This window comes from Camponotus floridanus, unplaced genomic scaffold (assembly GCF_003227725.1).
Source record: "Camponotus floridanus strain SB8 unplaced genomic scaffold, Cflo_v7.5 scaffold47, whole genome shotgun sequence".
Taxonomy (NCBI): Eukaryota; Metazoa; Arthropoda; class Insecta; order Hymenoptera; family Formicidae; genus Camponotus; species Camponotus floridanus.
In genome coordinates, this window is record NW_020229625.1 from 1,017,325 (window position 1) to 1,086,879 (window position 69,555).

The following is a 69,555-nucleotide window of genomic DNA, read 5'->3' on the forward strand; positions in this document are numbered from 1 at the left end:
GAATTTAAAATTTCCAAATGTTTACTCACAATAAGTTTTAAAAAATGCTAAATTAAGGCTGAAATATGAAAAATAAAAATTTGGAATTATATTGATTGTATTAAAATACAATTTTGTCTCTTCGGGAATACATTGCACGTAACTGCGTAATATATTCTTCACGATCGCTAAAATGTTATTATATCGAAATATAATAACAACCGTATAAATAGAAATAGAAATTATAGAGTTCTCTCTAAACGCGTTTTGCAACATAATTTATTAAAGAAAAAAAAATAATACAAAATTAATTCACAATTTATATATAGCATAATACATGTCTAATCTGGCTGCATGAACTTTGCATTTTGCATCTCGTATGTATGTACTTTTTTTCACCAAAATATATTTTTTTACATTAGTCACGAAATGAAACTCTAAAGAGAACGTCATCAGTTGACGCAATATCTCGTTTCTAATTTATTAAAGAAAAAAAATAATACAAAATTAATTCACAATTTATATATAGCATAATACATGTTTAATCTGGCTGCATAAACTTTGCATTTTGCATCTCGTATGTACTTTTTCTCACCAAAATATATTTTTCTACATTAGTTAATCACGAAATGAAACTCTAAAGAGAACGTCATCAGGTTCACGCAATATCCCGTCTTCTTACATCGCAATAATTGGAATACCAAAAATAAAAATTTATTATATGTGATAAATGTGCATACTTGACACATTCATAATTAAACGGTAGTTATTTTAGAAGAAAAGTGTGGGCACTTTTTTTAAAATAAATAAATAAATAAATAAATATGTGTATATATATATATATATATATATATATATATATATATATACAGTATCCCAAAAGTCCCGGACCGGACGAATATTTCATAAACTATGCACTTTAGAAAGAAATGTTTCAGACAAAAGTTGTATGGTTTGAAGAGGGCCATCAGATAGTGGCAATGATTTGACATGGGAGAGTCATTTGAAAGTCATGTGAAGATCACCGTCAATTTCTTAAATGGAATTCTCTATTTTTTATTACATATACGTGTAGCTTATCTCGAGAGCTTTCCAAAACATTATAATAAAGTATTTCTTTATTGAGTACTTTTCGAGTTATGAGGCTTGAAATCATTTCTTAATTTTATATACACCGTAAAATATCTTGTGAAATATTCATTTTTCGATTATCTTACCTTAATAATTTTATGGACAAAATAATGAAAGGAATCAATTGGTGGAAAGAAAAAACATAGTTGTTTTTAAGAAAAAAATATGTAATTTGCAATTAACAATTACATATATTTTTTTCTGATTTATCTGATGGCCCCCTTCAAGCCATACAACTTTTGTCCGAAACATTTCTTTCTAAAGTGTATATTTTATGAAATATTCGACCGGTCCGGGACTTTTGGGACACCCTGTATATATATTGACTAGATTAAAAGCATAGATAGATTTTCACATAGTGATAAATAATACGTCATTCAGTATTCAAGAATACGACAGTTCTTATCTCATGTTTATATTAATTTATGTATTACTATTTTTACATATTATGTGAATAAATATTGGAAAAGCAGATCAATTTGAAATTTAAAGGAAGAACCAATCTCTTTCTAAATCACACGTCCGTTCTCATGATGCAATATCGCGTTCTATTTCCTTTCTACTCGAAAAACTGGAAAAACAAGTATTTACAAAAAAACAAATAAGATGGCTAATTACAACGCGATATCTTTTAGTCAGAATTAATTTGAACAAACTGGAGGAGAGAGAGATCGGCAATTGAGCAGGCGTTTTCCCTTTCGCATTTCTTGTTTGATTCTTTTTAATCGTGATCGGTCGGCAATTTCTCAATCACCAGGAACTAATTATGGAAATTTTAATGTATGGCTTGAGAAAAAACTGTTTTGCCGTCAATTTCGTCTGCTATAACAGATATGATGAAATCTATCGTGTTATTTCTCACTCGTCACATTAAAATCATAGCATTTATCGGCATGTTTTTTTCTGCGTTGATTATATGAGCGAACTACAAGATTATTATATATCAGAATAAAATCAAAGAGAAAGTGCAAATAGTTTTAATATCTCAATGATAAATTTCAACATATGTTCCATCGCAAACAAAACCATGAGTTATATGTCAGATAATATATTTTAATGAAACATGATAATTAGTATAAAATGGAAAAAATTTAAAAAGTTTACAATATCGACATGTAAACATTCTTGAGTTCTTAAATTAATTATTTGATAACATTCAAATTTTTCAGATATTATTCGGATATTCTGCGGGTCTCTCGCAATAATGCTGATTACTGCAAGAGAGCAGCAATTTATAAATATGACAGTTTTATCTTATGTACTAAATCATTTTTTTATTTCAATTTATATACACAATTATAAGATTATTTTATTTATAGTTACATTAAGTAATTAATATAATTTCTCTTAAAATCTACTAAAAATTAAATAATAATTAATATAATTTCTCTTAAAGTAATTAATATAATTAATTAATGTAATTTCTCTTAAAATCTACTAAAAATTAAATAATCTTTTTTATTTGATAATATTTAAAGTTATGAAATTCATGTTTTAAATTTCTGCGTATTGTGCTGCAAGTTCTGAAATTGTATTTATAAATATAATACGTACATATTTTCTTATTGCATTAATTCATGATCTCAAAATTTACCGTTCAAACTTACACTTTTATTAATGAATGTTTAATCATATATAGACTTTCATAGATGCCCCGCTGCTGATTATAAGCTTCGCCACGATTTCATCAGAAGAAAGGAGATACGCCGTAACTTGCGTAGAAAAAATTTCCATATGTAATCTTAGTTAGTGTGGGGAGATTGAATAAATGCAAGAATATAACTTGGACTTGCTTTCATCTTGACAGTCTTAATTCAACCTTTAGCCGAATCAGTTCAGGAAATCGTATTTATCTTTCCGTATTTATCTCTCCGTATTTATCTCCCGTATTATATTGAGTGCCATACATTTGATTTTGATCGAGAACATTAATAGAATATCTGAACTATATCTTAATAATTTTTGTATATTTTTATATTGACGACTGAAAATCAGAGGACGTGGAAATAATATCGGATATTAAATAGTTATTAATTAAATAGTTATTTATTAATTGCTGACAAAATTACCGCGATAAATTTGTCATTTCAATATTTATATCTTGAGTGTTATTTTTTTATCACATTACTAAATATTTGTTGGAAGGAAAACATATAAAGCGTACGTAATATTGTCATCTGTCATTATTCTTACAAAAGTACATTTTTATTTTATTTTATTTATTTTATTTTATTTTTATTTTATTTTATTTATTTTTACATATGTGTATTTTGATTTATTTATTCAATTATATATTTACTCAATTATACCTTGTTTCTTGAGTATTAATCGATCGAGAAAATTTGCAATATAAATAATATAATTTCCTTAGGCTGAAAGGCATAATGCCAAGTAGTAAGACGAGAATCGCTATTGTCGGTGGTGGAGTGGCTGGTTTGGTGACGGCCCGTCATATAATGTCCAGATTAGATACTTACAGTCTAATGTTGTTCGAGCAAACCGATCGTATCGGTGGTACATGGGTTTACACTGATGAAACGCATCTCGATAAACATGGACTATTGATTCACAGCAGCATGTATAAGAATCTCAGGTTCGTATAGATACATATATTAATCGAATAAATAGATGAAAGTCTTAAATATCCTGAGCATCAAACATCAATCTTTTAATTATGAAAAATTAATTAAAGCTTTTTTAAGAAAATTGAATTTAAAATTTTAAATAAACATTTTTAACATTAGATATAATTTTTTTAACGTGTTTAATTAGAATTTAAATTTAATATAGTCATATATAGATAATATAAATTTATATTTTTGATATATAATATAGACTTTTCATTTTAAACAAATTAGCAGATTATACTTAAAGTTATACTCTTTAATATTCGAGCGATTCAGTTAGAATATTAAAAATTAATATAATATATAATTGAAAGAGCATGTGTCAATTATACATAATTATTATGAAAAAATTAGTAGAATCATATCAGTGGCACGCGTAAGGAAATGGAACTTTCGTGAAATTTCATGTCTTGTTTAGTGCTAGAATTGCATCATTAAATCATTTTAGCTTGCATAGACTACTTTTAACAAATAGAATAATGTTCATATATTTTCATATATTTGAATTTTCATATATGTAGATAATTGTAGCGATATATAATCGATTTTCATCAAGTTTCTTTCAGGCTCAACATTATTTATATTTATATCGTATGCTTATGTTAGTATATATTTCGATAGATAAAAATAAGAGAGAGAGAGAGAGAGAGAAAGGAAGGAGGAGGGGGGGAGAGAGAGAGATTACATGACATCGGATTCTATTTAATTTCCCTTTCTTTGATATTTGATTAAGACAATAAAAAGTTTCCAAAATAAACATATAAACAACGTATATAAGATTCCCACATATACGTCACCTAATATATAAATGCGATAAACTCTGTCGACGCGCGACTTTGCGACACATTAATCAGATAATCGTTTTTTGACGGCCAGTTCCGGAAAGAGGCGCACGCGCCAATAATGATAAATTGAGTATTGAAATGATACTATAATAATATCTTGTCTGTGATGCAGATCAGAAGCCAGATCGAAAGATAATACAGAAAACTTGAGAATTTACACAGAGATATAAGAATGTTTACATGAAATCTATTAATAAAAATAAACAATACATTTTTTGATTAATAATTCTTTGCATGTCTAATGTTTTACATAATATTTTCTTATATATTTTATCTTCTTTGCTGATACAGTCGAAAATTGAACATATTACATTGCCAATCTATGCTATAAATCTTGAGCTTCTTTAATTGACTTTATTCAGCACTAAGAAATTTAGTTTATTAGATTTAAAAAAATCTAAATGGCAAAATAAAAAGAAATTTATTTTATTAGATTAAAAAAAGCCTTCTAGATGGCAAAATAAAAGCAAGAAAAATATTTTTTAAAAATAAGTATATATTTAACATTTCTGTTTTATCTTTTTATCTTTTTTATAAATGAAGTATAATTATTGTAATTGAACAAAACACGCGCAAAGAAATATAATCTTATTTATTTTTTATTCCATCTCTCTCAAAGTATAAAAGTAAAGTTTAAAATAGCTTAAAATTTATTTCGAGTTAAATATATACACATATACAACTTGCAACTTTATTTATCGCGTCTCGGGTCGTCGTATCTTTTGAACCTCATATTAATAAAAATTGCGCGCGTGATCACCTCAATATGAGAGTTATCATCAAGACAGAAAAATGTTCTGATTCTCTTACAGAACAAATATACCGAAGGAGGTAATGCAGATACCTGATTTCCCCTATCAAAATCAAGAAGGACCGTCTTTTGTTCATCATAGCGTAATAAGGGAATATCTTTTGGACTATGCAAAACACTTCAATCTCTATCCTTATATTAAAGTGAGTTCTTATTATTATAATTATACAGCGAGTTCTTATTATTATACAGATTACACTGGTCAACAACAAAAATAATTTCAACTTTTTCCTCTTATAATTTTGCAGTTTTGGACTTATTTAAGTGTGCTGATTTCGAGTACGACAGTAGTTTTTTTTAACAGCTCTTGTTTTTTAATATTTTTAGACTACCCCCCCTTTAGACATCACGTGCAGTTTTTTTTAGTTTTACTCGACTCAAAATTATTATTTTTTTAACTTTCGATATGTCCTCGACTCGGAGACGTTGTTTACATAATCCAGATAGTTTTTGTTATATTTGTGGCGAATACATCTTTCAAAAATATCGAAAACCTATTTCAGAATTTGTTAATTGTAAAACCTTATAAATAAAAAAAGTAGAGCTGATACAACTAAACTAATATTTTTTTCATAATCAATACCTTAGATATAACCTGTGTTTGCTGATATCTAGATAAAATTATCTAGATAATCACCTAGATAAAGAAATGGATCATCTTTATTTTTAACTAGATGAAGAAATACAAAGTATCTTTATCTTAGATGAAAAATATATGTCATCTTATCTAAAAATTGTCTAAGATGACGTTTTCATTATGCAAAAAAGTTTTCCAGGCAAGCTTCTAAAAATCTATCTAAAATATCTAAAATATATTTTTTATGTTATCATTATTAATATATTATAAATATATTATTATTATATAATTAATATATTATAAATATATTATAAACATAAATTAATAAATAAATATTTATCATATCATTTATATACCTTTTTACTATTATTTAAATATTCTTTAGGAAAGAAGAAAGAATATGTGTTTATGATTTATAATATCCCATTTATAATCTGCGTCACATTTTTTACAAATATTTATAGTCTTCTAAAATAAACAAAAATATCTAGATAATTATCTAGATTATCGCAATAATTATCTCATCTTTTATCTAGATTAAGTAAAAGCAAAATCATCTTTATCTCATCTAAGATAAATTTACGGATTTTTATCTTTATCTAGATAATTTTGAAATTATCTACAGCAAACACTGCCTATAATACATGTTAAATGTGAGAAAAAAATTTGCGTGTTGATCAGTGTTATGTATATGTGTGTATGTAAACACACAAATGAATAAATTCTCTACTACTTCCCAGACAGCACAAAAAGGCCAAAAGATGTCTTAAAGATGTCTAAAGGACTTTAAGACATCTTTAAGTCGTCTTTTAGATGTCTTTTGGACATGTGTGCTGTCTTGTTTGTTCTATTTAAATATATGATATGAAATATATGATATGAAAGCAAAAAGAAGTCTAAGAAAAATATTTCGCACTACGATTTGTTGTTCTTGATTTTAAATTCTGCTCATTTTTTTCTTTCTAGTTCAATACTCTGGTAAAGCACGTGGAGCCGGAGATTCTGAAAAACGGCCAGACCTTGTGGATCGTAACGTACGAGGATTTAGAATCCAAAGTAGAGACCACGAAAATTTTTGACGCCGTGGTATTGTGCAACGGTCATTACACTGTCGGTCATATTCCACATATTCCAGGTATCGAAAGCTTCCACGGTAGATGCATTCACAGTCATCAATACAGGATACCGGAGGTATACGCTGGCAAAAGGATTTGCATACTCGGCGCATCCTGGTCCGGTATTGATATCGCAATAGAAATCTCGCAATACGCTGACAAAGTACGTATGTTACCTATCATTAATTATCTTCGCCAGATGTAAAATATTGTTTATTCTTAATATTTGGACTTAAAATTGGATAATCAAAATTTACATATAAAGTTATGAAAACTTGTAAAGTCTTATTGTGTAGACAGCAATGGCATACGTATATAGAATAATACGATGATCTAACGTAATCTTTCTTTTGTTAATCTAGGTGTATTTAAGTCATAATTTGACGGAGCGTATCGATTCGAAGATGTCGAGCAACGTTGAGCAAAGACCCAGCATCGAGTCCATCCAAGGAAACGTCTTCATCTTCCGTGATGGTTCCTCAGCGGAAGTGGACAGTTTCATATATTGCACTGGTATTGATTTCACACATATATTTGGAATATTTAATAAAATTTGACTTTCATTATACAGGGTGTCCCAAAAGTCTCGGACTGGTCGAATATTTCATAAACTATGCACTTTAGAAAGAAATGTTTCAGACAAAAGTTGTATGGCTTGAAGGGAGCCATCAGATAGTGGCAATGATTTGACATGGGAGAGTTATTTGAAAGTGACGTGAAGATCACCGTCATAGTTATTTTTAAGAAAAAAATATGTAATTTGCAATTAACAATTACATATTTTTTTTTAAAAACAACTATGTGTTTTCTTTACACCAATTGATTCCTCTCATTATTTCGTACATAAAATTATTAAGGTAAGATAATCGAAAAATGAATATTTTACTAGATATTTTATGGTTTATGCAAAATTAAGAAATGATTTCAAGCCTCATAATTCGGAAAGTACTTAATAAAAACTAACTTAATTATAGTGTTTTGGAAAGCTCTCGACGTGAGCTACCAGAATATTTAATAAAAAATAGGGAGTTCCATTTAAGAAATTGATGGTGATCTTAACGTGACTTTCAAATGACTCTCCCATGTCAAATCATTACCATTATCTGATGGCCCCCTTCAAGCCATACAACTTTTGTCTGAAACATTTCTTTCTAAAGTGCATAGTTTATGAAATATTCGACCGATCCAGGACTTTTGGGACACCCTGTATATTCATGATAATAAATTTACACCCTGTATATTCATGATAATAAATTTTATTAGGTTACAAATTCACGTATCCCTTTATGTCAACTAAAGTTGAGATACGTACAGATAATAATCATGTTGAACCCATTTACAAGCATCTGATGCATATGGATTACACGAATCTGTTCTTCATGGGTTTACCGGCGATCGTGATACCATTCCCGATGTTTCACATTCAAGCACAATATATTCTTGGAATTCTCGAAGGCCGCATCCAACTATTATCACCACAAAGAATGCGTGAAGAATACGAGATCGAGAAGAAGTCTCTATTGGATCAAGGCATTCAGGTAAGACTAATTTCTCAAGTGTCTGAATGATAGAAAGAAATTTGCAATTTAAAAGATTACGGTAGAGAATAACAATAGAAGATGTTCTTTCTTAAATAAGAGAAACAATATAATATATACATGTAATATATCAGTGTATAAATTTATCTTGGGAAAAAAAACATTACAATAATTGCTTTTTTCAGTTGAGACATATCAATAAACTCAAAGATAGACAATGGGCCTACTATGACGAGATTGCGGCCGCTGCCAATGTACCGAGTTTACCACCGGTGATGAAAAAGATCTTCGATCATGTTAGCGACATGCGTGACATAAACTTCACTACTTACAAAAATTATCAATATCGCATCATCGACAATGAGAATTTCAGCGTGTCTTATTGTAAACCTTGTTAGGGTTCACGTAAAAGAAGGAAAACTTAAAAGTGAATGTAATCTTATCGCACGGTCGCACGGGGCTCCAAGTCGGGTCAACAAATTGTTTGTGTCTCTTTCACCAGTTGCAGCACCATTTCGCCACTTGGTGGTTCGAAAACAAATATCGTTCCAATCGGAACAATATGCGAATCGGAAAAAAATATCGGACCCATTTATTGCTTAATAATAATGATGTTTATCACTGATGATATGCTTCAACGCAAGACCGATTTGCAATGTAACTTATTATATGCTAAACAATTGCTACTAAGAAGATAATTAAAACAGAGAAATACACATCACTATTCTTACAATACATGATGAAAATGTGACATATGTATTTTATACAATAATTATTTGTCAAAAATCTTTCCATATTTGCAATAAAAGAGCAAGAATTCTATTTTTTATATCTTACCTATATATTACCTTTATATTACCTATATATTACCTTTATATTGCTACTAGCTAAATTATGTGATAAAATCGATCGTTTTTCTTATCTTTATTTTTAATCAATTCAATTAACTTTTTTTTACACTATGTACAAAAAATTGAAACATTTTGCGATTAATTTAAATATAATATTTAATAATAATATTTAATAAATCAAAGAATTAGGCTCTATATGTATTAAACAACACGAAGAAATTAGCAAATAATGTCGGTGTGGAGCTGAATAGCTGAATGGTAAGAGCAGTCGCCCGACAAGCGAAAGACTCGGATTCGATTCCTGATTCAGCGACTTCGTTTCGATATTTTTCTCGTCTATGTCTCTTCAGGGGGGTAAAGAGGGGTTTATAAAATTCTCAAAAATGAGAATCTATATTTTGGTAAATGCATCAAGTAAAATATATGTATGTGCCTTATGCACGTTTAAATTTTCGCGAATAATTTAAGAAAAAATTTTACGCACTACCATCTGCGATGCCATCTTATTTGCTAGTTTCTTATCGTGTTATTTAATAATATTTAAATTAATCAAAAAATGTTTCAATTTTGTACATAGTGCAATATACACACACACACACACACACACACACACACACACACACGCATACACACACAGGGTGTACAAAAATATGGAACCTCCTGTAGTAACTCGAGTACTTATAACGAAAAATATTTAATGAAAAACTTAATTATAATATTTTGGAAAGCTCTCGAGCTAAACTACAAGAATATGTAATAAGGGTTTCCATTTAAAAAATTCAAGGTGACCTTTATGTAACCTTTGTAACGCCTGTGATCATACTGATAAAATTAGTAAATAGATATTTTAGAGTTCTACAACTTTTATCTGAAATTTTTCTAAAATGAAATCTCTCCAAGTTATTCCATACGTTTTGGACATCCTGTATATGATATATATATATATATATATATATATATATATATATATATACATATACAGGGTGTATATATACAGGGTGCCTCACCTAGAAGTGGCCACCCCCTTTTATCTTTTAAACTAAAAGAGATAGACCATAATAAATATATATGAAATTAAATGGCTTTAACTGAACTTTATTGTGAGTATACTGGTTGATTACAAAATTTATCTGTATTAAAGAACGGAGAGATATGTATAATTTTTTTATAATAATGTAGATATTTTGATATAATAAAATTGTAGCTGTTTGAAACAAATATAACGATGTATGATTTAATGTAAATATTTTACATATTATATGAGATTTTCCGGCTTGAAATATCGCGGGCGACGTCCACCATTTCATTTTCGGCTACGATATAGTCAACTTCTGACTGAGTATCATGATTAAATAACATGACATATGTCCACCTCTAATGCACGAGTCAGAAGTTGGCTATATCGCAGGGCCGAAAATGAAATGGTGGACGTCGCCCGCGATATTTCAAGCCGGAAAATCTCGTATAATATGTAAAATATTTACATTAAATCATACATCGTTATATTCGTTTCAAACAGCGCTACAATTTTTATTATATCAAAATATCTACATTATTATAAAAAAATTATACATATCTCTCCGTTCTTTAATACAGATAAATTTTGTAATCAACCACTATACTCACAATAAAGTTCAGTTAAAGCCATTTAATTTCATATATATTTATTATGGTCTATCTCTTTTAGTTTAAAAGATAAAAGAGGGTGGCCACTTGTAGGTGGGGCACCCTGTATATATAAACCCTGTATATGTATATATATATATATATATATATATATATATATATATTTTTTTTTTTTTTTTTTTTTTCTAGTATTACATAGTAAAAGAAATCTAGTATTATATATAATAGAAGAAATTAAATGGTGTACTCACAGCGCATACTTTGTTATAATTTTAAAAACTGAAAAAAGTTCTTGTTTTTATCTCTTACTTAGACATAAATAAATTTGATATGCGTGCAGATTTTTAATTTAACTTTTTAGAAATCAGATTAAATATGAGAGAAAAATTTGGTAAAATTGGTAAAATGGAAGAATGCTAAATAAATACACTCATAAATATATTTTGGAAGTACATTGTTCTTTGAGATTATAATTATATTTTAATTGTACTCTTTTTTTTTTCTCTTGTCTACAGAATATAAAAATGAAAAAAAATTCTTATTCTCTTGTTCTTGTTTGATAATGAATGATAGATATGATGTTACGCATATATACGTATCATTAGTCTAATTATTTGATGGGAAATACTATGATGTGACTTACATTGCAGAAGTTTAATAATAGGATTATAATTCGTCGTGCGGTTTTTGAAGATGATTTATCACGAAATCATACAGATCGTCAAGATTACGCGAACCATTATACTCAAAGACTTTACGTCCATCTCTATACAAGTACAATGCTGGAAAGCCTTCCACTTCTTGTTCATTGCACAACTGTTTGCTTGCATCGAGTGTGCAATCGACTTTAGCGATATTCACATTGTTATTAGCAAAAAATTTCTTACCCAATTCCTCCCATGTGGGCGCCAAGCGTTTGCAATGTCCGCACCAAGGTGCAAAGAACTTTACAAAGGAAAAACCTTTTTCAATACCATGCTGGAAACTGTCGGCTGTCAAACTTAGTATAGCATGCGGGACATTATTGTTTTCGCTCTTTTGATTCGATTCATCAGCACTCTTACTTAGCATCATCGACACATAGGCCTTTAGCTCTTCGTGAGTGCGTTCACCAGTGTATTTATCTATCTGGAAATTTATATATTCTAATTTCTAATTTATAATTCTTTTTCTCTAATAAAGATATGGATAGCATTAGATTTTTATCTCACAAACCACTTTCTTACAATTTTTTGAAATTTTGACTTAATTCTTTTTCTCTAATAATTTTAGTTTCTAATTTATAATTCTTTTTCTCTAATAAAGAAATGGATAAATTAGGCAAGAAACCACAAACTTTTCTTGCCTAATTTATCCATTTCTTTATTAGATTTTTATCTCATAAACCACTTTTTTACAATTTTTTGAAATTTTAACTTAATTCTTTTTCTTTTTCAGAAAAAAAGGATAATTTAATTAACAATACCTTTTTCCCGTCTTCAATCCACAACAATGTGGGATATCCTTTAATGTCAAATTGGCCACAAACACTACGATGTTGGGTGCAGTCTATTTTAGAGATACTAACTGCATCATCGTTACGGAGACTGTCAGCTAATTTATCCCATGTTGGTGCTAATTTTTGACAATGTCCACACCAAGGTGCATAAAATTTGACAAAATGATATCCGGAAGAAACATGTTTTTCAAATGTATTTTTTGTTAATTCTAGCAATCCATTCACTGCTTCTGGAGGAGATGGTGCAACATCTTCATTCTAAAAAAGAATTGCTATGATATTAGCCCTTAAAGGGTACTCTGGGTGTCGAACACCCAGCGTCCACTTTACACTCTAATAAACCGTACTAAATTCGAAAAAATCGAACATACGGCGTAAAATAAAAAACTAAAAAAGTTATGAATTTTTGAGTGAAAAAAGTCATTTATTCTATTTTTTTCCAAACAGGATTTTTTTTTTAACTAATTCAAATTCCATGAATAGCTATGAAACCTTTTTGACATTAAAGTAGAGACATTAAAGAGACATTAAACTTTATTCAGTAATTTTTTTGTAAAAAAAATATCCAATACCGCCTGTACAGCAAACATGTGAACATCCGTGGCTGTCAGACACCCAGTGTGCAATTTATGTAATTTTATGGAAGTGTGCTCTTTAAGGGTTAGTAAATTGATATAAAAAGTAACATAAGATTCAAAATAAGTCATGTATAAAAGCACATACCATAGAGGAACTGCCTAATTGTTCATCAATAAAGGCAGTCAAAGAAGGTAAATTTCGAGTTCCTCTAAATTTGATGCTTCCGGTTTCCCCAGTTTTATAAAACTTTAGCCTGCATTTAAAAATTCTCAATGTAGTATAATATAATAATTGTAATATAATTTCAAAATTATTTAATAATTTATTATATATAGTATATAGTATATAATATATAGGAATATTACCCATTGAAATGTTAAAATTATAATAGTACAATATATATAAAAAGTTAAAATTCATTTATTTAAATAGAACCTTTTTTAATGGAAATTTCATTAATACGATTGTTAAAATAAATTGTTAAAATAAGATAAATTACGTGGGATAGCCAGTAACATCCTGTTCACTACACAGAGTGATCTCAGTTGTACAATCAACTTTGGCTATTCTTATATTACTATTCTCTTTATTTAACATTTCCGCTAATTGCTCCCATGTAGAACTAAGTTTTTGGCAATGTCCACACCTTTTAAAGGAAAGAATTTCTTATTCATCATAATTAATATAGTAATGGTAGAAATCATTTCTTCTTTTATCTTTTAATTTATATTATATATATAAATATATAAATAAATAAATAAATAAATATAATAAATATATAAATAAATAAATATATAAATAAATAAATAAATATATAAATATATATTATATGAATAAATGATATATGTATATGTAATGTATATTCATATATTTACCATGGTGCGTAAAACATAACAAAGTGATTCTTCGTTTTAATCTTCGTAGAGAAATTCTCGCTAGTATACTGTAAAGTAAACACGTCCTCATCGTGACCGTTGCTAACTTGGCTCAACATAAATAGAAAGAACAAGAGCTGTCGTTTCGACGCGATAAAATCTGTAGAGTTAATCGCCATCACGAGCCTCAATTTTATTTACACAATATTCGATCCTTTCACAAGCAAAATCTCCCCACGAGAAATGCAAAGGATCATTGAATCTTTCACCGACACATTCGGAACAAGTTTTAATCCCGAGGTTTTGCTTTTAATCCCGGCTTCTTATCGTGCTGAATGAAATACTGTAAAAAGGATGCCTATACAATATAATGTTATATCGGAAACAAATGATATTTCAGTGTGTTGTATATTTTTAAAAATTATAGAATTTTTCCGCGCAACCGCCGGCTTATTGTTCGCCGAAGCTCGCGCGAACCGATCGAATCGCCGATTCCGCCCAATAATTCCGCCCATCATATAATATAATCCAATGAGAGCAACTATGAAACTGGAATTACCCTAATTCAGAATTGATCTCACGTAATGTCACTAATAGATCCTAAAATCACTAGATATACAAAGGTCGGAATTAGGCTGATGGCAGAGAACTAGATGTCTGTCGTAGTCGTGGACGTAAAGTAAGACAGAGTAAAACGTATGTCGTACAAGGCCATTGGGTGCTTTCCAGCAAGCAACACAGGCGACACTGTGTCGCTACAGTGTCGATACAGGTGCTTTCCAACTACGATACAAGTCGACACAATCGTACACAGCAAAAATGCTGTGTTCGCCTGTGTCGTCGTTTTGTAGCACCCCAGTGAGTGCCAACATAACATTTCATATTTGGTATCATTAATTTTTTAAAGAATGGTATTGCGTGATATTGCGTGATAGAAGATAACCAAACTTTTATATTCGCTAAAAAGACGACTTAAAGACATCTAGACGTCTTTAAGATGACATAATGTTGTGTGGGAACGTTCTGAAAATTTAGACCTAGTGACAACTATTAAAAGTGACTGCCCTGCACTCTAGTGACAAAATAAGAAAGCTAAAAAGCGTTCCAGCTACAAGTCGACACTGTGTAACACTGTGTCACACAGTGTATCACTGTGTTACCATAGCTGGAAAGCACCCATTGTCACAATGGCCTTGTACGACATACGTTTTTCTCTGTCTTACTTTACGTCCACGACTACGACAGACATCTAGTTCTCTGCCATCAGCCTTACTTTATGTCCACGACTACGACAGATATCTAGTTCTCTGCCATCAGCCTTATAGGGTGTTTACGACAAATATAGTGCGTTCGAAAATATGTTTGGTTCCAGTGCGTTCGAAAATATGTTTGGTCGGTGATAGAAAAAAAAATAAAGTTGGCAGTATTGAAAACTCCCAGTGCTGCGTTTTGTTTCTCCCACTGGGATCATTAGGATTGTATTGTACCGTATGTATGTACACTCCGCGACAACGATTCGTTCCGCGGTCCCTCTCGCGGGGCAAGGGGAGCGTAGCCTCTAACCAATCAGCCACTGCCACGCTGCCGGCTGATTGGTCACTTCTACGCTCCCCTTGCCCCGCGAGAGAATGGCCCCGGAACGAATCGTTGTCGCGCAGTGTACATATATGAAAGTGTTGCAATTACATTAATTATTATTATGGAACAATATATTTTACTCGAAAACATCATTTTTGAATCTTCGAGTAGTTCTTCTTCAGATAGTGATGATGATAATGAAGAATTAAGGCACTAAATATATGAGTATTCTATACTCCGCCATTTTTAATCCATCTCCCCACCCCATATAATCTCACTAACCTATCTACTATAATCTCAGCTTAGCGACGAGGCGAGTGACACGAGAAACAAGGAGGGGGAATGGATTAAAAATGGCGGAGTATAGAATACCTGTATATTTAGTGCTCTAGAAGAATTACAAAATATTTTATTCGAAAATAGAGATAATAACAATAGAGGTGAAAGGAAAATAGTACCAAAAATAACAGATTATTTGGAAAATGTTATTACCAGATATACAAATATTGAATTTAAATCACATTTTAGGTAAATCATGTCACTTTATTATAATTATAGCATTATTAATATAAAACACACGTTCGTATTAATAATAATACATGTGATGTTATTAACATAAATTTTACATGTGATGTTATAACATAAATGTTATTAACATAAATTTTTAGCTTGTATCCAGTTTTGCGTATTTATTATTTATATTACTAATCCATTGATTTCGACGTTGTACATCTCTGGTAATCTGGTAATATTTTTATACTATGGCCGGTATTCATAGGCCGGTATTCATAGTCCGATTTTATATTTAAGATTGTCTTAAGTCTGGTCCGAGGTTGATTTAAGACCTCATTCAACCAATCAAATGACTGCGTAGCATTTCAAGCTCGAACTTAAGACGATCTCAAATATAAGATCGGACTATGGCCGGTATTCATAGTCCAATCTTATATTTGAGATCGTCTTAAGTTCGAGCTTGAAATGCTACGCAGCTATTTGATTGGTTGAATGAGGTCTTAAGTCAACCTCCAAGCAGACTTAAGACGATCTTAAATATAAGATCGGACTATGAATACCGGCCTATGAATACCGGCCATAGTATAAAAATATTACCAGATTACCAGAGATGTACAACGTTGAAATCAATGGATTAGTAATATAAATAATAAATACGCAAAACTGGATACAAGCTAAAAATTTATGTTTAACAATGTGCAATAAATAATATGCAACAATATAATTTTTTATATACATCTATTTATTTCCTATTTTAATTTTTTTATTTAAACACTTTATTTACTCAATACAAAATTTAGATAAGTTTGAAAACGTGGCGGCAACGGATGAAAAATGGCAGACCAATCAGAAGTGGCACCCAGTTGTCGCCACTCTGATGAGTACTATATATATGCTCAAAATACGATATCCGTGCTTTTATACTCGTCTATTTTCTTTGTTGTGGACTCAATGGCTGGGCAATATTACTAGATTTTATAACATAAACAATAAATGATAAACAATGAAATTACATTGTAAAATCGAGATTTACGATAGGACATTATCATTGCATAGAAAATCACAACGTTCTATATTAGCATATGTTAAAGATTCTGTTAACGATGATTTATGCTTTTATTTATGGACACGACAGAACAAGCAAGGAACCAAGTATAAAGTAACGTATGACGTTTCTTTTTGTTTCATTATAAATGGTTTATTAAATTTTTCTTAAAACTGTGTTAGATTAATTAATTACAATATTTTGTAATTATTTTCATAATTCAGAATTCTGCAGTTCTCTTTATTCTTAAAGAAATATATAACAAAATATTTCTTATATTTTCAGATTACTAACAACATAAGAAAAATATTCAAGAAATTTATTACCAATGGCAAAGCTACAATAAGCTTGATAGAACCTTGTCATGATCTAATCATTCAGAGTGATGCTATTCAGTTGAAAAGTTTTCTTAATATAATGAAACATATAATAGATGGACTTTGTAAAAGTTTAGATAAATATATTTCTAAATCTAATATAACTTTTAAATCAAGTGAATTCTATTCATTGCAAAAAGTTGTAGTAAAGAAAAAATCTGAATATCCAATTTTACAAGGATTCCCACGAACAACAGAACAACTTGTGTTGAGTGGATTGGATAGAAAATCCTTTGATCGACAAATTTTGACATTACGGAATTTAAAATTTTTAGATTTATCAAACAATAAAATTTCTTTCTTACCAAAAGAGTTGGGCACTTTGCCTTATCTTCAAACTCTTGATCTGTCACATAATAATCTTGGAAAATCAATTCGATCTAAATGGACATGGTTAGAACAAACTGCACTTAGGAGAAATTTATATTTCCTAGATATTAGTAATAATTTAGTAAGTTATTTTATTAGATATTTTAGTGTTATAGTATGAAGATTAATTGATAAAACCAATTTTATTTATGAAAATGATTTTAATTTCGTAATATTAATAATTTATTATTTTATATTATAGTTAACTGACTTACCAGTACAAATTGGAAGATTAAAAGGTTTAAAAGAATTGAAAATTCGTCATAACATGTTAACACAATTACCACAAAATATTGGAACTATGAATAACTTAAAATTATTGGATGTGGCAAAAAACAATTTATTGTTCTTGCCAGGAACAATTCAACATTTGCGATTGTATTTTTTAGATATTTCAGAAAATTTATTTTCAAAAATTAATTATAATATTGCATTTAATGAAAGAAATTTAGACAAAGGACTGCCAAGTCTCGTTGAATTTTCAGCTAGAACTCTTCTAAAATCCAGGTTTCTATTGTTTCTACTTTTTTTAAATTGTATATGTATATAATTTGACACTCAAAATATATAATACATAATAACAAGTTTTATATTTTTTCAGGATAACATATGATGCAAGTTTAATACCATATACATTAGTCCAATATTTAGATGAAGCAAAATATTGCTTCTCGTGCAAAAGTGCCTGTTTTGATCATTATTCAAGGATTTTAACGCATTTTTTTCCACTTACATTTAGTGTTAATATGAAAAATACATTAAATCAACATTTCAATTATGAATATTACTTTTGTTCTACAACATGTCATAATTTAATGTCATTTTCTAATCGTAATATTAATACATAATAAAATAATTTCTAATATATAATATAAAATAATTTCTAATATATTTCTAATATATAATTTTACAATTTTATAAAGTTGTATTTATTGTCGATTTCTAATTTCATATTTGTTTATGTGTATAATCAAATTTATATTCAAATACAATATGTTTGATACTTACATAAAATTGATATTTACATAAAAGGGTATGATTAATATTAATAGAAATATTTATATAGTTCATCTATAAACTTATCTATTTTATTACATATCTTCTGTATAAACTAACTTTATTTTATACATTAATATTAGCATAATACAAATTTTATATTTTTTGGTCAAAATATAAAATTAGTCTAATATATATCAAATAATTATCTTTTATTATATTAATATTTTATTAATTATCTTTTGAGAGAAGATCATTAAAAATATGAAACAAATATTTAAAGAACTTATTAGTAATAACAAAGTTATTATGCGATTCATAGAACTTTGTCAATCTAATGTCAATATCAATAAATGTGTTCATTTATCACATTCTTTTCTTTCAGTAATAATTTATAATTTATATAATCGTCAAAAAAAATTAAGATCTCAAAAAATAATTTTATATTTGCAATAAAATTATATAATACGTATAATGTTTCATATAAAAATTTTTTTGGTTGTAAAATATTCATTTTGTATATTCATAGTTTTTAATAATTACTATATTTTAATTAATTTGATCATCAATGTATTATCTCAAAATCATAAGACTATTTATGGAACATCAAAATTTATTTTTAAGAAAATCTCATTCATATAATTATAAATAAACTTTCATTGGAGCGTATTGCACATAGTGTCAAAATTTTTCATCGGAATATCTTTTTAAGATATTTAAAGATAAACCTTTTTAAAAAATAAATCCTTTTAAAAATTAAAAGTAAAATTTAAATGAAATTTTATTTCATTTATACACATTAATTAAAATAACATAAAATTAAAAAATACAATATTTTATCTCATATTTAATTTAATTCGATTCATTATATTTGCTATTAAATATGCCGAAATTTATAAAATCTAGAAATTAAAGTTATTTTTATTGCTCAAATTATATGTATATGTATATGTATATATATATATATATATATATATATATATATATATATATATATATATATGTACATATACACATGCACACATAAACACATACACACAAGTATTAACATTTACATAAAAGTTAAATATAAAATAGTAACAGCATCTTTTTTTATATTATTGATCTATTTTATTATGCAATTATTTGCAATTAACACTATTTTTTATGTGATTTATTTTCAAAAAATGCAGCAATCATGTTAAGTATATATAGTAACATTTCACCATGTACAGCAATAATTCACGAGAGTTACAAGATTATGGCATACCTTCTTTTGGAAATAAGATATAAACTTTTTTTCAGACATAATATTAAGACTAACATTTATTGTTACAAAAAATGAAGTTATAATGACATTAGGTTCTTTTATTAAGTCTCATGTTTACAATCTTTAAAAGGCATCAATTATACCATTATATTAAGTCATTAAAGTAATGAAACATATGTAACATGTGTATAATACAATTTGCAGCTTATAAAACAATTTATTGTGTGGAATATCCTGCTGCTTTAAATCCAATATGACGTATTCTTTAAAAGGATTTTGATAATATAATAATATTATACAATATTTATTATTATTATTTCTATTATTATATTATTATTACTATTATTATATTATCAAAATAATATTATATTCTCAAACTACTTTTATTTTTATTGACCTATATTATTTAAATGTGATAAATATATTAAAACTATTCATGACACAGTTTCACAATCTCGCATGCTAGTAATATGAGATTATAAATGTACATATCCTAGTTTATTATCAGTCCAAATCACACATTAAATCATTGGATGAAAGGAAGATGACTATTGTCATTATTTTATATATGTTTAAGTTTTATAATAAACACAATATATTATGTATTCTTTTCCTTTTTAACAAAATTAAAATCATCATCAGTAGTTGCCTCAAGAAAATGTTCTTGCGGTGTTATTTTTTTCTTCTTACCAATTCGGGATATGTTAAAATCTACATCTTTGTGCTTTTTTTCATCTATTCCCATTTGTAAAGGGTGAACAAAAACATCAGGATCCTCATAAAGAGGAACCAATTTCACTTGACCATCATTATTATATTCATTATTGCCCATTATATTTCCATTAACCATTTCATGCTGAAAAATAACATTTTTTTTCATTTATGTTATAATATAATATTATATATTAAAGAAAGGTTTATTTATATATTTACTAAAACTTCCAATTTATCTTCTTTCCCTATAGAAATTTTATTGCATGGATTAATTATATCTTCTAAAGAAATTTGCTTTTTCTTTAGAAGACTCATTATTGCAGCATTTTTAGATAATTTATGTTTTTGTTTAATATATATATCATCTAAGTCTTCAGATTGATTTCCAGAACATACTGTTATATTGTTATGATCAGAAGTCTCCTCAGATATGTTTTTCTCAGAATTAATTATATTCTCTATCTGTCTCATATAATATTTTTCCCAATATTTATTTGAAAGATCACGACCACCATTTACCTGTCCAATATTAACTGTTTATATTATATAACTTTTACATATATGCTTAAAAGATATATATTCGCTTGAAATATATAAAATGCATAATTTCTTTTCAATTATATAATCTTTGGCAACCTAAAAGTTAACTTTTTTATCTTAAAATTTTGATTGGATACTATTATTTTTATTCAAAATATTAAATATCTCTTAGTTAATAATTGTTTTTAAAAGAATATGTTAATTTACCTCTTTAATAGCAGCAGAAATGGCATGTTTATCAAAAGTAGGTTTAACTTTATTGTTTATAAAATTATCATCAACATAGTTTTTATCATCATCAGAGTCCTCCAATAACTAGAATTAATACAAAGAGATATTGCTTTGTATAAAAATATATCAATGTATAGTAAAATTAAATTCTTTTATATCTTATTATATATTAATATATGTACAAACATGTATATTTTTTGGTGTTTTCACTTTTCTATCATTCATCATTCGATCTTTTGCAGCTTGACTTAAACCTGACAGTCGAAAGAATTCAGCATTATCATCTATGTAATCAAGTGATGTTACCTTTTTAATATTCTCACGTATATCCATTTTAATCTAAAATATATAGATTTTAATGTATATATATTACATATATTCTATACATAAACTGTTATTGCTTGCAATGTATTAAAATCTTAATTCGTGCACGAAATTATTTTTTTTCAACACTATTATAATTAAAAAAAGAAGTTGATTTTCATATTTTATGTTTATTTCTGTTGAAAATATTCTTGTAAATATTTATAATTTTGTTAATATTATATAGAAAAGGATTAAATTGTATTTACCTTCTTGGTTTCTTTATATTAAAAATAACTCGACCCGAATTACATTATATCGCTTTCGATTTCCGAATTTTTTTCACTTTATACTTTCAATATTTTTGGATATTTTAATTAAAGAGTCACAATCAAATATAAATTGATACCGCACTCTTATGTCAAAATATTTCTCAAATATGCAGAATCAGCATGTATAAAATACGCTGATGAAATCAGCAAAATCACACACAATCGGAAGTTAATGCTATAAAAGTAACTGTTATTTCTGTTGTCCACGTAGAGCTCTCTTCTCATGTTTATATTTTTTTATCTTTCTATAAAGATACGAATTTTTTTGCACTTACAATGTCATGATACATGCAAACTGTAGACTTCCTATACATCAATTTAGATACATAAATTTAGAAATAAATTATTATTATTTTATATATTTTGTACAAATATATGAAAAAAATAAATATAAATTTATCGCTCATTAAGAAAACAATTTATTAAATAGATGCATAATTTCTCTACTCTAATTAAAAATAGCAATGTTTGTTTTTACAGAATTAGCAAATTTGTCCCAGGGTACAGCATATATATAGTACTCCTATATTGGCAGTTCAGTAGGAGGAATGAGCGAAAACATTACGGTGCAGACGATACATTCTCTCTCGCACAGTTATTAAGGTGCAATTTCATTGACGCTACTTTTTAGCGTCAATGAAATTGCACCTTTAAGCGGCCTTTTCATTGACGCTAAAAAATAGCGTCAACCATTGGTTGAACAAAGAAGTAAGTAGTTGCTTCTTTGTTCAACCAATGGTTGACTTTTTAGCATCAATGAAATTGCACCTTTAGGCTAAAGGATTGCAGGATAATAATTTTTTGAATCTTTAAAAATTTTCTATTTTGCAGCCAATCAGTGTGCTTAAAAAATTTGTCGTACGATAAATGTAATATTAGCCTTAGTCGGATTTAGCACTTTTGCGCATGCGTCAAATATATATATATGCCATATATATATATATTTTTTAACTGGTTGAAATCCTAATTATTTCTGCTTACGGTTATTTCCAACTTTATCATCATTTCCATCGTCTTCTAGGACATAAAGCGTCGTCTACAATGACAGTAGGATTAATGAGTTGAAGTAGAGAACCTCTAGGAGAGAGAATGGACAACTGATCATGTGATATGTGATCAAGCTTTTTCATGATTGGCTGGCAGAAAATGTATCAATTTTAGCTATTGCGACGCCAATGCAAAATATGATGACACACAAATAGGTTAATATATGTGTGTCATGTGTGTCCTATTTGTGTGTCATCATATTTTGCATTGGCGTCGCAATAGCTAAAATTGATACATTTTCTGCCAGCCAATCATGAAAAAGCTTGATCAGTTGTCCATTCTCTCTCCTAGAGGTTCTCTATCTTAAATCTCTCATTCCACTCTCATTCCACCAATCAATGACTGGATTGTGCTATTTGATTGGTTGAATGAGTTCTTAAGATGATCTTGTCACGGATGACTTCCGCGAGATGATCGGATAGTCGCAGTCGGATGCGGGATTCGGTTTTCTGTGTAAGCTAATAATTATAACGGCAGTTTAGTTTAAAAAAAAAAATAACAAAAGAATATTTATTCAGAAGAAAATAAGTACAGAGTTTTGATGTGTGTGTGTGTGTGCGTGTGTAAGTGTACGGTGTGAGTTTTGTATGCGTGTATGAGAATAAATCGAGTGCAGCGTGATTTCGATGGGTGTATAAACTGCGCGCGGATAATCAGCATGAATCGATTAATCGATAGGCACGATATGATCGCTGGCGAAACGCTTAAACGGTGCGAGTAGTTATTAAACCGGATGCAGACGACTGCATCCGGTGTACAATGTGACGGATAATTAGTGCGATAGCTCGGTATCGTTTATAAATCAAGTTTCGGGAATTGGAATGCGTTTAAAGCCCGACATATACAACAACAACGCGTCAGCTGTATTGTTGTTTTGCCTGAGGGCAATGCTCTCGCGAGACACGGCGCGTATCTTGCCTTTTATAACTGCCTATATTCGAGACGCTCGGTTTACGCGAATTCGATTTAGATTGAATATTTTAATATGTTCTTCGCGATGGATGGATGCCGCGGGATTCCGCCATGCGAACGAGAACACTCGTCGGAGGCAGCTCTGCTCTCTACCTCCGGATAAATTTGCAACGGCGGTACGATGGCGGGATGTATTGCCTGGGTCAAGATTGCTCGACGGTGCCGGAGTACTCTCCAGCACGGTTTCCTTAGGCAGAGTAGATTTAGTCTAGGAAGCGCGGCCCTAAGTCCGAAACTGAGAAAAACTCAGCTGAGGCAGAGTACGTTCTACCCTCTATTCGGGGCTTGGCTGGCTTTGCTTCTAAAAATGGATCGTGATCTGGATTACTTGGCTTGTAGCAAGTGGAATCAGGATCTGAGTCTAGATTTACTCGAGGGCCCTTTTTATACCCCGGCTAATTAGTCTCGCGCCGGCGTACACTGTGCGACAACGATTCGTTCCGTGGTCCCTCTCGCGAGGCAAGGGGAGCGTAGCTTCTAACCAATCAGCTATTGTCACGCTGCCAGCTGATTGGTCACTTCTACGCTCCCTTTGCCTCGCGAGAGAGGGGCCACGGAACGAATCGTTGTCGCGCAGTGTACAAAAGGAGTGTACACACAGGTCCCCCACCGAGCGATTAAAAAACGGTAACGGTATGGGACCGCTTGGTGGGGCGCGACGGGTTCCGGCGCGGGATTTCTATCCGGGGTAAATCGGGCGTCCTCGGCTTTCCTCGGTTCGTTTTGGTTTTAACCCGTTCGAAATGCTCGAATTTTTAACGAAGATTTGACGCGGCGTGCTTCTGCTTTTGCTCGGCGGATATTTTTCCGGGCGGCAGCTTCCGGCTGATCTTCGTTCCGGGAATTCGTAACATGCACTGGTGGTGCATCGTTACAATCTTAAATGTAAAGCGTCGTCTACAATAGGTAGAGTAAGCGTGGCGTAAGAAGTAAGAGTAGAAGTAAAAGAGCTATTTCCGGTTTAAGAAAGCTGGAGTAAGGGCGTAAGCAAAATGAATTATTTTTATTTCTTACGCCTACTCTTACTCTTACACTTACACTCAATCAATCAGAACGCAGGAAGAAAACCCAGGAAGGTTAAAACATGAAAACGAAAGATCGCTCGAAAACGTCATTAATTGCAAATGTGTTTTGCTATTGTAATTGCTTTATTAATAATTGTTTAACGTTTGACTGTCGGGATGGCAACGTCACAAACTATAATATTACTCCACTGTATTGTAGATTGAGTCAGCGTAAATAGCTTACGCCGCAAACGTTACTCCTTCTCTTACTTCTTACGCCAAGCTTACTCCACTTATTGTAGACGCTTAAGACCGGACTATGAATACCGACCGATGTGTTAAGTCTCCTTAAAATCTTATTGTAGACGACGCTTGATCGGACTGAGCAGTGGTTCTCAAGGCTTTCGCACATGTATTGCCATAACCATAAACGTAAAACGTAAACGTAAGCTGAAGAACCAATCAGAATATTGCTTTAAGGCCATTCTACAATGGCCGTAGCATAAGGTTGTAAGGCGTAAGATTAAAAAAATTGATCAATCACAATCGAGTATTCTCTTAAGGCCTTTGCATGTACAAAAATTTTAGTCGTAACTATAAGGTCGTAAGAAAATTGACCAATTACAGTTGATTATTACAGTTCTTTTATCGCAAAAAAATACTCGACTATGATTTGTCAGATTCCTTACGATCTTATGGTTACGACTAAAATTTTTGTACGTGCAAAGGCCTTTAATACTTGACTGTGATTGGTCAATTTCTTGAGTCTTAGGGCCTATCCAGACAAACTTGCATAGGTGCATATGCATAACATAAGACCATATGGACCAATGAGTATCGAGTATTAAATCGCTATATTGACTTACATAACATAATACTCGATGCTCATTGGTCTTATGTTATGCATATGCACCTATGCAAGTTTGTCTGGATAGACCCTTAGCCCGGGTCTACAATAGGTAATTTAAGCCCTAAGCCTTAAGAAATTGACCAATCACAGTCAGATATTCTCTTCATACTTGACTGTGATTGGTCAATTTCTTAAGGCTTAGGGCTTAAATTACCTATTGTGGACCCGGGCTTACGCCTTACAACCTTATGCTACGGCCATTGTAGAATGGCCTTAAAGCAATATTCTGATTGGTTCTTCAGCTTACGTTTACGTTTTACGTTTATGGTTATGGCAATTCATGTGCGAAAGCCTTGAGTACCACTGCTCACAAGTAATACTACTCAAATGCCATTCCGATATTCTTGAAACTTTGCACACACGTAGTACATCGAAAAACATTAAACACGTGTTTTTTTATTTTAACTAACAAGGTGTTTTAAGGGTAGAAAACGCAGTCGAAAGTTTAACACCATTTAGTACAATGTTAACGCTACTCATGAGTGTGATTCTCTTACAGCTTTTACGACATTTCTCTTTCATAATTTCATTGTCTGCGTGTTTTTGAGATCGCCAATGACGATTTTAACATTAGTTTAATGAGATTCAGAATGGCAAATACAAAATGGTGGATAAAATCGCAGGAGTTTCAGAAACTTTATTTAACGCCACTTGCGAAGTTTATTAGATACATGATTATGATTTTGACAGTTATATCAATCTAGAAGTGGTGGATGAAAAATTCAATATGACGCATCCAAATGACGGAAACTGAAGGCAATGGGAAAGTCTACCCAGCCAGTGAAGGCAAGATAGTGGTACTACCCGACCAGTGAAGGCAAGATAGTGGTATTACCCGACCAGTGAAGGCAAGATAGTGATATTATCCGACCAGTGAAGGCAAGATAGTGGTACTACCCGACCAGTGAAGGCAAGATAGAGATTTGACTCGGCCACTGAAGACAAGGTGCGGCCTTCTCCATATACTTGAATTTTAATTCCCCATATCTTGCTGAAAAGAAAAGGATGGAATTAAAAATATTGCCTTCATTTCACGTATCTTTTGCAGTAGTGAGGAGAAGCATTATAGTCTGGAGCAAAAGTGTTATATACATAAAGATTCGTTGCACCAAGCACATTTTATGATGGCAATGTTTGTGCAAAACCTACAGTGTGTACCATAATTCTCGAAGCAGTATTCCATAGGTGTTGCACATTTTTCTGGTTTTTCTGAAGTATACCCACTTTTCCATCAAGCGTATTTAAATAAATTTACAAATCTTGATGATGAGAACTGGTTATGAATCAATGACTGAATCTTTAAGATGTTATTTCTCAAATATAAATTGATGTCGTAGTTATATAGTATGATTAAGTCCGAGAAATGTTTAAGAAAGTTCTTCCATGATCTGAATGTATAAATATCTAATGGCTGGATCATACCAGTTGTTCCTGCGGGAATAGTTAAAATTTTGACTCTTTTACCACGCTTATCTATAACATCGAACTTTTCTTCCGTTTGTCCAGTCCAAGAATCTAAACATAGAGCCGATGCTTCATTAATATTAGGCAAAAAAGCATCGACAAACCATTTTACAGCAAGATCTGATGAAAGTTTGCCATTTCGAAGCAAGCACAAGAATATTTTCAGCTTTATAAATATTGTTTCTGACGATCGGATCAAATGTACCTTATGTCTCTTGTAACACTATTAGCAACGGTGATTCTAAGACCCCACTTACAGACTTATTTGTTGTAAATTGTATTCAAAGAGATACACAATGTAGAAAATATTAAACCCGTGCTGTGAAAACGGCCGATGAAAAACTAATTGTTATCAATTGTAGTTCGAAAATACGCAATGAAAAAAGATAATTCTTCGTGAATATAACTTATTATAATCAGAAGCCTGTCGTATTGCTCTCTGATTTTAACCTTTAAAAACCTTTAAAAATTAATGAAACCTTATTCGTTATGAATGGTATTAACAAAAGTTGCAGTAATGATAATGAAATGCGGTAAAAATATAATTCATTTTGACAATATATGTGTAAATTGTGGTATCGTAAGCATGTTAGACGAAACTTAAACATATAAGTTACCATCGGCCGTTCTGATTACTATATGTCAGATTGTATAATTGGAAACATTAAAAAGACCTAATAATCCTGTTTTCATAACCCAGGTAGTAAGCACACATCATTTTGACGTTTCAAATTGGTCATTCACTGACTATTCTTGACGAATTGACGTTTTTATGACGTAAAAGTGACGATCTAATGTTACAGATTCTTGACGTCATGACATGTACCATATTTTGTCTTTTTTTTAGCATAATAATATATTTAATAGTGTTGTCGAATAAAGCATTGTCTAAAAGTGAATCAGTGCATTATCACTAAAAAACAGTAAATGATTAGTCACTAATTACAGCAGTTATAAGTACAGCACTCTAAATCAGTGAAATTTTATTAAAAGAATCAGTTAATAATTTTGACTATTTCAATCAGTAATATCTCAGTAATATTCCTTTCGTTATTGCCACTAATATTAAACTACAATTTATCTCTCTATCTATTTCATAAATATAATATAAATATAATAAATATAAAAATAAATAAATATATATAAATATAAATAAATATGTAACGATGCGCTCGCGCATCATAACTATTATACAATAAATATATTATTTTCTTTACTCGCTTGTCTAATCGCACCTGCTAATTCCCGCTATACACCTGTTATCTCGCTCGCAACCCTGCATGCTCGTACAACACTAGTCCTAGGTTCTGTGTCCATCCCGAATACCCGTCTCGTTTCCATAGATTAAGGGCCGGTTGTTCCATCGTCAGATAAACTATCAGATAATTTATCTAATGGTTAAAATTCTGACTTGCGTTGTTCCACTTTTCGGTAAAATTTACCTCCCTGATAAATGACCAGTTCCAATAGGTAAATTACACGACACTCTCAGTACCGTGTAAACCACTTATCTTATGGATAAATATGTAATGAAGTTAGAAAATTTGACACGCTATGATTTATTTTACGCTGCTGAAAGGAAGATACTTGGTTATTTCAAAATTTAACATTTGTGTATTAATCTGTGCAATAAAAATTTTAAATATTGTACGGAAATGGAATTGTGCGAAAATCAATTTCTGTATGAATGCGATGAAAATAATGCTGAAGAAGCTGATGAAGAAATAATAGTGGTGGTTCGCAAACAATATACAGTTCGTCCGCGTCCAGATTTGTTAAACAAATATGATAATATTGAATTTTTAAGACGATTTCGGTTTCACAAACGTACTGTTCAAATGATATTAACTCTTATTGAACAAAGAATAAGAAGCAAGACTGACAGGTAAATATGAAACGTATATTTACATAAATACTAAATAAACGAAAAGATTCATATTAATTTATATGATATTATATTAATAAATATAAATATATTTATTTCAGAAATCATGCTGTTTCGCCATTGCAACAACTATTACTTACATTAAGATTTTATGCAACTGGAACCTATCTAGTTGCAATTGGTGATTTGGGTGGAATTCATAAATCCACCATGTGCAGAATAATAAAAAAGGTTACAGAAGCAATAGCATCTTTACGTCTACAATATATTTATTGTCCTAATTCCAATCAGAGTCTAAGGCACACAAAAGAAGGCTTTTATAACATTGCTCGTTTTCCTAGAGTCATAGGAGCCATTGATTGTACGCATGTTAAAATTCAATCGCCAGGTATGTATTATGTATTGAAATTAAAAATAAATAATAAATTCTACAATATTTTCATTGCTTTTGTTTAAAGGTGGAGAAGAGGCTGAAGTATTCAGAAATAGAAAAGGAATATTTAGTATAAATGTGCAGGCTGTTTGTGACAGTGCTTTAAAATTTTTAGACATTGTAGCACGGTGGCCTGGATCAACACATGATTCCACCATTTTTAATGCTAGCAGAATACGTGCAAAATTTATTAATGGCGAAATGGGAGATGCATTACTACTTGGTGACAGTGGTTATGCTTGCACAAATTTTTTATTGACTCCATTGCTTGAAACGCATACTCAAGCTGAAGAATTATATAATGAATCCCAAATACGAACACGAAATGTCGTAGAAAGAAGTTTTGGAGTATGGAAACGAAGATTTGCTGCATTGGCATTTGGTTTAAGAATGAAACCTTTAAATGCACAAACTGTAATAGTAGCTACCGCAGTACTGCACAACATTGCACTAAACCAAGGAGAACCTGATCTTCCAATCGATTTCGATATTGAAGCTGCACTTGAGGAATTAGAAAATCCAGAAGCACATAATAATGGCATTGATAATGCTAATGTACGACGTTCATTAATTGATACATATTTTGCACGGTAATATATTATTTCCTATATTTTTCTTACATTTGAACAATTATATTTTTCTATACTAACACAAATTTTGTTTGCAGTCTTGTCCGTTAAAGTGACAGTTAGTTACACAGTTGGTAAACGTTGGGACAGTAAAAATAGATATATATCAGTCCTGCTTCTTATTCTTCAAAAAGAATTCATTATTTTCATTGCATTCATACAGACATTGATTGACATCAAGAATTGAATTGATTAATTTACTAAAAATGATCTAAACTTTATTAAATAAAAATGTATTTGAATACAGTTATATTTATTTTATAACATTATAAACATTTGCACTTGTATCACATAACCTTTATAATAACAAATTTTACAGTAAACTTTATTATCTTTATAATAAACTTTATAATATATATCATGTAACGCAAATATATAATTTTTATGTGCATGTGTGTATGGTGTGTGTGTGATGCGTGTGTGTGCGTGTGTACGTATGTGTGTATATGTGTACTTTATATTTACTATAATTTTTTTAGAATATATAACATATTAATATAAGAAATTAAAAAGTTTTACATATAAATAAAATAATCAATCAGAATCAGTCTGAAGCAGTTTTTCTAACTTAGCTTCTTCTATCTGTTTTTGCAATGTTTTTAACTCGTTCTCAACTTTAGCAGTTTTCAATCTTTCTGTATTTATTTCGAGTTCTCTATAAAATTGATTTTTTTTAATCTCTAATTCTTTCTTTAAAATTTTCATTCTAGTTTCGTGGATTTCTTCTTTCATTTCTTGATCTCGTTGACCTGAGGTTTCATGAGAAATTAACTGATGCGTTTTCTTCAATCTTTTAGTGCGTAATTCTGGCGCTAATGTCCTTCTTAATATAGAAATACCAGTTTCTTTAATAGTATCTATTTTCCTCTTACATTCATTATTTTTTTCATTTACGTTTTTTTCACCTGAAGTTTTAGTTTCTTCATTTTCCTTGTTTTCATTGTTCATTAGGTCCATATCTATTTCGATATCAATAGGAGTATTCTAAAAGGTAAAAAATATTATCAGTTATTTTATTTCTGTTTTAAAAAATTATTTTATGCGAATTGATACAATATATATATATATATATATACACATACAGGGTGTCCGGTAGTGTTCTTGAACCATCGCTCGTGGGCGGGTAGATCACACTAAACTGAACATAAAAGTCCTGTACCATTTTGCAATTTGAGCAATAATTTGTATTCATACGCGAGCGATATTATATTACCGGATAATAAAGTTAATAAATAATGGCAATGAATGATGTCGAAAATTAAAAAGAATAAATTATCCGTCGATAAATCAAATATATGTCAGAGGAAAATAAAATGTATGGAAAATGTATACGAGCGATGGTCCAAGGACTACCAGACACCCTGTATATATATTTATATATACTTACCATATCCACATACATATTATCAATGTCTATATTAATGTTGTTTTCAACGGATTGCATTTCTGGTGTTATATCTGGTGTTGCTTTTTCTTTACAAGTTTCTATTAAAAAAGAAAAAATATTTGAAATTAAAAAGCAATTCTTTACGGAACTCGAAATAAATACGAAAAGAAAGCTGCTAAAGTTGAGAACAAATTAAGTCTTAGAAAAACAGATAAAAGAAATTAAATTAGAAAAACTGCTTACGATTGATTGATTAATATATATGTAAAATTTTTTTATTTTTAAAATATTTTTTAAAACAAATTTCGAAATTTGTGTGATACACAATAGAGCCTATAATATTATTTATTTTTTAAAACTATTTTATAAATGCAATGATACACATATCTTATACATAATTTTCTTATAAAATGATATATAAGTACCTCGATCACTATCCCATATAGATGGTAGACCTTCTACAGACGATGGCAACATTGAAAGAATATTTTCTTCAATACCAGTCAAAGGTCGAATTTCTGGCTTACCTCCGCCAGTTTTAAATTTCTCCATTCTGTTATGGGCTAATTTCTTCTTGATACTCTTTTTCAAATCTTCATATTTTGCTTTCAGAGTTTTTTTCGTTCGAAATATTTCCCCAGAGTTTGAGTTGAATTCTGCAGCTACTTTTTCCCATGCAGCATCCTTTTCTCGCCAAGTTGTAGCGTCTGTTCTTTTGCATTCTATTATATTTTTAAATTGTTGTACAATAAGAACCAATGTCTCAGTTTCCTTATTTGAGAAGTTGGACCCTCTTTCTCTTTTCTTTAATTCAGTCATCTATTTAGCATAAATATAAATTATTAAAAAAATACATAAGACATTATAACTTATATTTATTTGTCATATGTATATGTTATATCCTTACCTGAATTCTATTATAATAAAAAATAACAATTCTTCTCAATAGCTGATACACAATAGTTGATACACTAGACCTGAGCAGAAAGATTGCCGTAATATATTGGAGTAGTCGTAAGTACAACGTACAAAAAGGTCGACATACATATGTATTTACATCGTTTTGTGCATTGACTTACGATCACGTCTACGAATATTGCAATCTGTCTGCTCAAGCCTTTACTTTACAAGCATCCCGTTAGAGGTTATAGACAATCACTTGAAGTGGCTATGTACGTTTCCGGAAGTTATTATCGCGATATATCTTGCTTATCTTGTAGGTAATTATCGATAGGATAAATAATCATGGAACAACGTTCACATATAAGTAGCTCGTAAAACTATCTGGTAAAATTTACCCTATAGGTACTAATCTGTCAAGTAAGATGAAATTTATCGAAAGATGGAACAACCCAGCCTAAGTCCACGCTTCCGTGATCGTTCGATACTAGTTTCTCGTGCGCCCGTTGTATATTATTTACCCGCGCAAGACCTACCGTTTCGTTTGTACACCGGATATTATCTTTCCTAGTCAATTACAAGCACGCCGACATTTATACTGTAGCATATACACAGCGACATTTAAAACTTTAGCATACACTCATCGACATTTATACTCTCACATACACACCTTGTACATAATTCATTCCTTCAATAAACATGCATCTAGTTTTAATTAAATGTTCGCACAGATTGATTTATTTCCCCCCCTTCGCTCGAATTTTGGCTGTCCGACGAGCCGGTCCGGAGCGTCGAGAAAGGTGGACCGTTTCAAATATATACACCGTGGCCCATTTTAATCGACGCACCTGAATATCTCCATTGGTAAGCCGAATACAAAAAAATTGTTCAGACAAAAGTTGTATGGCTTGAAGGGGGACATAAGATGGTATCATTGGTTTTATCTTGAAAAGTTGTTTGAAGGTCACATGAAGGCCACCTTCAATTTTTTAAATGGAACTCCCTATTTTTTATTACTTATTTTTGTAGCTTATCTCGAGAGCTTTTCAAACCACTATAATAAAGTATTTCTTCATGAGTACTTTTCGAGTTATGAGGCTTGAAATCATTTCTTAATTTTACATAAACCATAAAATATCTAGTAAAATATTCATTTTTCGATTATCCTACCTTAATACTTTTATGTACAAAATAATGACAGGAATCAATTGCTGTAAAGAAAACACATAATTATTTCGAAGAAAAAATATGTAATTTGCAATTAACAATTCCATATTTTTTCTTAAAAACAACTGTATTTTTCCTTTAATTCCCCTCCTCCGCTAATTTCCCGCTATATACCTGTTATCTCGCTCGCAACCTAGCATGCTCGCACGCTCTCTCGCTCGCTCTCGCCGCTTTGCGCTTGCTGTCTCGCTCTCGCTCGCTCTGTCCGAATATTCCCCAAATTTCGCAGTCGTGCTCCACCTGAGTAATTCGCTAGGTAGGGGATCTCCGGCCGGGTATAAAAGCCGGCACGACCAGTGCATCGGGGCTAGATCCTGACCGGATCTCGCCCGGGTCGAGGTGCTTCTCGGCTCGACCGGGTGCTCCCGATGTCGGCTATCTCATCCCGCTCGAAGCCTACCGAGCTCCTGTCCTTGCTCTCTGGTTCAGAGCACGGTCTCTACCGTTCCCGATCGGGTGAACCCGATAACCAGAAGTTCCTTTCGAGCCATGGACGATCCGGTCCAGGGTACGGGCGCTCCCGTACTCGGTCGGTTGCAACCGACGTCCAGAAACGGTCCGGCTCTCACTCCGATCGAGGTGTTCCTCGATCTGCCGGGTGTCTCCGGCTTCCTGAGACCGCTCCGGTCGAGGCGTTTCTCGATCCGCCGGGTGTCTCCGGCTTCCTGAAGCCGTTCCTGGTCGAGGTGTCTCTCGACTCCCGCCGGGTGTCTCCGACTCCCGTACCAGTCCCGATCGAAGTGTTTCTCGATTTATTGAGTGTTTCCGGCTCCCTGAAGCCGTTCCTAGTCGAGGTATCTCTCGACTCCCGCCGAGTAACTCCGGCTCCTGTACCAACCCCGGTCGAGGCGTTTCTTGATCCATTGGGTGTCTCCGGTTTTCCGGCTCCAGTCCGAGATGACTTGTCGTCCGATCCACCGGGTAATTCCGGATTTTCCCTGTACGCAGTCTCAGGCAAAGCCCGACTGCACGGGGTGTCGCCGGCAATTCTACGCCGTACTGACAAACTAGCCCCGTCGACGGTACAATACTAGTCCTAGGTTCCGTGTCCGTTCCGAATATCCGTCTCCCGTTGTATTTCTCCATAGGGTAAGTCTGTGTTTCCGTGACCGTCCGATATTGGAGTTTTCGTGCGCCCGTTATATATTTCTTATTCGCGCCAGACCTGCCGTTCCGATTTGTACACCGGGTATTATTTTTCCTAGTTAGTTAGACACACGCCGTCATTTATACTGTCACACATACATAGCGACATTGAAACATTCAAATACACACACACCGATGTTTATACTTTCACACACACATCCACCTTGTACATACATTCATTCAATAAACATACGTCTAGTTTTTAAGAATAAATGATCGCACAAGTTGATTTATTCCCCCCCCTCCCCTTCGCTCGAATCCTGGCTATACGACGAGCCGTTCCGGAGCGTCGAGAAAGATGGCCCGTTACAAACTTACAATGTCTTTTAATTAAAATATTTTAGATATACTTATAAACTGAATGATTAATTTTACATTTTTAGCTCAATTGCATTTAATAATATAGAAAACATAAATAAAAGAAATTAAATTATTAAGCATTTCGACTATCAGAAAAATAATCTAAAAATGTAATTTTTAAAAAATAATTTTAGATGATTTAGATAAAGCCAAACGCAAACTTTCCTTGGCAGAAAATACAAGTGACCTTAATACTGAACCAGAAGAAAATTTACAACCTCAAAAAAGAATTAGAAAACCAAAACGATTATATAGTGATGAAGAGAGTAAAGAAGACAAAGAATGTAGATTTAAGCGCCCACCAAAAATCACTATAAAGGCACTAGGTAAATGTCATTAGTATGATCATTTAGTATTTGTATTGGCAATTTCAGAACTTAAAAAAGAATTTTTTTTAATTCATTGCGTATTCTAAGATAATTCTTTATATTAAAAATTATTTTTGAAACTTTTCAAAAGTTTTTATAAAATATTTTTAGATTTTAGTTACAAGCAGTTCGATTTTGTGCTCAAAATATTCCAAATAATTTTTTTTTAGTATTATTATATAAAAGTAGAAGATTAAATATATATTTTTTTGGTATAAGCATATTATTGAAATGAAAATTCTCTTATGTTTGTATAATTTGAAATAGAAGAGTATATATATACATTTTTTATTTTGCTTTTTTAGAAATAGATTTTGACAAAATTAAAGAATCGAGAGAGAAGAATAATAGAAATGTTCGACATTGTCAACAGTCACAACATATTACAATTTTTGGTAAGAATATTTTATTGACAAATAATTTATAAAACTGGTTTGATTTTATGAATACAATTTTTAGATGCTAATAGTAGTGATAACAGCAATAATACTGATATTACTGACAATGTACATAATATTAATATTAATACATCAAAAATTACACCAAGAAGTACACCAAGAAGTACACCAATAAATGAAATAGATTCAAATGCTGATACACCTCAGAGTCTGACTTCTAATTTTAATCAGTTTGGTAAGTTTCATGATATTTAATTTATACATTCGTTATTTTTTTATAAATGATTTCTTTATGCATTCCTATTATTAAACTTTAATATTCACTACGGTTATTTTTTATTTTTTCATAGTTCAATAGTGAAAGTTTTGATTAAATTATTTTGCTGTTTTCTTCATCATGCATTTATATTTTACATATTTTATATTTAAAAAATTTTTATATATAAAAAAATAATATATAAAAAATTTATATTTTTAGCTTTTAATAAAAAAATATTACAGCAGCTAATGATTATTAAACAGCAAAAGAGTTACTTACAATACTTAATACAATACTTAATTACAATACTTAATTACAATACTTAACTCCTATATACAGGGTCTACCAAAAGTGTGGAAACCCCTAAATATCTCGGAAAATATACGTTTTACAGAAAAGTGTTTCCAACAAAAGTTGTAGGGTTTAAGAAGATCTATATACTGATTCTATCAGTTTGACCTTGGATGGCGTCGTCAAGGTCAGGTCAAGGTCACATTGACTTTTTTAAATGACACCCCCTACATTTGATTGCATATTCTTATAGCTTAATTCAAGAGCTTTCCAAAACACTATAATAATGTTCATTTTTATTAAGTACTTTGCGAGTTATGAGGGTTGAAATAATTTCTTAATTTTACATAAACCATAAAATATCTAGTAAACCATTCATTTTTCGATTATCTTACCTTCATACTTTTATGTACAAATTAATGAGAGGAATCAATTGGTGTAAAGAAAACACATAGTTGTTTCTAAGAAAAAATATGTAATTTGCAATTAACAATTCCATATTTTTTCTTAAAAACAACTGTATGTTTTCTTTACACCAATTGATTCCTTTCATTATTTTGTACATAAAAGTATGAAGGTAAGATAATCGAAAAATGAATGGTTTACTAGATATTTTATGGTTTATGTAAAATTAAGAAATTATTTCAACCCTCATAACTCGCAAAGTACTTAATAAAAATGAACATTATTATAGTGTTTTGGAAAGCTCTTGAATTAAGCTATAAGAATATGCAATCAAATGTAGGGGGTGTCATTTAAAAAAGTCAATGTGACCTTGACCTGACCTTGACGACGCCATCCAAGGTCAAACTGATAGAATCAGTATATAGATCTTCTTAAACCCTACAACTTTTGTTGGAAACACTTTTCTGTAAAACGTATATTTTCCGAGATATTTAGGGGTTTCCACACTTTTGGTAGACCCTGTATACATATATATGATTTATATAATAAGCGCTACATATTTTTAATACATATACACCTTAATGATAATTAGCTGAGTTAAAATTATATAAGTAGTAATTCTCATTGAAAGTCATTTAAACCATTTTGCTATTAATTTCTTTAATTGCATTTCATAAATGTATATATTTTTTTAGAGTTCTTATTTAGCGTCTTTAGGAAGCAATAATATATCTTCCCGAACAAATTGAATGTTAAAGCTTCTCTTTACCAATGATCTCGCATCTCAATATAACTTTTTGGGTTCTAGACAACAAAAACTTGCATTTAGTAAATTGCAGTTGTGTAAATGTATCATAAGTAATCTATTTGCATATTGGAAACAAACTTATTTTTTGAAAGCCATTAAATTTAATGATTTTTCTTTCTTATAATGTTTTAAGATGTATGTTTGAAGATTAATTCTATATGGCATCAGATTATTGGTCTAAAATTTCTTAACTTAAAATTTTACGAGAATAAATCGTTGAATTATTAGTGTATCAAATTACTGTAAAAACTTGATATTTTCTCTACAAGTTTTTTCAACGATTCTAAATTTTTTATTTAATTGCTCTTTTAAAATTTGTCGGAAAAATTAAGAATTAGAAAATTTTAAAAATTATCTTACTATTACTACTATTATTTCGTGCTATACAATTTTTCAGATATATTATAAATTGTAATTTTATTAAATCTATTAAATCATAATTTTTAAATCATAATTTTTTCTCTAACAGTTTAAGCTTAAAAATATGTAATTATTTTTGTAAAAGTCTGCTTCTCAAGAAACACTTTTTCAGTTAGTATTAAAAATATTTAAGGCTTTGCGCGCGCGCGCGCGCACACACACACACACACACACACACACACACTCTCTCTCTCTCTCTCTCAATATCATTGAAATATGCCAGCGGTATATCAAATAAATTTATATATTAAATTTGTGTTTACACTTTTTCTAAATTTTTTTTTGTTAATTTCAAATTATTGATAGTTTTTTAGAAAGATATTTAGAAATCAAAATACTTGTTAAAAATAAAAAACTTGTTACATTATTTAATATTAAGTGCTAAGTTTTTAATATTAAGTGTTAAGTCTTTAATATTAAATGTTAAGTCTTTCATCATAAATATTATCTTTTTTAGAAGCTACTAAACTTTGTGATACAGAATCTTCGGAAAAACAAGTTGAAGATGCTATAAAAATATGGCTTAAACATGCTCCACAACGAATAAAAAATAGAAGAGAGACTGTCTAAATAATCTTAAAAAACAAGATAAAAAAACTAGCGTCTCCGAGGCATAGTGGATGGTAAAGCTTAAAAATTCTTTAATTGTATGCGAAAATTTAAACGAGAACAAAGCATATGCATATATTTTACTTGGTGCATTTACCAAGATATATAGATTCTCATTTTTGAGAAATTCTATAAAAACCCTCTTTACCCCCCTGGAGAGACATAGACGAGAAAAATATCGAGGCGCGAAATCGCTGAATCGGGAATCGAACCCGAGTCTTTCGCTTGCCGGGCGACTGCTCTTACCACTGAGCTATTCATTTGTTATAAACAAATAGGCGAGAGTGATATCGGTGTGGGGCTGAATAGCTCAGTGGTAAGCAAAGCTGCCAGATCTCCGCCGCAAGGAACATGCAACACGGCGTGGAGGGGGTAATGAGGATGTAAGCATAAGCGTACGTGTGAGCTCGGCGCTTCGGCTAGCTTCGGATAGTAGAAGAATACAGTCAGAATACAGACAGAATACAGTCTTCTGTCTCCTTCCTACTGAAAGACGGGCAACACGCGACGCGTCACGCTCCTCGATATCTCGATATGCGCTCAATGTTTCTTTTACAGCATTTTTATTGTATAATGTGTTTAGAATATGTATCTATATATTGTGACGTGACGCTTTTTGAGCTCCGTCACAGTGACCCTGCCGAGGGGAAGCCGCGTGCGCGGGGTCGTCCCTCGTACCTGAGAGGGGACCGAAATTTATTATAATCCGACTATCCGACTATTTTAGTTTTTTTAGCGTAACTTATAAGATTCGTGTAGCAAGTGCGACGGCCGGTGCTAGCGTAAGATACCGTGTAATGAAAGAAGATACCGAAGAGACCGCCAGGAAGAGACGGAGAAGGGACCCGAGATACCGTGGAGGAAAAAGAAGAAAAAAAAAAGATCATGTATTGAGATCCCGCGTCACCGCTAGTCAAATATCGGAACATTATTAATTCTGCCAAACAAATTTCAGAATGATACCGGCAGGAAATCGGAAGATCGATCATCCCGGGCTGCAGACTGGGAAGGATGATAAACTCCAAACAAGACGGACAAGGATACGGCCTGGCCAGCCTGCCGAGTCCGAGCTGTGGAGTTAGTACCGATACGCTACTGCCAGCATCAAGCCAGAACCCCTGTGTAAGGGCAACGTCGTTCTACAACGGAGACTTCGAAGGGGGCGGAGAAACAACCCCCGTTTCCGAGAAATTCAGCAAGATGCGCGGAAATCGGCGCGGGAATCGAGGGCCTCGCGGACATAGTCAAAATTTGACACTGTTCGGTGAGCTTGTGATCAGTGCACATCCACCTGCGAACCTGGAGGAGACGACCCTGAAGGGAGCCGACACCAACGAATATTGTAAGCCGTCGCACTAGTAGATTAGAAATTTTGCGTCCGGGATCAGCTGGCGGCGACCCTTTGAGAAAAATTGTCGCAGGGCGGCGATTTTATCGTAATCATTATCGCGTGAAGTAAAATACTTGTACCGTTAATTACTGGACGCCAACTGTCCCCGGGTGCCGCGAATTTGTCCCTCTCAGGGGGGGTCCGTGCCGACAGTTCCGTCCCGTCACGCAATTTCCGTACCGTTTTGTACCGTTTAATGTTGTACCGTTCCGTTGTATCGTTTGATTACCGTTACGTCCGGGCCGAACTGCAAGTCATCGAGTGACTTGGCAGATTTTGAGCCGCTTCGTATCGCTTACCGGAAAAGCGGGATTTACGCGGACAATTTCTTTGCGAGCTCGGGCTACCGTAATTAAAAGAAAACGGCTCTGAAAGAATATTGTATAAAGTGAAATCTCCGTCGAGATACGTATATCCGTTATCGTTCCGTTTCAAATTCGAGTGTTAGAGTCAAGTTGTTGTTAAAGATAAAAGGTCGCGAGGCGACCGTTAAATAGAGTGATATATTAACATTGTTCTCCTTGAGATTACCACAAGTAATCACCGGTGAAAGTTACCGAAAAGATTATATATTATTGTCGATTATTGTGAGAAAAGTTCAGATTCGATTTATATCGAACGGTTTCAGGATACGATTATCGTTAAATTCTATCGCAATTATACTCCGTTAGTCTTCTTTATCTGTAATTAATCACGACCGGATACCGTTATTCTAAGCTACCGTCTAAAATCCATGTAAAAGTTCATTCGATTTATATCGAAATTATACCCGAGGTTCGCGCATCCAGGCATGTTCCGAAATCGTACGTGCCCCTGTACTCTGATCGTAATTCGGCTCTCACCGTGGATTACCGCTGATTACCGCTAAATATTGAGTCGAATATCATTTCCGTTATACCGAACGCGTCCGGAAATCGAGCTTATTATTGTATCTTGCGTGTTAAAGATTATTGCGCTGTTAATTACTGTTTGAGCTTCCGTATTACGCTCTGTGAGATATTATATTCACCTTCGTATCGTTTAACTCACTTTTACTGTTGCATTGTAATCGCCGTTATAAAGTTATTTGTATTATTATTAATTATTATTATTTCCGTTGTGACGAAACGTGACCTTCGCGTTATCGGTTAGGAATCTTAATCTCTTTGTCTTTCGAGCTCGTATGTTCGATTTCTTATATTATACATTTTATCTTTTTTTTGTTGTTATCCACCGGATTGTGTCTATTAGATTAATCTTATCTATTATATTAGTCTTTTCTATGTTACATATTCATACTGTATTCTAACTGTTAAATATATTTACGTAATGTTAAGTAAAATAACTACAGGTCGATTATTTCTCTCTCCTGAATACTCTCCAGCGTTCTCTCTTTAAACATTCAAATCACAAAGAACTCTGCCCCTCTGCCATACACTGAGCTTAATCGTCGGACATTACCGTTACCGTACCGATATCGTGGCGCGGAAATACCGTGCCTGGCGCCCAATTCCGCTCTCCCTTCCGGAGATTTATAAGTTACCGCATTTTTGGAGATACCGTCTTAACAATCGATACCGCCTGATACCATACCCGCCAAACTTGCACGCTACCTCCTCGAGATCGGCGTTCTCGAAGTGGGCAACGGCGTCGCAATATATATATATATATACCTATATATATATATATATATATATATATATATATATATATATATTGTGATGTTGCCGTCCTGTCGCGTGTCCATCCGTCCCGATAAGTTTAACGGGTCGCGGGCCGAGCGGCCGCGCCAGAATCTGCATCGAGAGAGAACATTATCGAGCTCCCCGGAGAGACGAATGATATGTTTTTCGCGTTTATTAATTTTATTATTTTTTGTCATTTCTTTTGTATCGAGCGAATTGCGAGCAACCCGCTGGAGAAAATCAGGAGGGCGAGGAGCGCATCGAGGGATCTTACGTCACGGCTGACGACACAGCGCTTCTCGACAGCCAGTGAGAGACGAAATAGCGCCCAAAGAATCCAGCCACCAAACGCCAAGGGGGCAACATCGCCCCTTCTCGGCCAAACAGGGCGAAGGCCTAATCGGCGCTATCTCCCCCGCAGAGGCGAGAACGACAGCTGAGCCTCCACCGGGTCATTGAAAATGGGCCCGCGACAACGAAATTTTAATTTAAGGCCGTTGCGCGCCAGGCACCGAAATACCTCGCATTTCACGAGGCGCCAGGATCTCTCGCGTGCCGCGATATGATTGGCCGCGGGGCTGCGCACCCCTCTACGCGGTCATTGACGCCGCTATCGACCCGGGATGGAAAGATCCAAGGATCATTCTGGTGCGGGAGCTCGACCTAATTAGTCGCTTTATTATAGTTGTCGTTTTGTGAGTCTTGTTTGTCGCCGTGTTGAGACATCCCGAGAGGACGAGGCCAAGGACCATCCCCTGCAGGGAGAACGTAGTATCGGTGAGGTTGCCCATCTTTTTATTATGAGCCACATACGCGATTTGATCCGCCGGCCGGCCATTCTGCCGCCGTCGCCATTTTCGTGTTTCGCGACCGCTCAGGCTCAGGATCGAGCCAGCGAGATTTTGGTGAATTTTCGGGCGATCGGAGGCAAGCGACCGAGGAAGAGCGGACAATCGTATTGTAGGCATTAATTGATAAGGTAAGTGTGGGTCCACAACCTTGCTTTAATGTGTTGTAAGCCCTAAGGCGCAGTACGTAATTGACGTCACGTCCGGGCGTAACAATGTTTTAAGCCGGATCACGTAGGGCGGAAAGGAAATGGTCAAATCCATTTTTTAACGCTAAAGTTAAAAGCATAGAGCCCAATACATCATCGCGGGCGAAAGTGTTTTTGTGCGACGTTTCACAATTTGTGGAAAAAATGAGCGATTGTATAAACGAAAATGTTGTTCAAGACATTGTACATATTAATGATGAAGCTTTGGCCACTCTTGTGAAGAGCAATCCATATTTATACAATAAAAAGCATAAAGATTTCAAGAATGTTGAAGTGAAAAAGGATACATGGAAAGTCATTAGTACATGTTGTGGTGCAACTTCTGGCAAGTATTTTCTATATTTCTATTTTTTTATATAAAAATTATTGACTATTTATGTCTTAAATGTGTAACGTGAATTAAATTTAGGTTAGGGTTAAGTTAAATGTTTTACATATCCATGGTATAATATATATCAGGTTCATTATAACCTTTAACATACTGAAAAATTATTGATTTCAGGAGAAGAAGCAGAAAATAGATGGAACCAACTTCGAAACCAGTTAGGAAGGAAGTTGCGGGAGATGAAACGTAAACCGCCCAGTGGTTCCGAAGGTGGAGTGAAAATGACCACTTGGGATTTAATGCCAGCCATGTCCTTTCTCATACCTCACATTGAACATAGAAGGTAAATAAAATTCTAATTCTCATATGGTACAAAAAGATCCTTTATTTTCCTGAGTTGTAAGTCATAAAAGATATACTGTGTAGAATGTCGAAAAAAAAGAAAAATTTCTTTTCCATTGTATATGATACATAACTTAAGAAACTGTTATAGTTGGACATAACATCACTTACGCAGTAAACCTTTTATGACTTACAACTTTCTCTATGTATTAAAGTATGCCCTAATATTAATTTCCAGAATTTTTTTGACAGAACTCGAGGTTCCATGACTTTCTCACATAATTCTGGACCGTCAACATCACCAAGCGGTTCATCTTCAAACTCTGAAAATTGTGTGATATTACCATCACCATCTTCACTCGATTTGGTGAGTGACGAAATATCAATCGAGTACGATGCAGAAGGGAATACATGCAGTTCCTCGCCTGTAAAAATTATATCGGATGATTTAGACGTTTTTATTGACATAACAAACAATGATGGTGATAAGAAAAAACAATTAAATGAAAGCGATGAAAAGAATGCTGGATTTCCGTCCAAGAAATATAAAACTGCTGTCCCGTCATTGGATACTTTTTCTCAACAAAAGAAGAATAAAGAGAATAATCTAGAATTGCTGATTGCAAAGTCTTCGTCTGCCATCCAATCTATGGCGACATGTTTCACACAGGATACTCTAAATGAAACGAATAAAGAAAAAAAGATGCATCCTTTTGTTGTTGCTATAGAAGCAGCATTTGAAAAGGTTTTTGCTGAAATGGAAATGGAATGTTTTATGGCTGTTATGAACGTTATCAGCAAATATCAAAAATAGGTAAACTTGTACCATCAACTATATTTACACGTCACTCTTAATTGGGTTTAATAATATCTGTAATTGTAAGATATTGGCCAATCATAACCGTTCCATTCTTCAGAGTTTCAGAGGAATGGCTATGATTAGCCAGTCTTAGAACTACGAATATTATAAAATCCGATTAAAGGTGACGTGTAAACATAGTCATCGATGAATACGTTTCCATTCCAAAGAACCTTGATTATAAAATCAAAAGTCAATTTTTTTTTCTAAATTTGTTTTTAATTTTAATTATGTTATACAAGGATACATTTTTATTTTTCTAGTGAACAAAATCGTTCCTATAATAAATGTTAATTATGTAATAATTTTATTTTAGCGAGAATATTATCAATATTTTAAGGGAAGTTTCATATCTTTACAAAAAAGTAGAAGCTAATCAGAACTCGCACTGGTAGTAACCTTATCATAATCTTACTACTTTCCTTAATAAGCTTATTCTCATCGAGAGTTCTGATTGGCTTCTGCTTCCTCATTTTCTGCCAAAGTGTGATTTCTTTCTAAAGGTGTCATTCCAAAGAACTATTTGTTTTTATTTTTAAATGTTATACATCTTTATTTTTAATTATGAAATAATTTTTATTTTAACAATAATTAATATTATTATTAATCTTTTAAATTATTTCAAAGATTTTTATTTCAAAGTATTATTTCAAAGATCCTTAACTAAAATATTGGAAGATTAATTAATTTTTCTAATTTTTAAAATTTTTCATTATATTATGCAAAAGTACAGTATTTATTTTGCTAATGAACAAAATTGTTTTTACTAGAAATGTTAATTCGTAATAAAAATTAATATCTATTATTAGTAATCTTTGTGTTGACATATACTGTGATTTTTATTTTAGTACGTAGATATAGTAATAATAGTATAAAAATATGTCTACAAGTATTATAATATATATTATAAATAAACTATATATATATATATATATACATATATGTATAAATTATTATAATATAATAATGATAAAATATTATTTACTGTTTTTTATTACAAATGAAACTAAGGCATATTTATATCAAAACCTCTGTAAATAGTTTGCCACTGCCAAGGCACTTTCCCTTCCTCACTCAAAAAATATTCTGCGATTGTGTCTCTCTGATGAGTTGCAACTAATGCACCTCTGTTTGCTCCTAATCGACCAATATTCTGGAGGTAGTTACAGAAAGGATCTCTCCGCCATTCACCAGGTACTAGATTATAACTGTCATCTTCGTGATCTACATATGAAGGTGGGCAATATTGTTTGAATCCCTGCAGGTGTTCTTCTCTTTTCATAATAAAGTTATGAAGACACACTGTGGCAAGAATAATGCTTTCACTATTATGAGGATGGTGAGCCAAAGTGTTGCGTAAAACTCGCCACCTATTAGAATTAAAATAAAAATAAATATGATTGAGTTACTTGTCTTTATATAATAGTTCATTGTCAATACTATTATGTTAATGGAAATACCTTGATGTCAAAATTCCAAAGGCATTCTCGATTGTGAGTCTTCCACGAGATAGCCTGTAATTAAAAATTCGATGTGCCTCGCTTAGGAAATTTCTTCTTGGATATGGTCTCATTAAGTTGGTGCGTAATGGGAATGCTTCATCGCCAACAAGAAAGTAGGGAACAAACACATTACTACCAGGCAACCGTTCTGGATCTGGGAAATTAAGAGACCCTTCCTCCATGGCTATACCAAATGCAGAGGAACTGAAAATACTGCTGTCTGGAAGAGATCCTAAAAAAATGTTGAAGTTATTAATAAGAAACAATCAAATTAAGAAAGAAAGGTTATTTTATACTATATTACAACGTACCATAATTTCCTACTTCCATCCATGTAAAGCAATATTTGCTGTCACAGAGTGCCATCAATACAAAGCTAAAATATTGTTTATAATTGAAGAATTGGAAGCCACATTTTGGTGGACATTGTAATCTGATATGCTTCCCATCTAAAGCTCCACAACAGTTTGGTAAATTCCATCTTGACCAGTATCCATCTGCTATGCGTTTCCATTCTATCGTGGAAGGTGGTGCTAAATGAGTACTCTTCAAACACTTCCATATAGCTTCACATGTCTCTCGAATCACCTCATATGCAGTAGACTTGCCTATCTTCCAATAGTTTGATAAACTAACAATGCTATTGCCAGATGCTAAGTAACTACAAACCAATATACAATTTAATAACAAAATGAAAAACAATAATACAAAATAATAAAACAAAATAATACAAAAAAAGTAGTCACAAATGGAATACAACATACCTAAGTGTGATGGCTAAACGAAATTCTGGAGTTAAAAACTCTCTATAACTATGTTTTTGAATATCATCTGTGATGATTGTTAAAAGTTCTTCAAATTGTTCAACTGTGAGTCGCGTAAATCGAAAAAACTTTTCATGATCTGTATGTTTGTATCTCAAAAAAACAGTCTCATACGCTCCCAGTTGCCCACGCTCCAGAATTAAAGGGTGCACCCACCAACGCCGACCACTGAATTTTTTTAGTCGCTTTAAATATAAATAGAGTTCAAATATAAATATATTTCCAACACACGCAAGGATAAATAAACGTTTTCGTTTGTTGTATTTTATTATTTGCGGCATTATTCCTTTGTAATGTAAATAAGGTTAAGGAAAGCACACACTTATCTACGAGAAAATAAACATTATGCATTATGCGTTATGGAATTAGACGTATAAATATTGTGGACTATTGTCTTTAAGGTTATATCTTGCGACTTAAAGCATACGGATTACGGCTTAAAGCTTTCGTCACTTAAAGCAAGGTTGTGGACCCACACTAACGTTCGTCTCTCTCCGGGTCTCGGGGTATTCATTACGCGTAGCTATCGACCGCCGAATATCGACTGCGTGCGCGAAGGATCGCGAAAAGCGTACGCCGGCCGTGTCGTCGTGTCATATCGTTGCCGCGTGAAATATTCCCGTAAATTATCTCAGGGCGATTTTTGTGTCTGATTTCATGGATGTCGTCGTCGATTGTTAAGAGTGCGTGTGAGTGTTTATTGTACTTTATCGTATTGTGTGCGTTAGAGTATTTGCGTCTTTGTCGCGCTTATTACGCCGTCGAATAGAGCGTAATAAATGTTAATAGAATACTTGCGTCTTTGTCGCGCTTATTACGCCGTCGAATAGAGCGTAATAAATGATACTCTGCGTCTGTCGAATTTGTCGCGGTGCGAAATAATTGCAAAAGTACCACCGAAAGTGAAATCTGAGCTGCTTGCGCGGAAGAAAGAGGCGAAACGCTGGCTGAGAAAAATCTCCGACCGCCGTCGGCTACCGAATATTGAAAATATCGTTCGCCTGTCGCATACGAGATCCGTCTTCGCAAAACTATTAGTTATTTTCGATCTCTGGTTAATTAGGCTGTCGAACTATTAGGTTGTCGTTTAGAGTTGCGAACTGGGAAATTGTGAGGAAGAATCTGTAGCGATAAGTTGTCGATTTGATTGCCGAAATTACGATATGTTTTGAGTGAATATTATCCGCGAATATTTTCGTGCCGAAAATCCTTTGTCTTTGGAGAAATATCGTTCCGTCCCGCAAACTCCGGCCATAAAAACGGGCTCGGATAAACAACAGGAATGTGTTAGCGCTCTCGTTTTCGATTGATGATTTCAAGCGAACATTTGCTTTGAATAACGTCTTATTATTCGTGCCAAGATTAATTTGATGGTGTATTTCGCTTTCGTAATTTTTTTGAATTTATTGTGAACCGTCGTTTTCAATCTGATTTGTTATTCAAGTTTATTCTTACATTTTTCTTTTATATTATTTCTTTAATAAATGTGTTATATTTCTTCGTTAAATTCGCGTAATTTATTTGAGTGTTAGTCTCTCGTGACTGTCGATATCTGTCGTTGAGTCTGTCGCATTTGGAATTAGTGAAGTCTCGCATAATCAATTGACTTTCTTCCAAAACCCCTCCCCTCTACCGTTAGGCGAGCTAATCGGCCCGTGGCGAAGCAGGCTATCATATTTTTCGCGTTTTTTGACGTTTCGTGGAAACTGATGCGTGAAAGATCGCATCTGGCACCCAACCTATCGAGATATCGAAATGGTCTCCGCTCCGCCGCGGCTCGCGCGAGAACGTCCTCCATCCCTGTTCCTCAGAGCGCGAATACATTAATTTCGCTATTTTTTTTTGACGGCGTTTTCGCTCCCCCGCGCATGCTCCCCTCCAACATCTCGAGGAGTGTGTCGATTAATTTGAATTGAAAGAAATGTCGCAATATATATATATGTTAATAAATATCTTAATATCGCTAGTCGAATAATCAAAGGATTATTGAAAAAATGTAGTCGACCAAACTAGCTAGAAATTTAGTTTATTATTGCGACGTTTCGACCATATGGTTGTGGTCCTTATCAAGTACATACTGCAAAGATTATAAATTGATAAATTAATTGACAGTTTCAATATATAACACGCTCAACGAATTAAAATGTAACAATGTTAGTATACCGAAGCCATAAATCAAGAGACCGGCATAGACGATAATCTTATAAATTGCACAAATCACATTAAAAAAGAAAACGTTATTTATTAAAAGATTTAAATTAGAGAGAAATTGATGTGTCCGTGAGAGACATCGTCAAGAGACTAAAAACAAACGCTATGAGACGGGACTATGTGACCTTTATTATTTTATCGTAAATATTATTTAAATTATCTGTGTCTTTCTGTAGGTTGATTAAATTATTATTAAATTTTTTGATGAAAAACATCTCAGCAATTTCTCTCTTTCGAACATATTTTTCGTTATACAGAATATTAGGTTTCGACCAGTCAAAATCATGTCTAGATTCTGATCTATGTTTGCTAATAACCGAATGATTAGATTCATGTAACTTTATATTGTTGCAATGTTCTTTTAATCGCGTACGTAAATGTCTTTTTGTTTACCCGATGTATGACAAATTGCAATCTTTACAATTTAATTTATATACAACACCTGTCTTATCGTTATTCTGTAAATTATCTTTACCAAGTCTAATTAAATTATTTAGTTTTTTAGTTATTTTGTAGACGACGTTAAAACCGCTATTTTTCAGAAGGCGATTCAAATCATGACTCGAATTCTCCACATATGGTATTGAAATAAATTGAGTCTTGTCAGAACCAGCAAGATTCACGTTAACTGTATCATTAAGATCACGATTATTTAAAAAATTAACTCTTTTTTGAATGTGTCTGTGTATTATATGTTCAGGAAAACAATTACTGATTAAAGTGTCAAATACTAATTTGATATTTTCTTGCCAGAAGCAGTCGTTAGATAATAGAATAGCATGGTCAACTAAATTCAAATGAGATTCGTCTCTCCAGTTCGGCGCCTCCACTGGTCGGCTGTCGTACTGGCCCTGGTGATCGGGGCGTCGACGCTGGCCGAGGTATGCGGCTCCGCTAGCGGAAAATGGCGAGAATCGCCGGTTACGGGAGTCCAAAAAGAAACTTCAAAAGAGTACTCTAATTGGTTCGTCTATGAGTGGTTTATCCCCTCTGATTGACTTGCGAGCTGATACTCGATTTCGGCTTTCCGCGGTCGGCCTTATATACTGGTCTTGCCGGATCTCACTTGCACGAAGATCGGCGCCTGTATGCTCGCGCTGCCGCGCGCTAGCTTGCGCGCCTCGGTTGCCGTGTGGCCAGGCACTCGGCGCTATACGCCGTTACGCCTGTGTGGCGTATGGTAGAACGCCACAGGACCCCCCTGGTTGTGGTAGAGTTGGTCCTATTTGGGCGTGAACCGGACTGGTTGACGTATCGTCCGTCCTGTTCTTGTCGTTTTGGACGTGGCTTCCGAGTCAGCCTTTGGTATCTTGGTAGTTGGTGTTTCGTCGTCCAAGATGTAGGCTGGCTTCAATCTGTCGACTGAGATGTTAACAGCCTTCCCTCTGATTCGGAGTTTGTACGTCTTGTTGCTTCGGTTCAGTACTTCGAATGGTCCGTCGTATGGCAGGTGAAGAGCTCCGGCTGATGCATCGTGTCGCACGAGCACGTGTGATGCTGTCTTCATATTTTTGAAGACGAAGGTGGTCTTCTTGGCATGATGCTCGACTGTTGATTGCAGGCGGATCATTGCCTTCCTTAGTCTTGTTACCAAAGTGTCTTTATTCCCTTGCCTGAGCAAACTGCTGCTGTCCAGGAACTGTTCTGGAAGGCTCCCGTACAGCATTTCTGCTGGGGTGGAGTTTACGTCTTCCTTTCAGGCTGCCCTGATGCCAAGTAGTATGACCGGTAGGACTTGGGTCCATGCCTCTATCTCGTGGCATTTTATTGCAGCTTTTAATTGGCGGTAGAATTTCTCCACCATTCCATTAGCCTCAGGATGGTACGCTGTCGTCCTGATGTGTTTGGTGCCAGTTAGCTTGGTTAGGTCCTGGAAGAGTTCGGCTTCGAATTGTCGGCTCTGGTCCGTCGTAATTCGAGCTGGTGTGCCGAACCGCGCTATCCAGTCTGTGAAGATATGTCTGGCGATCGTTTTTGTTGTGATGTTTGGTACTGGTATAGCCTCTGCCCATCGCGTGAACCTGTCCACTATGGTGCAGCAATACCTGCATCCTTCGGACATAGGTAGAGGTCCGACGATGTTAACATGGATGTGCTGGAATCTCTGCGTCGGCTGCATAAAAATTCCAGTCTGGGTGTGGTTATGCCTGGTCACCTTCGCTTTTTGGCACTGGATACATACTCGTGCCCATTCCTTGCAGTCCCGCTGGATTCCTGGCCACATGTATCTTTCTGCTACGAGTTTGGCTGTAGCCTTCATCCCTGGGTGCGCCAAACTGTGCAGGTATTGGAAGATCTTCTTCCTCAAGCTCTTAGGCACGTACGGTCGGACTACCGGTGTGCTGGTGGCGCATCATGCTGACTTCTTTGATCCGGGCACTGGAATTTGAGTTAATTTTATTTTATCTTCGCACTGCAGAAGTTCCTGTAATTCTTCGTCGTCCTTCTGCTCTTGTGCCACAGTGTCGAGTTCTACTGCGGTTTCTACCCGTGACAGTGTGTCGGCTACGGTATTATCTTTGTCTTCTATGTGCTGTATGTCCGTCGTGAATTGTCCTATGAACTCGAGATGTCGTGCTTGTCTTGGCGAGCTTTGTATAGGATTTTTCTTGAACGCATGTATTAATGGCTGATCCGTGAAAACAATGAATAGTTTTCCTTCTAGCATATGTCTGTAGTGTTTGATGGTGACATATATTGCTAGCAATTCCCTGTCGTATGGGCTGTATTTTATTTGTGCCGCGCTCAGTTTCTTGCTTAGAAATGCCAGAGGCTGCCATCCATTCGTTGTTTTTTGTTGAATCACAGCGCCCATTGCAGTTGCTGATGCGTCGGTTGTTACTGCTAGACTAGCCGTTGGATCCGGATGAGCTAAGAGTGTTACTCTTGCTAGGCTTTCCTTGCATTGTTTGAATGCCTGTTCGCGCTCCTGATTCCATTCGACCGTCGTTTTCCCTTTCGTCTTAGGTCTTTTTAAAGCGTCGTTCAAGATTGCCTGTTTTTCCGCAACCTTCGGAATGAACCTTCTGTAGAAGTTGATCGTCCCAAGAAATTGTCGTAGTTGCTTTGTGACCGGACAGATGGAAGAGTTATCAAGGATTTGGCCCGAATTATGAGGTTTAGTTCCTACCTTTACGGTCGCCAGTCTGTTTTCCCTCCAACAGACAAGGAAAATCTGCTACAACCCTCAGATGATCGCTGGAACCCCGGGTTGAGCGCCTCTGTTGATTGGATCCGCCGTATGGGAACCACTGTTTAATTAGCGATCGCCCTTCGTCACGGATTTCCTTTATTAGCACTACGCACTGAACCTTTCTTTGTCAGCACGCGTGGCTGACGCAACTGCGTATCACCCGGCCTCGGCCGAGCTTTGTGTAACCCGATCCGGTGTTACCTATCACGCGCGCACTATGCTCGCGACGGAATTTTCCACTCGCGACGCAATTTCTTACACGCGTCATTTACGACAAAGACCTTCGTCGTATTTCCCTCAGATTTTTTAAACACACACGCGATTAATCACGATCACTCGAGACAACGCGCAGATCGACTAATTATTGTTCCCTTTGTTACAGGTCTCGGTGACGCAACACGACTACGCATTCCCCAAAAAGACGTTATTATCGGAAGCCGAGACTCACGCACCGCGAAACCAGGAACTTCCACAGGCCGATCTATTTATTAGGTCAGGAAAATCCAAAGGATAAAGCTCTCACACATTCGCGAGAAAAGACAAACACTTGTGTTTGAATTTTAATGAAGAAATAAATTTATTTAAAAATTTATTTAATCTTATAATTATTATTATTATAATAATTAATTATACCTCGAACAACGTGTGACGACGTCGTCTTGATATTTGGATTAACGTCACACACTATTCACGTGACAGATTAATCCTCTTTTTCACACTAATTATCTTACGCGATAATTAACGTGACTTCACTTAAACTATTCGCATAAATAAAATTTACAATGAGATATATAAGCGCGGTATACTCGCACGAGAAGACTGATCTTACTCTCTTGAGCGCCCGATCGGGAAGAAGCCCCGAGCCTTTGTTGCGCTCGCTCTTATAGCCTCCCCACTCCTGAGAGACTCGCTCGTAGGCTCCGCCTACCGCAGTGTACACCTTTCTACACTTGGTGTACTTTTAACTTAAAAATAAAGATGAGTCAAAATAAACGTTATACGCGTATTCTTCGCGTGTAAATACGCATATAAATTAATAAAACTAAAGTAGACTTGCACCTTCGATGTGCATCTCCTACACCGAAAGTGCAGAAAATAATTTCTAACTAAACTACGCTATTCGCGCTAAAAACGACAGGGTTACGTTTCCCTGTGTTCACGAAACGAAAAGAAACAATTTTCGCAATATGCACCTCGCGAGTGCATTTATTGCCCTTAAGGTGCAACTAAATTATAATTAATTAAAACCACGCAGAATGCGCTAAGACTGTCAGGGCTATGTTTTCCTTGGCTCGCCGAACATAAAAGAACGATTTCGCGACGTGCACCTTACGAGTGCACTCATTGCACTTAAGGTGCAACCAAATTATAATTACATAATAATTACGCAAACTGCGCCAAATTGCCAGGTTACGTTTTCCTGGGCTCGCAAAACATAAATTAACATTTTTCGCTAAGTGCACTTTTTTATCTGCACTTTGTGCACTTTGTACACTTTACTCAAAAATAAAGTTAAACTTTGCAGAACGCGAAAATTCGGCAAGGATATTCTTTCCTGTGCCTTACAAAAGCAAAATAAATGATTTCCCGGAAGGGGACGGAAAACAATCAAAATAATAATATCGCGTAACGACGCTCCAAGACCGCCTGGGATCGGTCTCCTATGGTCCGCTAAATAAAATAAAGCTATTTTCTTAAGTGCACTTTTTAATTGCACTTTGTGCATTTTGTGCACCTTATTTCAAAATGAACTTAAAATTTCGCAGAACGCAAAAATTTGACACGGATTTACTTTCCCGTGCCTTCCGAAAAAGAAAATTAAGATTTCCCGAAGTGGGAGACAAAATAATCAAAGTTAATAAAACCGCGTGAAACGCGTTAAAACCAACTAGGATCGGTTTCCCGTGGTTCGGTAAATAAAATAAAGGTATTTTATTAAGTACACTTTTTTAACTGCACTATGTGCACTCGGTGCACTTTTTCGCGGTAACCATTATAATTGACCCGCGATCTCTATATCAGTCGTTATTTACTCGAACGAACTGATTTTAACTGAAATAGAACAAAATAGATTTTCGCCCTCTGCGACTTGTGCACTTCCGTCACTCGGCTACTCTAAAATAATAAAATAATAGAACCGGACGGTCTAGCTTTGCTTCCCGCACCGATAGGCGTACCCTAACGCAAAGACGATAAATTAAAGATATCCCGGGATCTACTACACTCGACAAGTGCACTACCTGCACTTTTTGCACTCTGTGCTTGATCTTAGGAAAAATAAGAATCTACTCTACTCGGGATGCTTCCCGATGAAGGAAAAGTCAAAAGACTAACTTGAGCCATGTGCACTTCTCGCGTGCACTTCTTGCACCTTGTGCACTTCCCGACTCTAGATTAAAATAAACTCATTCGAGGATATTTCACGCGTTATCTAAACGCTATAGAGTGTTATCCGAGCGTGACTTATTATCCTACGCTCGACGCTTAACTTATCTTAAATTTACAATAAGTAGGCTTAATAGTAACTTATGATATTCGCAGAATATCTAAATCTCACAGTTCTAACTGTCCGTGTGCCCGCCGCATGGGCTCTTTCCATGACGGGCCGGGTCGTGGTTCGACCACTTTTCTCGCAGCACGTCTCAGACGATATACCGGTGTCTTGTTGCCTTCGGAGTCCACACGGTACGTCACCGCGTCGGTGACCATCTTCACCGGAGAATCCTGCAGCATCGAAGAAGTCGATCCGTCACTGAAGATGGCCGATGAACCTGTCGGTCGCATCTTCACAGTTGTCGGTTGCGGGAAGCTTTTGATGGCGTCAATCTTTTCTGGCAAGGGTTGTGTTCCTTCCTTTGTGACTAAATATCCCAGAAACCGTACCGCGTCTGATCCGAAGGTGCATTTGGCTGAGTTAATTCTAACCCCGTAATCGCTGAGTCGTGCGAATAGCTGTCTCAGATGCGTCTCGTGCTGTTCCTTATCCGTTGATGCCACCAGGATGTCATCTATATACGCATAGCAGAATTCCAGGCCATGAAGAACTTCATTGATGAATCTCTGGAATGTTTGTGCTGCATTGCATAGTCCGAATGGCATGTACTTGAATTCAAAGAGGCCAAACGGCGTTGTTATGGCCGTTTTCGAGACGTCTTCTTGTCGCACTGGTATCTGCTCTAACCAAATCGATCATTGAAAAGATCTTCTTTTGGTGGAGCGTCTACGCGAAGTCTTCTATGTGCGGTATCGGATATCGGTCTGGAATGGTCCTTGCATTTAGTCGTCTGTAATCTCCGCATGGCCGCCAAGTGTTGTCTTTCTTCAGGACCATGTGGAGAGGTGATGACCATGCGCTCTTAGAGGGTTGTATGATGTCTTCTTGGAGAAGCAGGTCGAATTCTGTCCTAACCAATTTCAGCTTGTCCGGCGCTAATCTCCTTGGTCTGCAGGCTTCCGGTTGGCCTGGTGTTGTTTGTATGTGGTGTTCTGTCCCGTGTTTTATCACTTCCCTTGCTTGTGTTGGTCTGGTGATATTCGGGAACTCCTTTACGAGCGTGTGGAACTCGCTTTCTTCTACTACCATCTTAATTGACAAGACTTGTTTGTAGCATCTTGTGTCTGCGGCTGTCAATCCGGTTTTTCCGTCGATGAGCTTGCCCCTTTTCATGTTTGGTAACAAGTCGTAGTGCGCGAGGATCCGATGATAGGTTGACCCACGTCTGCTATTATGAACCTCTAAGGAAATGCTCTCCTCAGATTGAAGTCCAGCTTGATCGTAATTGAGCCGTACGTGATTATCGGTTATCCATTTGCCGCAAACAGCTCGTATGCTTCTGGTCGTCTCCTGGTGTTAGTGGAAGATCGTGGAAAGACTTACATCTGACCCAGTGTCCACTAGGTACTTTATCTTAGTGTTGTTGTCCGTGATGTATAAGCAGCTTGGCATCGGGCTGACTTCATTTGCCGCCAACAATGAGTGCCTATTCGTTTTTTGTGAATGTGCACGGTTGTGCACAACGGCGAGCGTCTGCTCCGAATCATCGGTGATAGTAGCACTGACCCTCCTTGACGGGAGTCTTGCTGCGTGGTCTGCCCTTTGATCGGCTTCGAGCTCGGCTGTGTCCTTTCCGCTACTCCTTGGCCATGTTGGTCAGTTGTTCCGTCAGGGTAGCCACTTGCTGCGTGAGTGGTTCCATTTGGCTTGCCCACGTGCTCTGCGGACTGCTGGTGGAGACTACTGGTGGATGCTCTGTCGCCAGGACGAGGGCTCTGCAGTTTACTTCGTGGATTCTCAGCCTGCTCTGCTACGTCCTGAAATTTGTCAGTCTTCCTGGTAGCTAGTATGGCTTGTGTTTGTGCAGGAAGACGTCCCAACCATAGTGTTCGCAGCAAATCCTCGGATACGATTGTCCCTGCCAGCGTAGACAAGTGTCGAAGGAACTGCGACGGCTTTCTATCTCCTAGCTCCTCTCTTTCTAGTAGTTGATGGATCCGTTGCTCCTGCGAGTCTGTCAGTCGCTGTACGAGTGCGCTCTTTATAGCAGCATATTTGTTGTTGGAGGGGGGATTGCGTACTCCGGTGCACTCGGCTCGTTGCTGCAGTCTGCAGTCGCCCTGATAGATCTGCCCACTGGTGAAGGTGGCAGTGGTGACAGGATTCCTGGAACTGCCTAAGGTTCAGTTGGTGAGGTGTATCGCCGGATGCGCACGTCCCAGATCTCCAGCAGATGACGAGGTGGCCTGGTGAATCTCGATGGCTCTATCGGTTGTAGATTCCAAGGCAGCAGCTCAAATGAAACTCGTCTCTCCGATTCGGCGTCTCCACTGGTCGGCTGTCATATTGGCCCTTGTGATCGGGGCGTCGATGCTGGCTGAGGTATGCGGCTCCGCTGGCGGAAAATGGCAAGAAATCGGTTACGGGAATCCAAAAAGAAACTCCAAAAGAGTACTCTAGCTGGTTCGTCTATGAGTGGTTTATCCCCTCTGATTGACTTGAGAGCTGAGACCAGGGATGCCAGTTTTGGCCCGCCGCACGCTACGCACACAAAGAAGAAACTGTGTACGTGTGGCGCTCGGCGCTCGGCAAACTTCGGGCAGTAGAAGAGTGCAGACATACTCTCTACTGTCTCCTTCCCTCTCGAGCTATAGCTATATCTATAGATAACGCCTCGAGAATCGTTTGTTAGCGGCATGATAAAAGAATGCATATACTGTCTATTGTCTCTTTCCCTCTCGAGCTATGCTATAGTTAACGCCTCGAGAATCGTTTAACGGCTCGATCCGTTTATCAGATTTCGCGTCTTGTGTAAGAGCACACAAAATTTACACATAAATAATTAAATAAATATTTTAATCATATAAAAATAATTTAATCATATAAATATATTTTAATCATATAAAAATAATAATCAAATAAACCTTCTAATACTGTAAAAATTTAAATAAATTAATTAAATAAATCTTTTGTTTATAATTTATTCAGTATATAAAAAATGTAAACTAATTTGAAAAATAAAGGACAAAAAGGGAATATAAATAATAAAAACGAATATTAAAGATGTAAACAAATTTAACAAATAAAGGACAGAAGGAAAGAAAATGTAAACGATGAAAATCCACTTTCGGCCAATATGTACGTTTTTCCTTCAAAAAATCATGCATGGTAATAATATTCTCTAACGAATAATATTCTAATATAGCATATATAATTTATCAATTCGTAAATAAATAAAATACATGTTGTTGCTCAACGGAAACCGCGAGAAGGTGGTGGTCTCTTCCGTCAAGAGGAAATGTAAAAAATGTTTTCTTAGAAAATCTAAGAAAAGATTTTTGTACATTTCCAAAGAATACAGAGGATAGAACAGAGGATAGTTAAAGAAAAGATAATTATAGAAAAGATAGACATATAAAATAAATATAAAAAGATGTAAAATTAAAAGAATATAAAGAATAGAACATAGAACAAACACAAAATCGGAAAAAAGCGCACATGTTTCACTTAATATCGAGAAAATAATGTGTGTGTGTGTGTGTGTGTGTGTGTGTGTGTGTGTGTGTGTGTGTATATATATATCGGTCAGCTTCTCATTTTGAAGAGCACTCTCATTTTGAAAAAAACATGAAAATTAATGTTTAATTATCATTAGATTTTAATGCATTAAATATAACATAAGAATGTATTAAATCAATTCAAATGAAACGTATAGAAATTAAATTCAAATATTCATACGTTGATATATACATGTACATATGTGTGTATATATATATATATATATATATATATATATATATATATGCATACATATATACATATATACATGTATATATCAACGTATGAATATTTGAATTTAATTTCTATACGTTTCATTTGAATTGATTTAATACATTCTTATGTTATATTTAATGCATTAAAATCTAATGATAATTAAACATTAATTTTCATGTTTTTTTCAAAATGAGAGTGCAGACCGATTCTTCTCTTCCAAATATGATTTTTTGAAATACATAAAAGCGCGTACATAGAAAGTACTAATGAGAACTACAGATTTTCCTTTTTTTTTGTTTTATATCTTTTAAATTACTTTTTCAGACAATGCAAATTAGAAAAAAAATAAGAGTGGTAGCAAAAATATATAAAATTTTGTAACACTTAAGATTAGTACTTTTCTTGTCAATAAAAATATATTAATAAATATAAAAATATAAATATAAAAATATATTTTTCAAAAATTTAACATCATAATGATTATTTTATATACGCATTGTGATATATTGTATACTTTTAAGTACCCTTATTATTCTCGAAATATTTGCCTTATTGTATTATCTGTTGGTACATTACTGAATAGACGTTATGCCTTTGTTTATAAAATAGCAGCTTTCGTATTTTTTCTGGCACTATCCGCTTCGCCGCTTTATCGTTTGCACGCGTGTGATCGAGACTTCGAAATCAAAAAGTTTTCTTCTTCTTTTAAAATTGCGGTACTGTGAATTTTCTCATATTTCCAATTTTTATTTATTCTTTTAGTTTTTGATTATACTTTCTTGTTCTTTTTCCTTCTTATCTTTCCAATTTGTCTACGTCTCTCTTTTGTCTTCGTTTTTTGGGATCTTTTTGATATTTTATTTATTTATTTTATTCTTTTTATTTTATTTATTTATTTATTTCATTTCTTTTATTTATTTATTTATTTTATTCTTTTTATTTTATTTATTTCTTTTATTTTATTTATTTATTTATTTGTTTATTTATTTGTTTCTTTTTATTTTATTTATTTATTTATTTTATTTTTTTTATTTTATTTATATATTTTATTCTTTTTATTTTATTTATTTATTTTATTCTTTTTGCTTTATTTATTTTATTCTTTTTATTTTATTTATTTTATTTCTTTTCTTTTATTTATTTATTTATTTATTTGTTTATTTATTTGTTTCTTTTTATTTTATTTATTTATTTATTTATCTTATTTTTTTTTAATTATTACTTCTCTGTATTTTTTTAATTAATATGGAAACACCCGATGAATTAAAGAAAATATCAAAACAGAAATTCTCGCTAGCTTGGCTTAACGATGACCGTTATAAATCTTGGATTCATCAAACATCAGATGAAACGCTTTATTATTGTATAATTTGTAACAAATCTTTTTCATGTTCATCGCGTGTTTCCAGGCATGCGGATTCTGCGTGTCATAGAAAAAATAGTGAAGGTCTTCAACATACTGATAGCAATGTACAAGAAAAGAAAACACAGTACAAAAGAAAATTCAGACAGCAATGGCTAGATATACAAGATTTTAAATCATGGTTATGCGAAGGACCCGATAATACTAGCCATTGCTTAATTTGTGATAAATTTATTGATAGTAGTTTACATCATATATATTGACACGCAGAATCCGACATGCATAAAACAAAATCAGAAAAAAGTAATGCGAACAAATCGAATGAGGATTTAAATACGCAAACTGATGAATCTCCTTTGACATTCGATGAGCGGAAAAAAATAGCTGAAATAAGATATGCGGCATTGATTACGGAGAAAAATATCCCTCATCAAACAGCAAAAGAGATTCTCAGTCTTTTTCAAGACATAGGAAAAGATCCTAATGTCTTGAAAAGCATGAATATGGGTCGAACAAAATGCAAAAATATAATTTCCAACGTTTTATGTTCGGTTGAGACGGAACGTGTTGTTAATAATATCCAAAATACAAGATTTTACATTTTTATTGATGAAACATCGGATATTACTAATGAAAAATGGATGACGTTTCTTGTTAGATATGTTGATCCTGAAACTTTAGATATTCGAACGCAATTAGTAAAGTTAATTAATATTGATGCTAAAGATTGTAGCGCAGAAAAATTATTTAGAGCTTTTGAATTAGAAATGATTAAACTACAGATTCCATTTCTAAATATTATTGCTCTGTCATGCGACAATGCATCCGTCATGACAGGAAAACATTTACCTTTTAAAAAAAATGTAGAATCCAAATGCAAAAATTTATTAACATTTTCATGTCCTTGTCACTCTGCTGCATTAGCTGCACACGCTGCATGCGCTAAGATGCCTGAATATTGCGAAGAATTTCTGAGAAAAATTGCAAGTTTCATTAACAGTAGTCCAAAACGTTTAGCCATTTTTAATGAATTTTGTGAATGTTTTCAAGATACGAATCGCAAAATTTTAAAGTTATGTGATACTCGATGGCTTTCGCATTATCAATGTATTGAGAAACTTCTTGAGTCATGGGATTCGATAAAATATTTTCTTAATGAAATAGTCGTGAACGAGAAAACAAAATCTGGAGAATATTTATTATCTCTAATGGAAAATATAGATATAAAAGCATATTATTTATTTTTAAAATATGTTTTAAATGTCTTCAATTCATTTAATGCTTTTTTCCAAGCTTATGAAACTAGAATTCATTTATTACAATCGAAATCCGTTAATTTTCTTGTGCAAATTTCCAAACATTTTTTAAAGCCAGAATTATTACATTCACTTACAAATATTTCGTTTCATGAAAAAGAAAATCACAAGTCTCTTGATAACGTAACTTTAGGATCAGAATGTGAAGAATATCTTTGTAAATTAGTAAAAAAAGGACACGCAAATGTTACAATTATTCGACAAAATTGTTTGCAATTTTATATTACTGCGGCTGAAGAAATTAGGAAGAGGTTACCTATTAATAATATATTTTTAGATAAATTACAAGTATTTCAATCACATATAGCTTTATTTGATAATAACAGAGAAACATCTTTTAACGATGTTTCTTGTATCGTGGAAACTCTTAACGGCTTCGATCAAGACGGTTTAAAGAAAGAATGGTTTCAATTATATTCTGACTTAACCATGGAAGAAAAACAAAATCTTTCAAAAATTAATTTTGATAACATGTGGAAGGAAATTTTGAAACGTCAATCCATTAGTCATCCTAAATATCCGAATTTAAAATCACTTATAAATGCAGTAAGATCACTGCCAAATTCTAACGCGGACCCTGAAAGAACATTTTCTGTCCTTACCGAATTAAAAACGAAAACAAGAAATAGACTATCATCGACCACTATTAATGCTAGTTGCGTATTTAAATCGGCGTTGAAGACGAGGGGGGAAACTGCTTTAAATATGATAATAGATGAGAAACATCTGCAACGAATGTCTACAGATATCTTATATGAACCACCATTAAAAAAAAAGAAAAGTAGTTTAACATTATATGAGGCAGACGTTGCAGATGTTGCAGATATTGCAGGTCCTTCCTCGTCTTATAACACACAACTTTAATGTCTAAAAAATAATATATTATTTTTTAGACATTATTATATATATCATATTGTATGAATAATAATATTTCCTTTCTCTCTCTCTCTCTCTCTCTCTCTCTCTAATATTATTATTTATATAATATAATATATTATTTAGCGTACATAATATATGAGTATTCAAAGTTTTAAGCACTAAAGGCACACACAGACAGAGAGAGTTTAGTGTTATTAAATCTCTTCTGAGGATCCGCGTTAGAATTTAGTAGTGATCTTACAGCATTTATAAGTGATTTTAAATTCGGATATTTAGGATGACTAATGGATTGACGTTTCAAAATTTCCTTCCACATGTTATCAAAATTAATTTTTGAAAGATTTTGTTTCTCTTCCATGGTTAAGTCAGAATATAATTGAAACTATTCTTTCTTTAAACCGTCTTGATCGAAGCCGTTAAGAGTTTCCACGATAAAAGAAACATCGTTAAAAGATGTTTCTCTGTTATTATCAAATAAAGCTATATGTGATTGAAATACTTGTAATTTATCTAAAAATATATTATTAATAGGTAACCTCTTCCTAATTTCTTCAGCCGCAGTAATATAAAATTGCAAACAGTTTTGCGAATAATTGTAACATTTGCGTGTCCTTTTTTTACTAATTTACAAAGATATTCTTCATATTCTGATCCTAAAGTTACGTTATCAAGAGACTTGTGATTTTCTTTTTCATGAAACGAAATATTTGTAAGTGAATGTAATAATTCTGGCTTTAAAAAGTGTGTGGAAATTTGCACAAGAAAATTAACGGATTTCGATTGTAATAAATGAATTCTAGTTTCATAAGCTTGGAAAAAAGCATTAAATGAATTGAAGACATTTAAAACATATTTTAAAAATAAATAATATGCTTTTATATCTATATTTTCCATTAGAGATAATAAATATTCTCCAGATTTTGTTTTCTCGTTCACGACTATTTCATTAAGAAAATATTTTATCGAATCCCATGACTCGAAAAGTCTCTCAATACATTGATAATGCGAAAGCCATCGAGTATCACATAACTTTAAAATTTTGCGATTCGTATCTTGAAAACATTCACAAAATTCATTAAAAATGGCTAAACGTTTTGGACTACTGTTAATGAAACTTGCAATTTTTCTCAGAAATTCTTCGCAATATTCAGGCATCTTAGCGCATGCAGCGTGTGCAGCTAATGCAGCAGAGTGACAAGGACATGAAAATGTTAATAAATTTTTGCATTTGGATTCTACATTTTTTTTAAAAGATAAATGTTTTCCTGTCATGACGGATGCATTGTCGCATGACAGAGCAATAATATTTAGAAATGGAATCTGTAGTTTAATCATTTCTAATTCAAAAGCTCTAAATAATTTTTCTGTGCTACAATCTTTAGCATCGATATCAGTAACTTTAAACTAACTTAACTTTTAACTACTAATTGCGTTCGAATATTTAAAGTTTCAGGATCAACATATCTAACGAGAAACGTCATTTCATAAATGTTATTAACTACAAATTAAGTCTTAGCTGGACATGAAACTCTTTCTAATCTTTGATACATTCATGTACTCACATTATACACATACGCATACAGGTAAAGAGGGTTTGGAATTATTAAATACTGTGGAAATGATGAATCACGGGTCCTGATCTTTACCTGTGACACCTTTTGAACTTTGTATACTCATATTATTAAACGCTAAAATATAAAACGTTCTATTTGTTCGTTATCGTTTTCTCTAAATTTCTTGGATTAAAATTTTATCTGAAAAATAAAATAATATGTGTTACTCAAAACAGAGAGACTTTTTACTTCTACGGTGAAATTTTTCAATTATGAAAATTCTACTCACTGTGTGAAAAAAAAGTTTTTCACATTAGATGATGCGATACAGAATTTTCTCGAAAAAGTATGAAAAATTCAATAATGGAATAGTTTGAAACATTAGTTCATATAAATTGGAAATTTCCTCTATAGATGTAGTTAAATATTTGTTTTAAAAAAAAGTGAAAGGTCAGTTCTTCAGAATAGTAATATTATCACTATTGCATCAAGTAAAGTCTCATTAATTTCAAATGAAATTTCACTTCAAAAAATTTAGAGAATTTATGTTTCACTTAATATAATATAAATTTCTTTTAAATTTTTATTAAAAAAAAATCACATATAACTCAAACAATATAGGGAATACTCTCTCTTTTCTTTAAAGATACGTTTTATTCAAAATTATAATTTTATACACTACATAATATTTAATAAATTTAAAAATTTGTTTAATATAAAAAAAATAGTTTCAATATTATTTCTTACATCTTTATAAAAATTATGTAATCTACAATTTTAAAGTTAACTATATTTTATATTTAATTATTATATAAATTATATTTTATATTTAACTTATATATATATATATATATATATATATATATATATACATACATATTTGCATATATATTTTGAATTATATTAGCCTGCATTTTTGTAAAAGTGTTTCTCCGATTTAGTCTTTTCATCAAATAAAAAAGAGAAAGAAATAGTCACCGAAATAATAATATATGAAGATAGAAGAGTTTATAGACGGATTCGCGAGAATTGTATAAACTCTTTTGCATTCTTCTGGCTCTGGATTTATACACAGTCTGTAACTTTCCCTAATTGACGGAAGCTGCATTTATTTTCTGTGTCCATTTTACCACGCCTATGACGTGAGATTGCATTACTAGCAATTTGTCTTTTAAAAAAAATATTCATCTAAGATTTGGAAAATGATGAAAAAAATAAAAAAGTAGTCTTCGAAATAATAATATATGAAGATAGAAGAGCTTTATGAAGAATAACAAGATTCAGACAGGTTCGCGAAAATTGTAAAAACTCATTTGTATTCTTCTGGCTCTGGATTTGGATTTGGATTCGGCTCTGCATTTGTACTCCGAATAAATGAAAAAAACAGAAATAAAAGTACGCAGGCATATACAATATAAGTAGGCATATACGATATATATATGCATGTATGTATGTATGTATATATGTATGTATATATATTATTATACATATATACACGACTTGCAAAATCTGATCGATTTTTCTCTGGTGCATATTAGATCGGCGGTATTTATTTCATTAAAAAAAAATAGAATAAAAAATAAAAATAATAAAGAAAAAATAAATTAACAAGAGTTAACTTTAAAATTGTTTTAATATAGAAATAACAAATATAAACACAAAAATATGGACAAATAAAAAATATAGTCAAATTTATAAATATGTATTAATATAATTGTTGTTATAAAGTTGTATTTTTGAAATTGTTATTTTAAATAAGACATCTCTTTTAGATTTGAAAGATGTTTTTCAATAAAATCGGAAAGCATTCCTTTATTGTTTTAAATGCCATTATATAAAAATATGTGTAAAAAAGACAAAATATATATTTTTAATATGTGATTACACATTTTTATCATGTAATCCGTGATATATAAAGTTAATCTCTATATTCAAAGATTCAACTATATATTTTCGGAAATACTTTTATCGAGAAAATATATGTGCACATTATTTTCTCGATATTATATTAAATGAAACATGTGCGCTTTTTTCCGATTTTGTGCTTTTTCTATGTTTTATTCTTTCTATTCCTTTATTTTATATCTTTTTATATTTATTTTGTATGTCAATCTTTTCTATAACTATCCTTTCTATAACTATCCTCTGTTCTATCCTCTGTATTCTTTGGAAATGTACAAAAATCATTTTTTAGATTTTCTAAGAAAACATTTTTTACATTTCCTCTTGACGGAAGAGACTACCACCTTCTCGCGGTTTCCGTTGAGCAACAACATGTCTTTTATTTATTTACGAATTGATAAATTATACATGTTATATTAGAATATTATTTGTTAGAGGATATTATTAACATGTTGGCCAAGAGTGGAATTTTATCGTTTATATTCTCTTTTTTTCTATCCTTTGTCAAATTTGTTTACATCTTTAATATTCGTTTTTATCATTTATATTCCCTTTCTATCCTTTATTTTTCAAATTAGTTTACATTTTTTATATACTGAATAAATTATAAATAAAAGATTTATTTAATTAATTTATTTAAATTTTTACAGTATTAGAAGATTTATTTGATTAATATTTTTATATGATTAAAATATTTTTATATGATTAAATTATTTTTATATGATTAAAATATTTATTTAATTATTTATGTGTAAATTTTGTGTGTTCTTACACGAGACGCGAAATCTGATAAACGGATCGAGCCGTTAAACAATTCTCAAGGCGTTATCTATAGCTATAGCTATATCTCGAGAGGGAAGGAGACAGTAGAGAGTATGTCTGCACTCTTCTACTGCCCGAAGTTTGCCGAGCGCCGAGCGCCACACGTACACAGTTTCTTCTTTGTGTGCGTAGCGTGCGGCGGTCCAAAACTGGCATCCCTGGCTGAGACTCGATTTCGGCTTTCCGCGGTCGGCCTTATATATTGGTCTTGCCGGATCTCACTTGCGCGAAGATCGGCGCCTATGCTCGCGCTGCCGCGCGCTAGCTTGCGCGCCTAGGTTGCCGTGCGGCCAGGCGCTCGGCGCTATACGCCGTTACGCCTGTGTGGCGTATGGTAGAACGTAATATGTGTATATATATATATATATATATATATATACATACACATATTATAAACATATTATATGATAAAGAATAATATTTAAATAATTATAACATATTTGTATAATGTATATATACATATATATATATATATACAGGGTGAATCATTTTAATCAATACACTCGAATATCTCGAAAACAGCACTCTTCAGAAAGAAATATTTCAAACAAAAATTGTAGGGTGTGAATGGGGACATAAGATGATAGCATTGGTTTGACCTTGGAAAGTCATTTGAAGGTCATATAAAAGTCACCTTCAATTTCTTAAATTGAACCCACTATTTTTCATTACATATTCTTGTAGCTTATCTCGAGAGCTTTCCAAAACACTACAGACAAATGTTTTTTCATTAAGTACTTTTTGAGTTATAAGGCTTCAAAGTTTGCAGTACTTCGATATAAAATGCAAAATATCTCGTAAAATATTTAGTTTTCGGTAGTCTTACCCTAATACTTTTATGCACAGGATAATGAGACAAAACTATTGGTGCAAAGAAAACGTATGATTGTTTATAATAAAAAATGTGTAATTTGCAATGCACTTTTTATTATAAACAATCATACGTTTTCTTTGCACCAATAGTTTTGTCTCATTATCCTGTGCATAAAAGTATTAGGGTAAGACTACCGAAAACTAAATATTTTACGAGATATTTTGCATTTTATATCGAAGTACTGCAAACTTTGAAGCCTTATAACTCAAAAAGTACTTAATGAAAAAACATTTGTCTGAAGTGTTTTGGAAAGCTCTCGAGATAAGCTACAAGAATATGTAATGAAAAATAGTGGGTTCAATTTAAGAAATTGAAGGTGACTTTTATGTGACCTTCAAATGACTTTCCAAGGTCAAACCAATGCTACCATCTTATGTCCCCCTTCACACCCTACAATTTTTGTTTGAAATATTTCTTTCTGAAGAGTGCTGTTTTCGAGATATTCGAGTGTATTGATTAAAATGACATTGAAAAGACATAGTTATTTTTAAAAAAAAATATGTAATTGTTAATTGCAAATTACATATTTTTTTTCGAAACAACTATGAGTTTTTTTTACACCAATTGATTCCTCTCATTATTTTGTACATAAAAGTATTAAGGTAAAATAATCGAAAAATGAATATTTTACAAGATATTTTACGGTTTATGTAAAATTAAAAAATGATTTCAAGCCTCATAACTTGGAAAGTACTTAATGAAAACTAACTTAATTATAATGTTTTGGAAAGCTCTTGAGATGAGCTACAAGAATATGCAAAAGCATATAGGGTGTCCTATTTAAAAAGTTGGAGCTGACCTTCGCGTGTCCTTCAGGTGGCTCTTCAAGATCAAACTAATGACACCATCTTATGTCCCCCTTGAAACCATACAACTTTTGTCTAAAACATTTTTCTCTATCTTGCTTAGGTTCCGAGAAATTTAGGTGGTCGGATTAAAATGAAACACCCTGTATATATATATATATATATATGTATATATATATGTACGTGAACCGTATATTGTGAGGACCGACACTAACACACATATTTTTTCGTATACATAGATATACATCAACATGTAGATGAGTATATTAATGGAATTTTATATATGTATATTTAATTTTATAAAATATCGAGCATTTTCGTCTTTATATAGTGATCGTATAATGTGAGAACCAATAATTTATTTCATCATAAAACACAATTATGTTTCTCGATCTAAAATATTCCTGTATACATAGTATCTTTAGTATAAATTAGTGCTTCTGATTGCAGAATTAACTAAATATATATTATTACAAGCAAAATATTATCAAAAATAAAAAAATTTTATATAACGTTTATTATGAGATCCAGCAATATATCTATTATATAGTTTTTTATATTCATTTTAGCAATTTTCAATCACATTTAAATTGGAATTACATTTTGATAGATTTTTTGACACGTATATATGCAAATCAATAAAATTTTTGATATTTGCATTAGTTTTTCGAATTTAATGTACATTTTTGTTTCCATTCTTCATTGCTTCCCCTACTTTGCTTTGTTTATTCTGAATTTTATGTTTTCTTTTTCATCACGTTTTAGCATATTATAAATATAATATTATATTATATTATATTATATTATAATATATTATAATATTATAATATTATATTATAATATTATATTATATTATATAAAAATGAGAAAATAATAAATAAATCTATAAATAAAAAATAAATCTATAAAAAACTAGGGAAAAAATATATATGAAGCAAAAAATATATATGAAATTTGAAAATTTGCTAATCTGCAATAATAATCTAACTTTATTAATTTAATCCATAATTCGATAATCTCTATCGGGAAGGATTACGGACTGATCCATTAAGGCTCATAGCTAGATCAGCAAAATTAGAAAAAAAAATAACAATTGAAAATAAGATCAGAGTATGAAAGAATGTTTCTGTTATAACAAACATATCACAATAAAAACTAATTGTTATAAACAAATTATTAAAACT

At 32.8% G+C, this 69,555-nt stretch overlaps 9 protein-coding genes across 13 annotated transcripts; 4 read left to right on the forward strand and 5 right to left on the reverse strand.

Moving 5' to 3' along the window:
* The first annotated feature begins 2,916 nt into the window (after positions 1 to 2,916).
* LOC105258509 (flavin-containing monooxygenase FMO GS-OX-like 4) lies at positions 2,917 to 9,435 on the forward strand. The gene is made up of 7 exons (XM_011269779.3): positions 2,917 to 3,270; positions 3,482 to 3,703; positions 5,395 to 5,536; positions 6,937 to 7,248; positions 7,448 to 7,598; positions 8,349 to 8,623; positions 8,809 to 9,435. Exons 2-7 carry the CDS (start codon positions 3,495 to 3,497, stop codon positions 9,019 to 9,021), a joined length of 1,302 nt encoding a protein of 433 aa, XP_011268081.2. The 5' UTR covers positions 2,917 to 3,270; positions 3,482 to 3,494; the 3' UTR covers positions 9,022 to 9,435.
* A 2,155-nt stretch (positions 9,436 to 11,590) lies between these two features.
* Positions 11,591 to 14,756, reverse strand: LOC105258507 (thioredoxin domain-containing protein 5 homolog). Its single transcript, XM_025412063.1, has 6 exons — positions 14,612 to 14,756; positions 14,053 to 14,395; positions 13,677 to 13,823; positions 13,322 to 13,430; positions 12,566 to 12,856; positions 11,591 to 12,228 (listed from the first exon to the last, which is right to left on the reverse strand). Exons 2-6 carry the CDS (start codon positions 14,229 to 14,231, stop codon positions 11,767 to 11,769), a joined length of 1,188 nt encoding a protein of 395 aa, XP_025267848.1. The 5' UTR covers positions 14,232 to 14,395; positions 14,612 to 14,756; the 3' UTR covers positions 11,591 to 11,766.
* Positions 14,757 to 17,005: 2,249 nt separating this feature from the next.
* On the forward strand, positions 17,006 to 18,782 carry LOC105258518 (leucine-rich repeat protein 1). The gene is made up of 4 exons (XM_011269807.3): positions 17,006 to 17,302; positions 17,474 to 18,016; positions 18,137 to 18,441; positions 18,536 to 18,782. Exons 1-4 carry the CDS (start codon positions 17,147 to 17,149, stop codon positions 18,780 to 18,782), a joined length of 1,251 nt encoding a protein of 416 aa, XP_011268109.1. The 5' UTR covers positions 17,006 to 17,146.
* A 1,878-nt stretch (positions 18,783 to 20,660) lies between these two features.
* On the reverse strand, positions 20,661 to 22,842 carry LOC105258506. Of its 5 annotated transcripts, none has more exons than XM_025412084.1 (6): positions 22,778 to 22,842; positions 22,237 to 22,544; positions 21,851 to 22,003; positions 21,641 to 21,748; positions 21,113 to 21,412; positions 20,661 to 21,035 (listed from the first exon to the last, which is right to left on the reverse strand). In XM_025412084.1, the coding sequence occupies exons 3-6, from the start codon at positions 21,995 to 21,997 to the stop codon at positions 20,778 to 20,780; spliced, it is 813 nt and encodes a 270-aa protein (XP_025267869.1). In that variant the 5' UTR covers positions 21,998 to 22,003; positions 22,237 to 22,544; positions 22,778 to 22,842; the 3' UTR covers positions 20,661 to 20,777. The 5 variants fall into 5 exon arrangements, with proteins under 5 accessions (XP_025267869.1, XP_011268077.1, XP_011268078.1 ...); XM_011269775.3 differs by lacking the exon at positions 22,778 to 22,842 and adding an exon at positions 22,575 to 22,649 and having other exon boundaries at positions 22,237 to 22,474; XM_011269776.3 differs by lacking the exon at positions 22,778 to 22,842 and having other exon boundaries at positions 21,290 to 21,412; positions 22,237 to 22,649.
* A 6,509-nt stretch (positions 22,843 to 29,351) lies between these two features.
* On the forward strand, positions 29,352 to 30,699 carry LOC112639112 (putative nuclease HARBI1). Its single transcript, XM_025412047.1, has 4 exons — positions 29,352 to 29,581; positions 29,683 to 29,969; positions 30,040 to 30,569; positions 30,682 to 30,699. Exons 1-4 carry the CDS (start codon positions 29,352 to 29,354, stop codon positions 30,697 to 30,699), a joined length of 1,065 nt encoding a protein of 354 aa, XP_025267832.1.
* Positions 30,700 to 31,177: 478 nt separating this feature from the next.
* LOC105258515 (myb/SANT-like DNA-binding domain-containing protein 4) lies at positions 31,178 to 32,849 on the reverse strand. Its single transcript, XM_025412048.1, has 4 exons — positions 32,456 to 32,849; positions 32,031 to 32,128; positions 31,416 to 31,627; positions 31,178 to 31,298 (listed from the first exon to the last, which is right to left on the reverse strand). The coding sequence occupies exons 1-4, from the start codon at positions 32,847 to 32,849 to the stop codon at positions 31,178 to 31,180; spliced, it is 825 nt and encodes a 274-aa protein (XP_025267833.1).
* Positions 32,850 to 43,353: 10,504 nt separating this feature from the next.
* On the forward strand, positions 43,354 to 45,044 carry LOC105258807. The gene is made up of 3 exons (XM_020029855.2): positions 43,354 to 43,657; positions 43,835 to 44,000; positions 44,252 to 45,044. Exons 1-3 carry the CDS (start codon positions 43,477 to 43,479, stop codon positions 44,811 to 44,813), a joined length of 909 nt encoding a protein of 302 aa, XP_019885414.2. The 5' UTR covers positions 43,354 to 43,476; the 3' UTR covers positions 44,814 to 45,044.
* A 1,372-nt stretch (positions 45,045 to 46,416) lies between these two features.
* Positions 46,417 to 47,503, reverse strand: LOC112639113 (protein ANTAGONIST OF LIKE HETEROCHROMATIN PROTEIN 1-like; the record flags this gene model as incomplete). Its single annotated transcript, XM_025412049.1, has 3 exons — positions 47,125 to 47,503; positions 46,672 to 47,021; positions 46,417 to 46,592 (listed from the first exon to the last, which is right to left on the reverse strand). Coding segments are annotated over exons 1-3 (867 nt in total), but the record flags the coding sequence as incomplete, so codon positions are not given.
* Positions 47,504 to 50,617: 3,114 nt separating this feature from the next.
* LOC105255964 lies at positions 50,618 to 51,061 on the reverse strand. Its single transcript, XM_011265550.2, has one exon. The coding sequence runs from the start codon at positions 51,059 to 51,061 to the stop codon at positions 50,618 to 50,620; it is 444 nt and encodes a 147-aa protein (XP_011263852.2).
* Positions 51,062 to 69,555: the final 18,494 nt, after the last annotated feature.

Excerpts from the sequence above, each read along its gene's own strand:
- LOC105258509 (XM_011269779.3), top strand. The coding sequence starts at position 3,495 with ATGCCAAGTAGTAAGACGAGAATCGCTATTGTCGGTGGTGGAGTGGCT. Across the intron at positions 3,704-5,394 it reads AGCATGTATAAGAATCTCAG|AACAAATATACCGAAGGAGG; the intron begins GTTCGTATAGAT and ends ATTCTCTTACAG. Across the intron at positions 7,249-7,447 it reads TCTCGCAATACGCTGACAAA|GTGTATTTAAGTCATAATTT; the intron begins GTACGTATGTTA and ends TTGTTAATCTAG.
- LOC105258507 (XM_025412063.1), bottom strand. The coding sequence starts at position 14,231 with ATGGCGATTAACTCTACAGATTTTATCGCGTCGAAACGACAGCTCTTG. Across the intron at positions 13,431-13,676 it reads GATGTTACTGGCTATCCCAC|GCTAAAGTTTTATAAAACTG; the intron begins GTAATTTATCTT and ends TTTTAAATGCAG. Across the intron at positions 12,857-13,321 it reads AATTAGGCAGTTCCTCTATG|AATGAAGATGTTGCACCATC; the intron begins GTATGTGCTTTT and ends ATTCTTTTTTAG.
- LOC105258518 (XM_011269807.3), top strand. The coding sequence starts at position 17,147 with ATGAAATTACATTGTAAAATCGAGATTTACGATAGGACATTATCATTG. Across the intron at positions 18,017-18,136 it reads TAGATATTAGTAATAATTTA|TTAACTGACTTACCAGTACA; the intron begins GTAAGTTATTTT and ends TTTATATTATAG. Across the intron at positions 18,442-18,535 it reads AGAACTCTTCTAAAATCCAG|GATAACATATGATGCAAGTT; the intron begins GTTTCTATTGTT and ends ATATTTTTTCAG.
- LOC105258506 (XM_025412084.1), bottom strand. The coding sequence starts at position 21,997 with ATGGATATACGTGAGAATATTAAAAAGGTAACATCACTTGATTACATA. Across the intron at positions 21,413-21,640 it reads TTTCTGCTGCTATTAAAGAG|GTAAATGGTGGTCGTGATCT; the intron begins GTAAATTAACAT and ends AATATTGGACAG. Across the intron at positions 21,036-21,112 it reads AAGATAAATTGGAAGTTTTA|CATGAAATGGTTAATGGAAA; the intron begins GTAAATATATAA and ends GTTATTTTTCAG.
- LOC112639112 (XM_025412047.1), top strand. The coding sequence starts at position 29,352 with ATGGAATTGTGCGAAAATCAATTTCTGTATGAATGCGATGAAAATAAT. Across the intron at positions 29,582-29,682 it reads ATAAGAAGCAAGACTGACAG|AAATCATGCTGTTTCGCCAT; the intron begins GTAAATATGAAA and ends TATTTATTTCAG. Across the intron at positions 29,970-30,039 it reads TGTTAAAATTCAATCGCCAG|GTGGAGAAGAGGCTGAAGTA; the intron begins GTATGTATTATG and ends TTTTGTTTAAAG.
- LOC105258515 (XM_025412048.1), bottom strand. The coding sequence starts at position 32,849 with ATGACTGAATTAAAGAAAAGAGAAAGAGGGTCCAACTTCTCAAATAAG. Across the intron at positions 32,129-32,455 it reads TATATGGGATAGTGATCGAG|AAACTTGTAAAGAAAAAGCA; the intron begins GTACTTATATAT and ends CTTTTTTAATAG. Across the intron at positions 31,628-32,030 it reads ATAATATGTATGTGGATATG|AATACTCCTATTGATATCGA; the intron begins GTAAGTATATAT and ends TTTACCTTTTAG.
- LOC105258807 (XM_020029855.2), top strand. The coding sequence starts at position 43,477 with ATGAGCGATTGTATAAACGAAAATGTTGTTCAAGACATTGTACATATT. Across the intron at positions 43,658-43,834 it reads ATGTTGTGGTGCAACTTCTG|GAGAAGAAGCAGAAAATAGA; the intron begins GCAAGTATTTTC and ends TATTGATTTCAG. Across the intron at positions 44,001-44,251 it reads CCTCACATTGAACATAGAAG|AACTCGAGGTTCCATGACTT; the intron begins GTAAATAAAATT and ends TTTTTTTGACAG.
- LOC105255964 (XM_011265550.2), bottom strand. The coding sequence starts at position 51,061 with ATGCTGTACGGGAGCCTTCCAGAACAGTTCCTGGACAGCAGCAGTTTG.